A 72,089-nucleotide genomic window follows, 5' to 3' on the forward strand; every position below is an offset into this window, starting at 1 on the left:
AACAAAAATCTCGTAATCAAAAACGGATAGCGACAGAAACTGAGGTAGAGAAAAGTCAAAGATTGGAAGAACAAAAATCTCGTAATCAAAAACGGATAGCTACAGAAACTGAGGTAGAGAAAAGTCAAAGATTGGAAGAAGAAAAATCTCATAATCAAAAACGGATAGCTACAGAAACTGAGGTAGAGAAAAGTCAAAGATTAGAAGAACAAAAATCTCGTAATCAAAAACGGATAGCTACAGAAACTGAGGTAGAGAAAAGTCAAAGATTGGAAGAACAAAAATCTCGTAATCAAAAACGGATAGCTACAGAAACTGAGGAAGAGAAAAGTCAAAGATTGGAAGAAGAAAAATCTCATAATCAAAAACGGATAGCTGCAGAAACTGAGGTAGAGAAAAGTCAAAGATTAGAAGAACAAAAATCTCGTAATCAAAAACGGATAGCTACAGAAACTGAGGTAGAAAAAAGTCAAAGATTGGAAGAACAAAAATCTCGTAATCAAAAACGGATAGCTACAGAAACTGAGGTAGGGAAAAGTCAAAGATTAGAAGAACAAAAATCTCGTAATCAAAAACTGATAGCTACAGAAACTGAGGTAGAGAAAAGTCAAAGATTAGAAGAACAAAAATCTCGTAATCAAAAACGGATAGCTACAGAAACTGAGGTAGAGAAAAGTCAAAGATTAGAAGAACAAAAATCTCGTAATCAAAAACGGATAGCTACAGAAACTGAGGTAGAGAAAAGTCAAAGATTAGAAGAACAAAAATCTCGTAATCAAAAACGGATAGCTGCAGAAACTGAGGAAGAGAAAAGTCAAAGATTGGAAGAACAAAAATCTCGTAATCAAAAACGGATAGCTGCAGAAACTGAGGAAGAGAAAAGTCAAAGATTAGAAGAACAAAAATCTCGTAATCAAAAACGGATAGCTACAGAAACTGAGGTAGAGAAAAGTCAAAGATTAGAAGAACAAAAATCTCGTAATCAAAAACGGATAGCTGCAGAAACTGAGGAAGAGAAAAGTCAAAGATTAGAAGAACAAAAATCTCGTAATCAAAAACGGATAGCTACAGAAACTGAGGTAGAGAAAAGTCAAAGATTGGAAGAACAAAAATCTCGTAATCAAAAACGGATAGCTGCAGAAACTGAGGAAGAGAAAAGTCAAAGATTAGAAGAACAAAAATCTCGTAATCAAAAACGGATAGCTACAGAAACTGAGGTAGAGAAAAGTCAAAGATTGGAAGAACAAAAATCTCGTAATCAAAAACGGATAGCTACAGAAACTGAGGTAGAGAAAAGTCAAAGATTGGAAGAAGAAAAATCTCATAATCAAAAACGGATAGCTACAGAAACTGAGGTAGAGAAAAGTCAAAGATTAGAAGAACAAAAATCTCGTAATCAAAAACGGATAGCTACAGAAACTGAGGTAGAGAAAAGTCAAAGATTAGAAGAACAAAAATCTCGTAATCAAAAACGGATAGCTACAGAAACTGAGGTAGCGAAAAGTCAAAGATTAGAAGAACAAAAATCTCGTAATCAAAAACGGATAGCTGCAGAAACTGAGGAAGAGAAAAGTCAAAGATTGGAAGAAGAAAAATCTCGTAATCAAAAACGGATAGCTACAGAAACTGAGGTAGAAAAAGTCAAAGATTGGAAGAACAAAAATCTCGTAATCAAAAACGGATAGCTACAGAAACTGAGGTAGAGAAAAGTCAAAGATTAGAAGAACAAAAATCTCGTAATCAAAAACTGATAGCTACAGAAACTGAGGTAGAGAAAAGTCAAAGATTAGAAGAACAAAAATCTTGTAATCAAAAACGGATAGCTGCAGAAACTGAGGTAGCGAAAAGTCAAAGATTAGAAGAACAAAAATCTCGTAATCAAAAACGGATAGCTGCAGAAACTGAGGTAGAGAAAAGTCAAAGATTAGAAGAACAAAAATCTTGTAATCAAAAACGGATAGCTGCAGAAACTGAGGTAGAGAAAAGTCAAAGATTAGAAGAACAAAAATCTCGTAATCAAAAACGGATAGCTACAGAAACTGAGGTAGAGAACAGTCAAAGATTAGAAGAACAAAAATCTCGTAATCAAAAACGGATAGCTACAGAAACTGAGGTAGAGAAAAGTCAAAGATTGGAAGAACAAAAATCTCGTAATCAAAAACGGATAGCTGCAGAAACTGAGGTAGAGAAAAGTCAAAGATTGGAAGAACAAAAATCTCGTAATCAAAAACGGATAGCTACAGAAACTGAGGTAGCGAAAAGTCAAAGATTGGAAGAACAAAAATCTTGTAATCAAAAACGGATAGCTACAGAAACTGAGGAAGAGAAAAGTCAAAGATTGGAAGAACAAAAATCTCGTAATCAAAAACGGATAGCTACAGAAACTGAGGTAGAGAAAAGTCAAAGATTAGAAGAACAAAAATCTCGTAATCAAAAACGGATAGCTGCAGAAACTGAGGTAGAGAAAAGTCAAAGATTGGAAGAACAAAAATCTCGTAATCAAAAACGGATAGCTACAGAAACAGAGGTAGAGAAAAGTCAAAGATTGGAAGAACAAAAATCTTGTAATCAAAAACGGATAGCTACAGAAACTGAGGTAGAGAAAAGTCAAAGATTAGAAGAACAAAAATCTCGTAATCAAAAACGGATAGCTACAGAAACTGAGGTAGAGAAAAGTCAAAGATTAGAAGAACAAAAATCTCGTAATCAAAAACGGATAGCTGCAGAAACGGAGGTAGAGAAAAGTCAAAGATTAGAAGAACAAAAATCTCGTAATCAAAAACGGATAGCTACAGAAACTGAGGTAGCGAAAAGTCAAAGATTGGAAGAACAAAAATCTCGTAATCAAAAACGGATAGCTACAGAAACTGAGGTAGCGAAAAGTCAAAGATTGGAAGAACAAAAATCTCGTAATCAAAAACGGATAGCTGCAGAAACTGAGGTAGAGAAAAGTCAAAGATTAGAAGAACAAAAATCTCTTAATCAAAAACGGATAGCTACAGAAACTGAGGTAGAGAAAAGTCAAAGATTGGAAGAAGAAAAATCTCATAATCAAAAACGGATAGCTACAGAAACTGAGGTAGAGAAAAGTCAAAGATTGGAAGAACAAAAATCTCGTAATCAAAAACGGATAGCTGCAGAAACTGAGGTAGAGAAAAGTCAAAGATTGGAAGAAGAAAAATCTCTTAATCAAAAACGGATAGCTACAGAAACTGAGGTAGAGAAAAGTCAAAGATTAGAAGAACAAAAATCTCTTAATCAAAAACGGATAGCTACAGAAACTGAGGTAGAGAAAAGTCAAAGATTGGAAGAAGAAAAATCTCATAATCAAAAACGGATAGCTACAGAAACTGAGGTAGAGAAAAGTCAAAGATTGGAAGAACAAAAATCTCGTAATCAAAAACGGATAGCTGCAGAAACTGAGGTAGAGAAAAGTCAAAGATTGGAAGAAGAAAAATCTCTTAATCAAAAACGGATAGCTACAGAAACTGAGGTAGAGAAAAGTCAAAGATTAGAAGAACAAAAATCTCTTAATCAAAAACGGATAGCTACAGAAACTGAGGTAGAGAAAAGTCAAAGATTGGAAGAAGAAAAATCTCATAATCAAAAACGGATAGCTACAGAAACTGAGGTAGAGAAAAGTCAAAGATTGGAAGAAGAAAAATCTCATAATCAAAAACGGATAGCTACAGAAACTGAGGTAGAGAAAAGTCAAAGATTGGAAGAACAAAAATCTCGTAATCAAAAACGGATAGCTGCAGAAACTGAGGTAGAGAAAAGTCAAAGATTGGAAGAAGAAAAATCTCTTAATCAAAAACGGATAGCTACAGAAACTGAGGTAGAGAAAAGTCAAAGATTAGAAGAACAAAAATCTCTTAATCAAAAACGGATAGCTACAGAAACTGAGGTAGAGAAAAGTCAAAGATTGGAAGAAGAAAAATCTCATAATCAAAAACGGATAGCTACAGAAACTGAGGTAGAGAAAAGTCAAAGATTAGAAGAACAAAAATCTCGTAATCAAAAACGGATAGCTACAGAAACTGAGGTAGAGAAAAGTCAAAGATTAGAAGAACAAAAATCTCGTAATCAAAAACGGATAGCTGCAGAAACGGAGGTAGAGAAAAGTCAAAGATTAGAAGAACAAAAATCTCGTAATCAAAAACGGATAGCTGCAGAAACGGAGGTAGAGAAAAGTCAAAGATTAGAAGAACAAAAATCTCGTAATCATAAACGGATAGCTGCAGAAACTGAGGAAGAGAAAAGTCAAAGATTGGAAGAACAAAAATCTCGTAATCAAAAACGGATAGCTGCAGAAACTGAGGTAGAGAAAGGTCAAAGATTAGAAGAACAAAAATCTCGTAATCATAAACGGATAGCTACAGAAACTGAGGAAGAGAAAAGTCAAAGATTGGAAGAACAAAAATCTCGTAATCAAAAACGGATAGCTGCAGAAACTGAGGTAGAGAAAAGTCAAAGATTAGAAGAACAAAAATCTCGTAATCAAAAACGGATAGCTACAGAAACTGAGGAAGAGAAAAGTCAAAGATTGGAAGAACAAAAATCTCGTTTTCAAAAACGGATAGCTGCAGAAACTGAGGTAGAAAAGAGAAAAAGACTTGAAAGACAGAGAGATCAGAATCAATATCAGAAGTTATTCGGGTTTGCATTTCGCAAAGAAAAGCTTATTGAAAACACTTCAATGAATTACATATGTGTGTCAGAGTGCCGATATCACCCAAAGTCCAGCATGACTAAAATAATATTTGAGGGAGCAAAGACAACTTTCCATGGAGAACAGCTAAGTAAGCTGACAATCAATGATCAGACTGCATCCATGGATGGCAATTATTACGTATGTAAGGCATGTAAGGGTACAATAAAAAAAAGGTGGAGTTCCAAATTGCAATGAGAAATCCTTTGAGTTCATTATATCCAATCTGCCAAACAAATTTCAAAATGAGTCTATGAAACTTTACAAATGCGAGGCCTTCTTATTGAAACTGATCATTCCCTTCATCAGAATTGCTCACTTGCCAAGATCACCAGACTTCAAAGTGCGGGGGGCAATGATAACAGTTGAAGCTGATGTGAAGCAGTCAATTGAGAAAATATTGCCCCGGAATCAGGAATTTATACCAATCTCCCTGAAACGAAAGCCAAACTACAAAGGCAGTGTCGTAGAGGAGGTGATATCGAAGAGCAAAGTTCTAGAATATTTCAATTACTTCAAACTGCATAATCCTCTTTTTAAAGAAGAAGTATTTGATGGAGGAAGGTTGAATGACTTTATCACACAAGCACTTGCTAATAGAGATGCCCAAGATGCCTCAGGAGGTAAAACTGATGAGGATGAAGGTATTATTCAAAATGGTGAAGAGAACACAGATGCTGCAGAAAGAAGCCCATCTCAAGGAAGCCAGCATTAACAAAGAAGCAGTGATGCCAATATTCCTGATTTTATGACAGAAATTAACGAGGACACAATGTTAGAGACATTCAACACTAAGAGCAAATGGAGCTACTGACTTGGTGGCAGAGTTAAATCTGACTCATGAGCGGACAACTACACCTGAAAATAATTATTCAACACCTTGGAAGAAAGTTGTATTGGCACCGACTGCAGAAGGTAAATTTGTAAACTGGAAAGATGTTGTTAACATTGAGGAAAAAGCTTTCCCTCATTTGTTTCCTCATGGTATTGGAGGCTACTTATCAACATATGTAGACAAAGGGGTTATGTTTAGCAATTACATCAAACAAAGGCTTAATGGAATAGACCGCCGATACAGTAATGATTATTTGTATATTTGCTTCTTATATCATGTCAAAGAAGCACTTGAAATAAAGAGATCGCGTGTAACATTCTTTCAGAAAGACCAAAATGGATAGAACTAAATATCCAAAGCAATCTATCAAGGACATGGACAGGGCATACATGGAAAGAACAGACCTGGGCTTTAAGGCTTTTAAAAATGTGAGAGGTACAGCACCCTATTTCCAAGAGAATAAGAAAAAGCTTTTTGCCATGCTTCGTCAATTGGGGTCTCCTCATATCTTTTACACAAAGAGTGCAAATGAGCTCAACTGGATAGAACTAATGAAGGCATTATTAGAAAAGGAACAGAATAAACACGTGGCAACCCAGGAAGTTGAAGGCTTGAGCAAAAAACAGAAGTATATGCTTCTCAAGAAATACCCAGTAGATGTTGTCCACCATTTCGATGCAAGGTTTAGAACACTTTTGCAGGCATTACAGAAACCTAGTAGCTTAGGAAAGTACAAGGTAGTTGACTATTTTTACAGAATTGAATTTCAGCAAAGAGGAAGTGCGCATGCCCATTGTGTGCTCTGGTTCGCTGATGAGGCAGGTAATCCTCCACCAGCTGTTGATGTGAACAGTGAGTCCTCAAAAGAAAGTTTCCTAACCTTCATTGACAGCATAATTAAGACAACTAAGGAAACTAAATCAGACAACGCTGGTATTAATAATCTAATAGCAAAATACCAAACACATAACCATACTTTTACCTGCGAGAAGAAAGGTCGGAAATTAATAACAATAAAAGAGACAGAAGGTCATGGTGCACTAGATGGAAAAGAGCAGGGAAAATGGCCTTTAAAATGCATGTTGTTATTGTTGTTACAGATTCTGATGAATTGGTGGTGGTTTATGTGTTATGTGACCGAATTGATTGATAATTTAATTTTTAAATGATTATTTATTTATTTTCATTATTACTCATTTATTTATTTTCTTTCTCATTTGGCCAATATCTCAGGCACCTTTTGAGCTGGGAAGGTAATATTTGGACATGACAGTGACCAAGTTATGTGGCTATCAAGGATATTTTTGATTTATTGATTAATCATTTAATCGATTCATTGTTTATTGATTAATCGATGAATTACTTATTGATTAATCAATTAATTATTTAATTTTTTATTAATGACTTGTTTGATTAAATTTCTAAAAGATACATCTTCGGGTGAAGCACTAGTGGTTTTGTTATGGTATTAGCCAATTGATTAAGAAAATATTTTGTGATAATCTTTTATTGATTTTAATTATACAATTAATCAATCAATTAGTGTACACCTCTTCCTCCCAATGCAGCCTCTATGAGCTGCACTGCGGTATTGCCGGGCGCCAGAGGCGCCCCGGCAATGCCGCGCTGCAGGATATTTAATGATTTGGCATGGGGGCGGTGTACTTTGAATGTATGTGTACTTGTTTTCTTTCTTGTTTGTTTGTTTGTTTGTTTTTCCGGGCGATATCTCAGCCATCCTTTGAGCTAGGAAGCTGAAATTTCGGCACAGTAGTGAGCAAGTAATTTGTCAAAAAGAGTATTTTTAGCTTTTTGAATAATCAATTAATTGAGGAGTTATTTAATTATTAGCGATTAATTAAGTACTTATTTAATTAATTAAATTTCCTTTCTCTTCTGACCATTAACCCAGGCACCTTTTGAGTTAGGAAGCTGATATTTGGACATGCCAATGACCTGGTGATTTGGCTGCAAATGCTATTTTTGATTTCTTAATTAATCAATTAATCGATTAATTATTTAATTATTCGATTAATGCCTTTTTTTTCTTTCTTTTTTTAAAGTTACAGATTCTGTTGAAATGGTGGTGGTTTATGTGTTCTCTGACCGAATTGATTAATAATTTAATTTTTTATGATTAGTATTTATTTATTTTCATTATTAATCATTTATTTATTTTCTTTCTCATTTGGCCAATATCTCAGGCACCTTTTGAGCTCGGAAGCTAATATTTGGACATGAGTGACCAAGTGATGTGGCTATCAAGGATATTTTTGATGTATTGATTAATCAATTAATCAATTAATTATTTAATTATTCGAGTAGGTGCTAAAATGTGTTTTTTTTTTTTCAGTTACAGATTCTGATGAAATGGTGGTGGTTTATGTGTTCTGTGACCGAATTGATTAATAATTTAATTTTTTAATGATTATTATTTATTTATTTTCATTATTAATCATTTATTTATTTTCTTTCTCATTTGGCCAATATCTCAGACACCTTTTGAGCAGGGAAGCTAATATTTGGACATGACAGTGAACAAGTGATGTGGCTATCAAGGATATTTTTGATTTATTGATTAATCATTGAATCGATCAATTATTTATTGATTAATTGATTAATTATTTATTGATTAATCAATTAATTATTTAATTTTTTATTAATGACTTATTTAATTAAATTCCTAAAAGATAGGTCTTCGGATGAAGCACTTGTGGTTTAGTTATGCTATTAGCCAATTGATTAGGAAAATATTTTGTGATAATCTTTTATTGATTTTAATTATACAATTAATCAATCAATTAGCATACACCTCTCCCTCCCAATGCAGCCTTTATGAGCTGCACTGCGGTATTGCCGGGCGCCAGAGGCGCCCTGGCAATGCTGCGCTGTAGGATATTTAATTATCTGGCATGGGGGTGGTGTACTTTGAATGAATCTGTACTTGTTTTCTTTCTTTGTTTGTTTGTTGTCCACCGCTCCTTTCCTATGCCATCTCCAGGCATTGCAAATCGTCATTGCTGGGCACCGAAGGGGGCTCGGCAGTGACGCACGCTGAAAGAGAGTACTCAGTTTTCACTCTGGTTGTTTGTTTTCTTGCTTTCTTGTTTGTTTGTTTGTTTGTTTGTCCGGGCGATATCTCAGCCATCCTTTGAGATAGGAAGCTGAAATGTCGGGACAACAGTGAGCAAGTCCTTTGTCAAAAAGGGTATTTTTTGTTTTTTGAATAATCAATTAATTAAGGAGTTATTTAATTATTAGCGATTAATTAAGTACTTATTTAATCAATTAAATTTCCTTTCTCTTCTGACCATTAACTCAGGCACCTTTTGAGTTAGGAAGCTGATATTTGGACATGCCAATGACCAGGTGATTTGGCTGCAAAGGCTATTTTTTATTTATTAAGTAATCAATTAATCGATTAATCGATTATTTAATTATTTGATTAATGACAAAAAAAAATTTTTTTTTTTTAGTTGCAGATTCTGATGAAATGGTGGTGGTTTGTGTTCTCTGACCGAATTGATTCATAATTTACTTTTTTAATGATTATTATTTATTTATTTTCATTATTAATCATTTTTTTATTTTCTTTCTCATTTGGCCAATATCTCAGGCACCTTTTGAGCTGAGAAGCTAATATTTGGACGTGACAGTGACCAAGTGATGTGCCTATTGTACACCGCTCCTTTCCTATGCCATCTCCAGGCATTGCAAAACGTCATTGCCGGGCACCAAAGGGGGCTCGGCAGTGACGCACGCTGAAAGGGAGTACTCAGTTTTCACTCTGGTTGTTTGTTGGACACCGCTCCTTTCCTATGCCATCTCCAGGCATTGCAAATCGTCATTGCAAATCGTCATTGCAAATCGTCAAGGGGGCTCGGCAGTGACGCGCGCTGAAAGAGAGTACTCAGTTTTCACTCTGGTTGTTTGTTTGTTTGTTTTCTTGTTTTCTTGTTTTCTTGTTTGTTTGTCCGGGTGGTATCTCAGCCATCCTTTGAGCTAGGAAGCTGAAATTTCGGCACAATAGTGAGCAAGTCCTTTGTCAAAAACAGTATTTTTTGTTTTTTGATTAATCAATAAATTGAGGAGTTATTTAATTATTAGCGATTAATTAAGTACTTATTTAATAAATCAAATTTCCTTTCTCTTCTGACCATTAACTCAGGCACCTTTTGAGTTAGGAAGCTGTTATTTGGACATGCCAATGACCAGGTGATTTGGCTGCAAAGGCTATTTTTGATTTATTAATTAATCAATTAATCGATTAATTATTTAATTATTCGATTAATGCCAAAAACATTTTTTGTTTTTAAGTTACAGATTCTGATGAAATAGTGGTAGTTTATGTGTTCTCTGACCAAATTGATTAATAATTTAATTTTTTTATGATTATTATTTATTTATTTTCATTATTAATCATTTATTTATTTTCTTTCTCATTTGGCCAATATCTCAGGCACCTTTTGAGCTGGGAAGCTAATATTTGGACATGAGTGACCAAGTGATGTGGCTATCAAGGATATTTTTGATTTATTGATTAATCATTTCATCTATTAATTATTTATTGATTAATCGATGAATTACTTATTGATTAATCAATTAATTATTTAATTTTTTATAAATGACTTATTTAATTAAATTTCTAAAAGATTCATCTTCGGATGAAGCACTAGTGGTTTAGTTATGCGATTAGCCAATTGATTATGAAAATATTTTGTGATAATCTTTTATTGATTTTAATTATACAATTAATCAATCAATTAGTGTACACCTCTCCCTCCCAATGCAGCCTCAATGAGCTGCACTGCGGTATTGCTAGGCGCCAGAGGCGCCCCGGCAATGCCGCGCTGCAGCATATTTAATTATTTGGCATGGGGCGGTGTACTTTGAATGTATTTGTACTTGTTTGTTTTCTTGTTTTCTTGGTTGTCTGGGCGATATCTCAGCCATCCTTTGAGCTAGGAAGCTGAAATTTCGGCACAATAGTGAGCAAGTCCTTTGTCAAAAACGGTATTTTTTGTTTTTTGATTAATCAATAAATTGAGGAGTTATTTAATTATTAGCGATTAATTAAGTACTTATTTAATTAATGAAATTTCCTTTCTCTTCTGACCATTAACTCAGGCACCTTTTGAGTTAGGAAGCTGATATTTGGACATGCCAATGACCAGGTAATTTGGCTGCAAAGGCTATTTTTGATTTATTAATTAATCAATTAATCGATTCATTATTTAATTATTTGATTAATGACAAAAAAATTTTTTTTTTTAAGTTACAGATTCTGATGAAATGGTGGTGGTTTATGTGTTCTCTGACCGAATTGATTAATAATTTAATTTTTTTATGATTATTATTTATTTATTTTCATTATTAATCATTTATTTATCTTCTTTCTCATTTGGCCAATATCTCAGGCACCTTTTGAGCTCAGAAGCTAATATTTGGACATGAGTGACCAAGTGATGTGGCTATCAAGGATATTTTTGATTTATTGATGAATCAATTAATCAATGACTCGATTAATTATTTAATTATTCGATTAATTACTTTTAAAAAAAAAATTCCAGTTACAGATTCTGATGAAATGGTGGTGGTTTATGTGTTCTGTGACCGAATTGATTGATAATTTAATTTTTTAATGATTATTATTTATTTATTTTCATTGTTATTCATTTTCATTATTATTCATTTATTTATTTTCTTTCTCATTAGGCCAATATCTCAGGCACCTTTTGAGGTGGGAAGCTAATATTTGGACATGCCGATGACCAAGTGATGTGGCTAACAAGGATATTTTTGATTTATTGATTCATTATTTAATCGATTAATTATTTATTGAGTAATCAATTAATTATTTATTTTTTTATCAATGGATTATTTAATTAAATTTCTAAAAGATTCGGCGAATGGATCTTCGGATGAAGCACTAGTGGTTTAGTTTTGCTGTTAGCCAATTGATTAAGAAAATATTTTATGATAATCTTTTATTGATTTCAATTATGCAATTAATCAATCAAATATTGTGCACCTCTCCCTCAAAACACAGTCTCTCTGAGCTGCACAGCGGTATTGCCGGGTTGGAGGATATTTAATTATTTTGGATGGGGGCGGTGTACTTGAATGCATCTGTACTTGTTGTTATTATTATAGATTGATATCAGGTACAAATAGCTATTGTAGCGAAATCAACTATCGCCGGGCGTAGTGGCGTGCGCCTGTAATCCAGCTACTCGGAGGCTGAGGTTGAGGGATCGCTTGAGGACGGGGGCTCTGCGCGCGGCGCCGCGTCCACACCAAGCCAGGCACCGACATGGGGACGCAAGGGGAGCCAAGGGGAGCCCAAGGAAGAGGTTCGGCCCAAATGGCCCAGTCCCCGTGCCTGTGGTGGGATAGCGTCTGGAATAGACGCGTGGGATAGCGTATGCACACGTATCTCTGTGAGCGCGAGTGAAGCCGACGCTACAGAGCAGCCCAGCTACAGAGCAGCCCAACGGCACCCAACCTTTTGCCTTTTTTTTTAAAGAACGGTTTAAATCTCACACACTTCCTGTTTTCAACACACACTTTAAGCGTCAGGTTCTTCCTAACCTTCCTAACTCCTAACTTCCTAACCTCGAGATTTTTTAATTCCACGTTAAAGATTTTCATTTTTAATTCATATGTAATGAGAAAATCTCAAAAACAATGGTACTTTGGCAATACCATTGCCAAAATGCTCGTGTCGTATCACAGAGATACGCAGCACAGGTACCATTTTGGAAGGTTCTCGCCTTCAAATCGGCTTGTCATGCGCCGCGTATCTCTGTGAGCGCGAGTGAAGCCGATTTGAAGTGCTCCGGCGGCCATCTTGGCGTGCCGATATTTCTGACGCGGCAGATTCAAGTTTCATTCCTGAAATATTTTGCTTTTGCAATTCGACTGCGATTTCCGTGCGATTTTCCTCGGACGCCAAGTCTCGACAGATTCGTCGGACAGATTCGGTTGCACGAACATGAATATTTTTTTTTACGTGGAGTTATAAAGGATCATGGCGTATACGAGGCTCCACCTGCCGGTTGTTGGGAAGCACCTGGAGTTTGTTCCGGGGGCAGGGTTGGCGGGAGAAGTTCGTTTGCGATTCGTGGCGGTTTCCGAGGGTGCTTCTCGGTGCTGCACTGACTATGGCGTCTCCGAGCCTCAATCGTAGATCGCAGGCCGAGCTGGGCGATTCTGATTCTGAGTCGGAGCGCGTTGTTGGGGACGAGCGGCGATTACCGGGCCGGCGGCTCGCAGTGCGGCCCGGTCCGTCTGTCGCCTCTCTTGGGGGTTCTTGTTGTCGCCTTCGTCATCTGGTGCACCTACTCCCCCGTTACAGGTGCGTGACGTCACGTGAGCTACCTGAATACCTTGTATTGTACCTGGTGACTGGCTTTACCATTCCACATTGTACGAATGTCTTTGTTGGACAACATTCCTGGATAGCACTTCTGTGTTACTTTGCAGGTGAAACAAGTGAATCCACTTGGATTCCGCCCAGGTTGGCACATGGAAATTATGATGTAGCATAATTATCATCATTTGGGTCCTCTGGGTCATTTGGGTCCTCTGGGTCATTTGGGTCCTCTGGGTCATTTGGGTCATTTGGGTCATTTGGGTCCTCTGGGTCATTTGGGTCCTCTGGGTCATTTGGGTCCTCTGGGTCATTTGGGTCATTTGGGTCATTTGGGTCCTCTGGGTCATTTGGGTCCTCTGGGTCATTTGGGTCCTCTGGGTCATTTGGGTCCTCTGGGTCATTTGGGTCCTCTGGGTCATTTGGGTCCTCTGGGTCATTTGGGTCCTCTGGGTCATTTGGGTCCTCTGGGTCATTTGGGTCCTCTGGGTCATTTGGGTCCTCTGGGTCATTTGGGTCCTCTGGGTCATTTGGGTCCTCTGGGTCCTCTGGGTCATTTGGGTCATTTGGGTCCTCTGGGTCATTTGGGTCCTCTGGGTCATTTGGGTCCTCTGGGTCATTTGGGTCCTCTGGGTCATTTGGGTCCTCTGGGTCATTTGGGTCCTCTGGGTCATTTGGGTCCTCTGGGTCATTTGGGTCCTCTGGGTCATTTGGGTCCTCTGGGTCATTTGGGTCCTCTGGGTCATTTGGGTCCTCTGGGTCATTTGGGTCCTCTGGGTCATTTGGGTCCTCTGGGTCATTTGGGTCCTCTGGGTCATTTGGGTCCTCTGGGTCATTTGGGTCATTTGGGTCATTTGGGTCCTCTGGGTCATTTGGGTCCTCTGGGTCATTTGGGTCCTCTGGGTCATTTGGGTCCTCTGGGTCATTTGGGTCATTTGGGTCCTCTGGGTCATTTGGGTCCTCTGGGTCATTTGGGTCCTCTGGGTCATTTGGGTCCTCTGGGTCATTTGGGTCCTCTGGGTCATTTGGGTCCTCTGGGTCATTTGGGTCCTCTGGGTCATTTGGGTCCTCTGGGTCATTTGGGTCATTTGGGTCCTCTGGGTCATTTGGGTCATTTGGGTCATTTGGGTCCTCTGGGTCATTTGGGTCCTCTGGGTCATTTGGGTCCTCTGGGTCATTTGGGTCCTCTGGGTCATTTGGGTCCTCTGGGTCATTTGGGTCATTTGGGTCCTCTGGGTCATTTGGGTCCTCTGGGTCATTTGGGTCCTCTGGGTCATTTGGGTCCTCTGGGTCATTTGGGTCCTCTGGGTCATTTGGGTCCTATATTCCTATCCTATAACATATATATCCTATAACCTATCCTATATATATCCTATATCATATAACATATATCCTATATATCCTATAACATAACATATAACAAATATATCCTATATTATGTACTAGCGAGCGGCCGCGTACCAGCCAAAGGGGTAGCCCATGGTTAGCCTAAATATAGATTTGATGACGTCATGTTTACACATCTGAGCGACAGAAACTGTCTACACATCTGAGCGACAGAAACGTCTACACTGTTGGAGCTTCACTTTTGGAGAGACAGAAATTCCCAGGCAAACGCTATAACGCACCAGGTTTACAACCTGTGCGTTAATAATCAGGACATTGAGAGTGAGCACAGAGAAATAAATTAAAGCAGCTGTGGTTTCCAGTCCAGCTTGTTATTGTTGGTATCCAGTCAATAACACGTATGTTATTGGTAACACAGCACACGTATGTTATTGTTAACACAGCACATGTATGTTATTGTTAACACAGCACATGTATGTTATTGTTAACACAGCACACGTATGTTATTGTTAACACAGCACACGTATGTTATTGTTAACACAGCACACGTATGTTATTGTTAACACAGCACACGTATGTTATTGTTAACACAGCACATGTATGTTATTGTTAACACAGCACATGTATGTTATTGTTAACACAGCGCGTATGTTATTGTTAACACAGCACACGTATGTTATTGTTAACACAGCACACGTATGTTATTGTTAACACAGCACGTATGTTATTGTTAACACAGCACACGTATGTTATTGTTAACACTGCACACGTATGTTATTGTTAACACTGCACACGTATGTTATTGTTAACACTGCACACGTATGTTATTGTTAACACAGCACACGGATGTTATTGTTAAGACAGCCGATTTCACTTTCAAGGATTGGTGTTTGAGGTCACAAAACGACGTCAAACGTTAAAAAACGCGAACAACACCGAACGTCCAACATCAGCGTGGTCGAGCTTGTTTGATACCTTAGTTGAAGAGGATAGTATGACCTGGGTGGGGATAACAGTTAGCAGTTAGCAAATAATGTAAGTATTAAATTATTTAGACTTCAGGCAAAGACAGCCGGTTCGTGAATGACTTGGGTAAAAAAACTGGGGAAATGGGAAACGATGAACCAATAAATTCCACATTCCTGTGCCACCTTCAGTCGAACGCTAGCCATTGACAGCAGGTTCGTGAATGACAACAAACAACAACAACATGCATTTTAAGGCCATTTTCCCTGCTAGAGCAGGGGTTAGCCTTGCGGTCCCCATGACAATCTTCTCCATCTTGCCCTATTTTCTGCATCTCTCCTTGTTAACCCCCTTGCCCGCATTTCTTCTTCCACCATCTTTAGCCAAGTCTTTCTCAGTCTTCCCTGTCCTCTACTTCCTTCTACATTCATTTCCATCACTCTTCTCAACCAGTCACTTTCATCCTTCCTGCGACTACATAAGTCCACTCCATGACCAAACCATCTCAACCTGGTCCTCTTCACAGCATCAATCACAGGCTCTATTCCCATCATCTTTCACAATTCATCATTTGTCTTCCTCTCTCTCAACGATACTCCGCACATCCATCGAACCATTCGCATTTCACCCTTTCCAACCTTTGTTGCTGCTCTACGTTCATTACCCATGTCTCGCTCCCAAAAATCATCATAACACTTATCACACATGCAGCATACACCTTTCCCTTCAGCTTCAACGACACTCCCCTCCTCATCAGCACGCCACTCAGTTCCCGAAACTTCTTCCATGCACATCTCACTCTAGCAACCGTTGCCGAGTCTGATCCACCTTCTCCATTCAGCATGTCTCTGAGGTAGCAAAATGTTTTCACACCTTCCAGCTTCATGCCGTCTCCAAGATCCAACTCAACATTTCCTCCATCTGCAGCTCCCTCTGTGCACACATTACATTTGAATGTAGCTGCCACACTGGTTAATGACCCTCTCAGACCACTACATTTTTGATGAACCCACTCGGCGCACATTGTACATTGAATGGAGTTCACTCCGACACCCTTCCTGCACACAGCACAGGGCCACTTCCCAGTTCTTTCCACCTCACCACATGCTTTACCACTTGCCATCACCTTCGTCTTTCCGATATTCACCTTCAGACCTTTTGTCTCCATACATTCCTTCCACTTGTTCATCTTTTCCTTCAGTCCATCCATACTTTCCGCAATCAACACCAGATCATCTGCATACAACAAATGCCACGGTAAACCCTCCTTTCCGTTTTGAACCAGCACCTCCATCACAGCTACAAATAGTAGTGGACTTAGTACCGACCCCTGATGCACTCCCACCTTCACCTCAAACTCACCACTGTCCCCGTCCTTCGTCCTTACAGCTGTGCGCACTATTTTGTACATTGCCATCACTACTCTGATCAACCATTCCTCCACTCCTAACTCCCTCAATGCCCATGTCAATACACTTTGCGTGGAACCCTATCGAATGCTTTCTCCAGATCAACAAACCCAATAAACAACTTCTTCCTCATCTCCATGTACTCGTGAATGACTTGGACAAAAAAACATACCCAGTCTGAATGTTGCTATATCCAGTCAATGGCGAAATTGCAAATGGTGAATCTGCGAATGTCACGGATGGAAACCCTTACGCCATTTCCTCATTCTGCTTTAAACTCGACATCTCTATATTTTCAATCCAAACAACATCATTCCAATCACAAATTAATACTATGGTGTTAATATATCAAAGTATGAGGGGTAGTCAATAAGTAACCTTAAAATAATTTTCACACATTGTTCACAATGGGCCGTCGGCCAGATTGCATCGCTGTGTTATTTGTTATTTTTCTGTTATATTACTGTTATTTTTCAACATAATCTCCATTGCATTCAATGCATTTTTCCCAGTCCATGGATTCCTCTAGAAAGGACTGGATTCTTCGAGAAATTGCTTGGATTCCTAATTGCCTAAAATTGCCTGGATTCCTAAGGCCTGGATTCCTCTAGAAAAAAATTATATTTTGGCTGCATGTGTAGCTCTTCATGCACCGCCTCTTGGACCTCTTCGTCGGATCGGAAAGTGGTTCCACCAAACGCCTCTTTAAGTGGCCCAACGATGTGGTAATCCAAAGGGTGTGACACAAAGGATTTTCCTATCACATGAACCCGGGTTACACTCCCCCTAAAATAGATTAATTAATTATGTAAAATGATTAAAAATCACGGGGCAACCCGGGTTACCGCGTGGTGGATCATATACTGTTCTAGACGGCATTGCCCTTTGGGCTTCGACGTAAAAACGTTGATAAAGACGCATTTAAATTAATTCATTCTAAAACGTTGTCAGTGGTTGCTCGGAGACACAGTTCGATCACGTGGGAATGAAATCCTGATTCGGTGATGAGCAAAATGGACATGCTGTATATTGTGCAAATCGCACATTATGCATTTATCTGCAAGGTAAGGTGTGCATTATTTAATGTATCCTTGGTTACAATAATTCATGGACCAGTGTTTGTGTTTGTTTGTTGCGCTACTTCTCCAGCAGTTCTGGGCCAATTGTATCCAGACTTGCTACATAGGGTCAGCAGTAGAGGTGAGGGTGTTTTTACTCTGCGCTCGCAAAGCGAAAATCAGGGTTAGGCATTTGGTTAAGTACGTGTGTACATGTGGTGTACGTGTCTCTGCATTAAAAATATATATATTTTCTCAGCAACCGTTGGTCCAATTGACACAATTTTACTCTCGGAGCACCTCCGCCTGTAGATTTTTTTCATTCTTTTTAACGTCATGGGTCACGTGGTATGGACGCCATCTTGGAAAAACGTTACCCCACTATAGCTCCGAAACAGCTCGATGCAAAAAAATTGAAACAAGTCTCATTCTGAAGTACTCCCCATGGGGAATAAGATATGTTAATGATGATGTCATCAGTCCCTTCATTGTGACGTCATAATTTGACAAGTTTAACGCTTGATCTGATCAGTATGAAAAAAAAAAATTCTCTACAACAGTTAGTCCAATGGTTACAAAACTTTTGACCATAGGAGCACCTCCTTTATCATTTTCAATGATAATTATGATGTCATAGGTCATGTGGTACAGGTGCCATCTTGGAAAAGTCGAGAAAACGGTGCACCTTTGTCTCCAAAACCGCTCCATGGAAAAAATTGAAATGAGGCTCATGGTAATGTTATGGATTCGTCACTTCCGTTTTCAGTGGTTTTCATCCACTGTAAACATTTTTGATTCCATGTACTATTATTGTTGTCATTTAAGGGAAATAGAGATTACTATTTTCAAAAGGTAAAACAGTTAATGTTTTAAATGAAACCGGAACCGGACGACGACGAAGAGGAAGAGGAGGAAGAGAAGGTGGAGCGAGTGAGTCGGACAAGAAGCCGAGCTGCTTCGAGGTCTGGAGCGAACGATTGGCGAACGAGGGTCAAGAGTGAACTTTGGGTTTCCCGGGAAAGGGATTCCTGTGTTACGTGGTCCTCCCGGTAACTACCTGGTCTTGGTGACCCCCGGACCGTGGGAGGAACCCCGCCAGAAAGATATATGATTTATACGCTTTCGTAACGCAATCAATATGAAAGACACAACAATTCAAGTCAATAAGAAACCCCCACACCAAGGATCCGGATTAATGGATAATCTATTCCCAATCAATCAACAACAATCAACCCTCAATCAACAATATTACTAAGATGTAGACTCATCAACAATAGCTCTAATATGGCCATCTTATATATTCCTCCCTTGAGCCCCACTCACGGCTCCCTACATGGTCAATGTCTCTCACAATATCTCGGGGCCCCTGTAGTTCGATCTCCGCACGCGGGCGGTTGAACGGACCCTTCCTGACGTGCTTCAACCGTGCACGTCCCATACCGGGAACGGCTGCTGCTGGGGGACACCTCCTCGGCAGCCCACCGAGGTCGGTGCTCGTGATCGCGGCTCCGGGGCTCGCAAATCGCGCGAGGCCCCAGGCGCCTGCCGTACGCGTCCTTGTAGACGATTAGGTGAACAGTGCCGGACGCTTGGTTCCGTGCAGGAACCCCCAGCAACTTGACGCGTAACAGGTAATTACCCCGTGCAGGTAACTCCTCTCGCCAGACGGGCTTTTCAAACTCAGCGTTCCCAACGCTGATCAATATCGACGCCGCTCGTGTCGGAGCTGGGCGAGGATCAAGATGGCCGCTTCTCTTCCAACCTTGTCTCTTCTTCTTCTTCTGGTTCACCATCCCGTTTCCGGTCTCCTGTTATCAGGAGCGCCTCTAACCATTTAACCACAACAACCTTTAATAGAATAAACATTAATAAGCAATGACCTGAATAGTAATTCGCATAAATCCGGAATCCGTAACACCTGTGACAGAGTTGTCATCGCTGTGACAGATAGACCTGCATGACAGGTTTTGCGGTTGATTCCGGAGATAATCATCAGAGTGCCGTGACGCCACGAGAACGGGCCGTCGGCCACTTTGCCTCGCGCGCTTTGCGCATCGCTCAAGGTTTTTCACTTCGCTTCAACCATTTTCACCGCATTCAGACGTTAATCGTGTGTGTGTGTGTGTGTGTGTGTGTGTGTGTGTGTGTGTGTGTGTGTGTGTGTGTGTGTGTGTGTGCGTGCGTGCGTGCGTGCGTGCGTGCGTGCGTGCGTGCGTGCGTGCAACGTGGCTTTTGAGTGGGAAATCTGCGCTTCGCCGATTTGGGAGCCGTGGAATGTCCATACCTGAGGGTGTGATTTCCCAGTCGCCTTGAGGGCACTTTTGCGCAGCTTTGGCAACGTGACTGTGACTGTCATCCGAACGGGATTCTGGTCTCGATTGGACATCGTTCTGACGATCACTTGAGCGGCTCGACTTTGGCTTGATGCCGGAATAGAGACATTGGGGAATGTTCTTCTTTTCGCTCACTTGGAGCACAGTGAGTTATATTGTACGAACCTGATGGTACAATCATAGGAAATATATTGGTTCTACAATTGATTACTATTGTTGTACTGTTATTCTTGTGTGATCTTAATACAATACTTGTTTGTTGGTAACAATTGGTGTGGTTTCACCATTTATCTTTGACATACAGAATAACACATCTTTCTGCCATGACTCCTCTCGGGGCTCGGAGGTACACCGTGACCGGGGTTTGGGGAGGAGCACGTAACAGTAAAGAACTCCATTTGGGTAATAAGTGTTGTTAGCGATGATGTTATTGGTGCCTTAATTATAACGTTATAATTCGACAGGGATAACGCTTAGTCTGATCAGTTTGAAATTTATTGAGTGTGATATCTGCAACAATTATATAACAGAATATAAATTTATGATGTAATCGCTAACGTGGTCTGGCAACCATATTGGATTAAAGAAGAAAAAAAAAACCTTCAAAAACAGAAGAGTTGAATCGCACCAAGTTGACTGTGCAGCATAGGTAATCTATGAATACCATCTAGTTATCTTTGCCAATTGTCTTGGGGGAGTTGGAGGGGACCTGGCGAGAGTTGAGATGTCAATTGTCTATGTAAATATGTATCATGTAGCGCCACCTTCAGGTGGGAGAGGGTATTGCAAGTCCTCACTCTTGCACAGTCTTCCTGTCCCCACGTTTGCCAGTGCAGTGAGGTGTTTTGAATTATAAGATGTAGGCATATTTTTGCTTCATGCACATAACCAAGGTTTTTTTTTTTTTCTTCAGGAGCGATTGAGCTCAGTTGCCTATATACTGCCCAAATAAATATGTATATATACAGACTTGGCATTTAATATGGAATATTTTTTTTCCTTGACTTGGGGTTACTTTCTGAACTCAGTATATCAATCTGGTGACTTTCTTTTACCCTTCAGTGATGTCTTTGTTGAAAGAACCATGTCACTGATTGTCTTTCACAGCAAGAAGTCAACAACAGGATTATATCACAGGTGGCGTGGCAAAATGTACGGACAGGTGCATTTGATGATTGGCTTCACAGTCGGGTATATAAGGGTTGTTGCGTTCTGTATTAATGGAAAACAACTGCTGCACGTCTCCAAAAGTTATTGCCGCTTCCTCTGGAGATGGTCCGTCAACTCGACAATGCTGTTTGTCATGGAGTCGTGGCTTTACGAAATTACGGCATGAAACGGCGTGCTATTGCTCGGCAGAATGGCATCACTCAAGGTCAGGTGTCAAAGATCCTGAAACGAAATGCTCAGAGGGGTGTCCCTACTCCAATACCGAGGCCAGGACGTCACCGCAGAACCACAAGGAGGGATGATCGCCAGCTGCACCGGTTCGTCCGCAATGGCCGTACCAAGTCAGCTAATCGGCTTAGGGCTGAGTGGCAACAACTGACAAATGTGCCTGTATCCAGAAGGCTAGTCAACCAACGACTGGTTCAAGCAGGCTATCGTGCCAGGCGTCCCCTGAGAAAGCCACGCCTGACCAGACAATACAGCCAGCGCCGATTGCAGTGGGCCAGAGAGCACCGTCAATGGCAGCCAGGACACTGGAATCACGTGATCTTCAGTGACGAGTCTAGATTTCTGGTCTATCGCCAAGATGGCCGCGTCCGAGTGTGCAGACAAGTGCATGAAGCCTACAACAAAGATTGTATAGTGCCAAGAGTCCAAGCTGGAGGTGGTGGGGTGACCGTTTGGGCTGCTTTTCATGCAGGGGGCAAAACTGACCTGGATGTTCTGAATGGAAACCTGAACCAGTTCAAGTACAGGGTCATTCTGGAAGAAACATTGCTTCCATTTGCTCGTGCAGCCTTTCGAGGAAACTTTTTCTTCCAAGATGACAATGCACGGCCTCATCGTGCTCGTATGATCCAACACTTTCTTGCTGACCGTGGTGTAGAGCATATGGCGTGGCCTGCCATGTCCCCGGATATGAATCCGATAGAGAACTTGTGGGCAGAATTAACACGTCAAATCGACCACTTGGACCAGCAGCCTACCTCTATGCGTGAATTGCAGCAGGCTATTGTCACTGCATGGCAAGCGATTCCTGTCCAAACCTTGGCAAATCTCATGAACAGCATGCCTAAACGTGTACGTGCTCTCCTGAATGGTCGTGGGGGTTACACGACGTACTGAACTGTTATTTTACTGTCCATAATCCCAGTTGCAATTTCACTTTTGTGTTTGTTAAAAAAATTTTTGGCTAATGTGCAAAATAAAGAAATACTTCTGGAAAACGTACAGAAGTTTAACACAGTACTGTCCGTGAATTGAGTTCAATATCAGTTTCCATCACTTTCAAGGATCAATTTATTTGCTTCGAAATGTCAAATGTGGTTTTTGTTTCTTTTAAAGGTCACATTAACAAAATCTAGAATAATTTCAACATAATTCCAATGAACTTTTGGTTCTAAGTCAACTTGAAAAGTAAGTTCACCCCCACAAAAAAAAATTTCATATTAAATGCCAAGTCTGTATATATTGTTGTGGATATGAGAATTGTGTTTTTTTATTGTTTTATTGTGGACCCTCCTTCCTCCAGTTGTTGTGTATAAAGGTCAAAGGGCGTCCTGTAGTTAGGTCATATACAATCACGTTTAGCCAATCATAGATTCCCTGCTTGTTGGTAGTTATTTCCTTATTCTGTGTATTAGGCTAAGGCTTTGTCTTCCATTAATTGACACACCATTGCACCGAATTCAAATAGATAGATCCCCTTTCATTCCCAAAGCCCCATTCCCAAAGCCTCTATTGCCAACTGCATTCGCCGCCATTGCCCATGTGCTCCAACTCGGAGAAGAAAGGCGTGTCTCCACCTCGTAATAGAGGGGAGGAGTGAGCCAGCCCCGAACAACCAACCAAGCACGAGGGGTTTGGCTTGAGAGGGCGGAGGAAGGGCGATCGGGGAGGTTCGAAGAGGTTCAAGGGTGGGGCTATATATAACCCACGGGAGGCGCCCCCACCTCAGATGAGTCCTGAGAAAGCACATGACATCCCCACGGCAGCACGGAGAGCGAACCATTGAGTTCTAAGAGTTGCGCCAGGGACGGCAGATGAGTAAGGGATCCCCACGTTGAGTCCCCCAGAGAGTCCACCACCACCAGCTTGGAGACCACGCAGTTTCGACCCGCTGCAACGCGGGAGCCAGATTGCGGTGGCATCGGAGGCCGTCGAGGTCCAGCCCGACGTCCCGTGCGGGATCAAGCCCGAACCATCTGCCCCAGCTGAACCTTCCCATTCCTCCTTCCAATCATTCCTGCCTGCAAATTCCCCATTCGTGTGAGTCCGTCTTTTGTTTGTTCTGTCCTGGGTTAATTAAGACTGTAGGTAAGCTAGCATTGCACTGTGTCTCCTTGATTCCTTCTGTCTTTATTTTATTATCCTTCCTTCTCCTTGGTTTCTTTCAATTGTGTAAATATTAAATAAATAATAGTAGTATTTCCAACCTTTTGCCTTTGTCTTCCTCTTCTTCACATCCGTGTCGTCTTTGTCTTTTCCCCATTGAAAACCTGTGGCACGATTTGGCCCACGTTTAAGGAATCGGGTCTTAGTCATTGTTAATAGTTCGGGCCGCGGTCGCCATCCGCTCGGCAAATCAACACCTTATCCGCGGTCCGTAACAATTGGTGTCTGGGAGTGAGATTAGGACCTGAAGCGCGAATAGCGTGCTCAAAATTACGAGTGGCCCAAAATTTTGTTTTATTTAAAATCTTAAATTTGGAAATCGTGCCATGGCTGGTCAAGGTGATCGGATGCCGGTGGGGGAACTAGAAGAGGGGTTAGGGGTAACCCGGGACCAGAGGGAGGAAATGGAGGAGACCAATGGTGAGGTGGTTGAGGGAGTTTCAGGTGCGCAAGATGGCGCCCTCGCGCACGTGGTTGTAGCGGCACCAAATTTAGCCGCGCCCGTGGTCGTAGCAGCCGAGCCCGAGATGCCAATGAATTTGGACCTGTTTATGAAACAGATGATGGCCTTTATGGTAAAAACAGACGATAATTTCAAAGGGATGGAAAACAGGATGGGAGGCCAAATGAGGGATGAAGCAAGGGGTACCAGTGAACGGTTGGACAATAAATTTGAGGGTTTAGACAAGAAATTTGAGGGTAAATTTGAAGGGTTAGACAACGGGATAAAAGAGGTGAAGAATGGGTTAACGGGGTTGGAAAATAGAATGGCTACCCAGGAGAACCAGATGGAAGAAATGAAGAATGGGTTAGAGGGGTTAGAAAACGCAATGAACGACAAATTGCGGGAAGTAGGGGAGCAATCCGCCCGGGAAATCAAACGGATGGGGAACCAGATAAAGGAGGTGAAAATTGGGTTGGAAGGTAAACTGGATGCTCAGAGGGATGAATTGGAACAGATGAGGGTGGCATCTACCAAAGAGATGGGAGAAATGGAAGAGGGGATCAGACGAGGTGTAAGCGAGGAGGTCTCGGGGGTACGCGAGGAGGTAAAGCGAGGTGAGAAGCGTATGGAGAAAGAGGTGAGGAATAATACGGCTAGGTTACAGGGGGGCATAGAGGGTCTGACAAGGGGAGTAGAACAGCTGACGGTGGGACAAAGGGAACTAGTGGACCAAGTGGAAAAGAACACTGCAATAATCGGGGGGTTAAAAGCGACACAAAAAGACATCAAAAATGAATTAATGGCGACAGAAGGAATGTCAGATGGTACATGAGGGATTGACAAAGAGGTTGGACGAGGTGACGGAGGCAATGGGGACGAAAGAACGAGAGGTGAGGACGCACATAGAAACGATCAAGGTGGCGTTAGAGGACGAAATTGAGGGGGCGCACCGGGAAATGAAGGAGGTAAAGGAAAAGTTAGAGGAAGTGGAAGAGGGGGTGAGTGAAATTAAGAAGAGACGGAGGGAAACTAAAAAAGAGATAAAGGAGGAGGTGATGGATTATGTACAAGGTCTGTGCTCAAATCATAATGATGTACTTGCTGACCAAATAAAAAGTTTGCAGATGGCAGAGGAGGAACGGAGACGAGGTGCCAAGGTGAGTGGCGATATAATCGGCAATGTATATGGTATGAGGGAAGATTCAGTCGGCTTGGGGGTTGGTTTGGATCCGAGTGTTCGTGAGGGACCAATGGTGAGATGTATGACTGGTCCGGAGTGCATGGAGAAAGGAGGTGTGCAAGGAGGTTTGGCTACGGGGAGTGAGGGTATGGAGTGGGTAGCGGGTTGCGGAAGGGCGACCCAGGCATCGACACCAAGAGGGGTAGTGTTTGGAGGGACGGGGGATGCGCGGGAGCCCCCCGGGAATAGCGTACTGTGGGAGCCCGAACGGGTTGGTCCCGCGTTGATCCCGCAAGGAGTGACGCCCGGGGTCCGACCTTCGGGCGCCCACAAGGTACCACTCGCGCCGTATGACGGCAAGAGTGATTTGAGGGCGTACCTGGCGCAGTTTGAGTACGTGTGCCGAGGCAATGGTTGGAGTCCGGATGAAGGTGGAGTACACCTGGTAGGGGCGCGGCGCGGTGCGGCAGCGGAGGTGCTGACAGCTTTACCACCGGGTGCTCTCACCCTGCCAGCTCTCCGTGCAGCTTTAATTAACAGATTCGGTATCGGGCAGCAAAGCGAGCTTGTTAAAGCTCAACTTGCACAGCGAAAACGCAAGCCCCAGGAGACCATCGGGGAACTTGCCCACGATATTCGCCGCGCGGTAGGGATCGCACACGTGGACATGGCAGCGAGTTCCCAGGAAAGCCTGGCGCTGGATCACTTTATCCAGGCCCTTCCGAATCTGGAGCTCCGACAACAGCTTGCCATGTGGCGCCCGCAGACCATGAGTCAGGCGGCCGACGCTGCAGCCCGGTGGGAAGCAGCGAGGCCCCTGGCCCGGGGAGGCGAGCGCCACGCAGTGGCGGTGCGTCAGGTAGGGCCCGTGATGGGGGTCGCCCCCCCCCCCAGGGGGCCTGCCCCCGACGGGGGCCCTGACCTGGAGAGCATGGTCCGGAGGCTGGTGGATCGGCGCCTAGCGGGACCTGGACCATGGCAGGCGACTCCAGTGGTGGCACCCGGTAGTCCCCGACAGAGTACCCCAATTCGGACATACAGGGGGGGGAAATTTGGAATACCGGAGGCAAGCACCTTACCAGGTGAGGTGCTATAATTGTGCTCGGATGGGTCACCGTGCGTGGGAGTGTCGAGTTCCGCGCCGGGACGTTCCCCGTCAGCCGATGCCCTCAACTCCGCCCAGTATCGATCGGCCTAGCCGACCTCAGACACCCCCCCCCCCCCCCCCCCCCGCCAGGGCCCGGGAAACTAGAACGTGCCGGGCATGCAGGGCGGTGTTCGGCAGTAGGGGATGGAGAGGAGCCCTCGTTGACGCGACAGGTCATTCATTGTGGCCAAATTGGAACCGGTAGTTTGACAATTCGATGCAAAATTGCCGGCGTGGGGGTAGACGCCGTTGTGGACACGGGAGCCAGCGCCACAATCATCAGCCCCGTGATCCTTAATTCGAGTGCAGACGGCTAGGGTAAAATCCAGCGTCTGGAAAATCATAGTTTGCAGCTGGCTACCGGGGTAACGGCTCCGATCATAGGGCGTGGTTTTGTGACCCTCAAGTCGGGATCGGTAAAGAGAGAGATAGAGGTTTGGGTGGAGGAGGTGTGTGACCCATGCTTAATAGGGTTGGATTTGTTGACTGCCAGCGGTTGTAAAATCGACTTGAGCCGGGGGATCCTGCAATGGGGAGTGGAAGAGCTACCATTGGAGGGGGTGAGCACGGCCGAGAGGGTGGAGCTGGAGGCTCCTGAGGCCGTGACCATCCCTCCGGGGGCCGAGGCCATAGTGCCGGCCCGATGGTCAACTCGCCCGACATGGCAGGAGTCCTGCAGTCTGGTCGAACGGGTGGCAGCGCGATCCATACCTGCCACCTGGTTTAATCGTGGGCCGCACCCTTGTAAAAACGGACGGGCCAGTGGTGGCCGTCCGAGTGATTAATATCAGCACAGAACCACGCACTATAGGGAGGGGCACGAAGGTAGCTGGCTGCACCCCAGTTAGAGAAGTCGCGTCAGTGAGGAGCGAGAATGTCCAGCCGAGCCGGCCCCAGGGGGAGCCTTCAATAAATACTAGGAATTGGCCTGATCCCATTTGCGAGATGGTAAATCGTAGTAGCGTAGAGTTGGGAGGTACCCAGGGGGAGGCCTTACACAAACTGGTTGGGTCCCATTTGGACCTCTTCTCCTTGTCCACCGAGTATATTGGACGTACGGGCCTGGTGAAACATCAGATCCACACCGGTGAGGCCCGGCCTATTTGTCAGGCCGCCCGACGGCTCCCTTGGAGCAAGAGGGCGGAAGCTGACGAGCAGGTTGAAAAATTGCGCGACGCAGGCGTGATCGAGCCCTCGGGAAGTCCCTGGATGTCACCTGTTGTGCTGGTTAAAAAGAAAGATGGGTCCACGCGGTTCTGCGTGGATTATCGCCAGCTAAACAACGTGACACTCAAGGACTCATATCCCCTGCCAAGAATTGATGACACCCTCGATGCCGTTGCGGGCTCAAATTGGTTCTCAACTTTGGACCTCAAGAGTGGGTATTGGCAGGTGGAGATGGATCGGGCAGGGAAGGAGAAAACGGCATTTTCCACAGGTAAGGGACTGTATCAGTTCACTGTGATGCCGTTTGGTTTGTGTAACGCCCCCGCCACCTTTGAGCGATTAATGGAACATGTACTAGGCGGCATGCCATGGCAATCATGCCTGGTATACCTGGATGACATCCTAGTACATGCCAAGACCTTCCCCCAGGCGTTAGCTAATTTGGACCAGGTGTTCGGGTGCCTCAGACAGGCAGGGTTAAAGCTGAACCCGAGTAAGTGCACCTTGTTTGCAAGAGAGGTGGCCTATCTAGGTCATGTGATCGGCCGCGAGGGGGTAAAAACGGACCCAGACAAAATTAAGGCGGTAGAGGAGTGGCCCGCACCACGTACCATCAAGGAGGTGCAGGGATTTTTGGGACTCTGCTCCTACTACCGGCGCTTTGTGGCGAAATTTGCGGAGTTGGCCCATCCCCTCCACCGGCTTACGGAGAAGAGAACGCGATTTAATTGGACAAGGGAGTGCCACGAGGCCTTCCTAAAATTGAAGGGGTGTTTAACATCCGCACCCCTTCTAGCTTACCCCACTAGTGACGGGACATTTACCCTGGACACGGATGTGAGCCAGGAAGGATTGGGCGCAGTTTTGTCTCAGACACAGGAGGGCGTGGAGAGAGTGATTGGTTATTATAGTCGGGCCTTAAGTAGGCCCGAGCGAAATTATTGTGTTACTCGCAAAGAGTTATTGGCTATGCTGGCTGCCATGAACCATTTCCACGGGCGGAAATTTTCGGTTCAAACTGACCATTCCTCCTTGCAATGGCTCCTTGGGTTCAAGGAGCCGGAGCAAGGTGGTTGGAAAAGTTGCAGCAGTACGATTTCAATGTGACCCATAGGGCCGGGAAGGCCATGGTAATGCAGACGCACTCTCTCGGCATCCTTGTCTGGGGGAAAACTGCAAATTTTGTGCGAGACACGAGGAGAGGGAGCAATTGGGAGATTCTGCCCCGATTCTTGTCGTCAGGGCAACCCAGGTGAGAGGGCCAATTTTGCCACTAACCGCAGATGAAGAATTTGGAACTTTGGCGTGGAGCACGGCCCAGCAGGAGGATCCTGTTCTGGGGCCGGTGTTCAAATGGGTCAAATTGGGACAAAGACCAAAGGGGGAAGAGGTCACCTTGGGGCGCAAACAAAGGCGTATTGGGCTCAGTGGCAGACCCTGGAGTTGAAAGACAATATCTTATATCGCAAGTGGGTGGAGGTTCCCTCTGATAGAACTTCCTGCCTGGTGATAGTCCCTGACAAATTTAAGAACGTCATATTGCAACAGGTGCATGGTACCCGCTCCGGCGGCCATTTGGGCAGGACAAAGACAATATCTCGGGTCCGCCGGAGGTTCTATTGGGTGAATATGGGGCGCGACATACAGGACTGGTCTCGGAGATGCGACGCCTGTTCTGCCAAAAAGGGACCAGCACGGAGTATGAGGGCCCCCTTCAATTACATCAGGTGGGGTCCCCCTTGAGCGGGTGGCTATGGATATTCTAGCACCGCTGCCCCGCACCTGCCAAGGTAATAAGTACATCCTCGTTGTAATGGACTATTTCATCAAGTGGCCGGAGGCCTACGCCCTCCCCAACCAAGAAGCCGGGGTTGTGGCGCAGGCCTTCGTAGAAGGATTTGTATGTCGGCATGGGATTCCACAGGAGCTGCACACCGACCAGGGTCGAAATTTTGAAAGCCAATTATTAAAAGATGTGTGCAGACTCCTGTCAATTCGTAAAACCAGAACCACGCCCTTGCAGCCACAATCTGACGGGATGGTGGAAAGATTCAATCGAACATTGATACAACAACTGGCATTGTTCACCACCACCCGTCAGGATGACTGGGACGAACCTCTCCTGTACCTGTTAATGGCCTCCCGAACTAGCCAGCACGGGGCCACCGCATGCAGTCCAGCGTTGCTTATGTATGGGCGGGAGTTGCGGGCTCCCGCCGACTTGCTATGCGGTCCTGTGCCAAACACCACTGATATCCCGCCGAGGGAGGGTTACGCACGTCACCTGGAGGAAGGCATGGAGAGGGTCCACGCCTTCGCCCGCCGCCAGCTCCATCTGGCGGGGCCAAGATGAAGCGCAGGTATGACGACCGGAGCCAGGGGAGTCAGTACGCTCCGGGGATGAAGATTTGGTTCTTTAATCCCCGGAGGCAGAAGGGTAGGTGCCCAAAACTCACCTCCCCCTGGCAAGGCCCGGGAGTCGTCCTGTCGCACGTCTGTGACGTGGTCGTTAAAATCAAAATGGGGCCACGGGCCCTCCCTCGGATCGTTCATGCCGACCGGATAAGACCTTATGCCGGCGAGCAGGCGCCCTCGTGGATCGCCTCGGCTCTAGATGCCGAGGCAGGACCCAGTACCTCTTGCGAGGGGGGCTCGTAGCGTCAGAGGACTGGGGGGCGGGTGATAGTGGGAGATACCCGATGTGATGGGATGGCAACTTTGTCATCCCTCACAGGCGGGGGCAAAGGAGCACTAGTCTTATGGGGTTTATGGCAGTGAAAACTAGCCCGGGAGGGTTAGGATAAAGTGTGTAGGGATCTAGAGAAGATGACCTGAGGTAACGGTAAGATTAGGTAGTGACAATGATACCTGTAGTGGGGACGCAGGTAGATTAGTTTGGATGTTAATGACGAGGGAGCGCAATAATGTAAGGGGCGACGGGGAAGCGCAAGTTCCAGAGGGGAGTAGTTAGATGAGATGATGCCGTGTGTTTGAGGATCGGAAGAGTATTGAGCAGGGTATGAGTAGATGATTGTGAGTGTGAGTTGTATTGAGATTGCACAGGTGTGCAACTGAACAGGTGTATGGAGCAGTGTGTGAGGGAGTGATAGTGATGTGAGTTGTGCTGACCAAATGGTCCAGGGAGGAAGGAGGGTGCAGGTGGCACCAAGTGATTGCACAGGTGTGCAACTACAGGTGAATGGAGAATGGTTGGGTGGAATACATGGAATGTGGGATATATGGAGTATGGAATGGATGGTCGTGGAGTGAGTATGATGGAAACTGTGGATTGGAGTGGATGGTGCGAAGGTGTGAATGGGGGAAGAATGGACCCCCATCACGAATACCCGGGGAGGGTAGTGTAAGTGTTAGGTAGAGGGTATAGGTAAATTGTGGTTGGATATTGGCATCTGTGGTGCGTGAGGAAGAATGGAGTCTGGATGGGTGCATTAGTGTTGTGGTAATGGCTGGGCGTGTGGGTTTAATTGGTAGGTATAGTTATTGAGGCACTCCGCCACTGGTAGTCTGTCGGCCAGGTGAGGCCGCAGGTGGGCTCTGGGAGCCGGTAGAGTTGTGGATGGGGCCCGAGGATCCGGAGGACGGATCCGGGTAGCCCAGTGCCAGAGGGCACCGAGGGGTGACAGAGCCAGGAGGGGCCTTCCCCAGTTAGATAGGTTAGGGTGAGGAGCTAGGTAAGCTCGGGTGGCAACTACAGTGGTGGAGGTGTGCAGGTGGGTAGACCTGCTGGGAGAGCTGCACGACCCAGCCTGGAAATTGTGCAAGGGCACCGGGAGATGAATCGGGGGAGTGAGACCCCAAATTGATGAAGCACCACAGTTTGGTCAATGGGAATTTGGTTCTTAAAACCGCATAGAGTAAGATGGCCAATGGTTTTGCAGGGAAAGACCCCGGGTAGTGTAAAGTGTGTTAGTCATTTAAGAAGTAGTAAGGATTAAGAATCTCCTCACACCATCTACAGCCACTCACCTGAGGTGACGAAACTCCACACCATGCCAGGTTGTTTTTATTATTTTATTGTGCAAATGTTTGGAATGTGAGACGCATCATGACGTGGGTGTGACATTGTGCTGTGGTTCCATCTCTCCCTCCTTATGAGGATTGATGATGAATTGGGTGATGGCAAATTTTGAATTAGAGGGATTGTGTGAAGACGAATTTGGTGTAGGGGAAATATGGGGAAGACGTGACGATAGTGACGAATTTGTAAATGTGTAGATTGTGTAAATATGGGGTAAGGGCAAGGGTAGAGTAGGTGACAGGGGGGGTGACGTACGGTAGGGACGAGCTTTTCTCCACTCCGTCTCCATACGCACCTCGCCTTGCATTGCCTTTATTGATGTGTACCCTTGTGACCTTACCCCTTGCTCACCTGTCTTTCCCCCCCCCCCTCCCCCCTTTGTCTCCCACATGAGGACTATGCGCCACTGGGCGCCGAGGAGCGTGCGTGAGTCCGCCATTGTGCGCCTGAAACTCCCGGAACCAGCTGTCTGCATCGATGCACCACCTTATGGACCACATGTCTGTGGCTGAGCACCACTTATGGACCCCATGGGTTGGGGCATGGCCCTTCTGCTGGAACCGGCCATGAAGGCCCGAGATATTGCTGGCGGACCTTGGTCACAGGGCACCTATGCCCCACAGGTGAACCACACTAGTCGGCCCTGTGGGCCATAAATAAATAAAAACGGACACGTTTGGTGCATTTTATTTTATGTGCAAATAGGCTGCCAGCAAAGAAGATGACAACAACAGGAAGATAACCATGGCCAGCAGAGGGAGCCAAAGAGGAAGACCAGCACCAAGGGTTTGTTTGGTTATTTTTATTGTGAACTATGATGACTGTGCACCGATTGGTGCTTGAGGGTATATTGGTGTGTTGTTGGGTGCTTCATGGTGCGTCGATGCAGAGCAAGCTGTCTCCCCCCCCCCAAAAGAACAATCACAGGTCCTGGGTTAGTTTTGTAAATAAAATAGCGTCAACTATAAATAATACTCCCCCATCGTAAATGTATAGTTTGAAGACAATTCCGCAATTCGGTTAGCTGTGGGCGTAAATCTGTTAGGCAGGGTGCAATGGAGCAGCGGGACATATTTATTTATGTTTTAAAACTGTCACACTCAGGGTCAGGTTAAATGTAGAGGGAACTACACCTACGTGCCACACTAAAAGTAAAGGTAATAGGCCCGGGACATGCCTAAGAGGAGGAGGGTGCAGTGTTGTGGATATGAGGATTGTGTTATTTTATTGTTTTATTGTGGACCCTCCTTCCTCCAGTTGTTGTGTATAAAGGTCAAAGGGCGTCCCGTAGTTAGGTCATATACAATCACGTTTAGCCAATCATAGATTCCCTGCTTGTTGGTAGTTATTTCCTTATTCTGTGTATTAGGCTAAGGCTTTGTCTTCCATTAATTGACACGCCATTGCACCGAATTCAAATAGATAGATCCCCTTTCATTCCCAAAGCCCCATTCCCAAAGCCTCTATTGCCAACTGCATTCGCCGCCATTGCCCATGTGCTCCAACTCGGAGAAGAAAGGCGTGTCTCCACCTCGTAATAGAGGGGAGGAGTGAGCCAGCCCCGAACAACCAACCAAGCACGAGGGGTTTGGCTTGAGAGGGCGGAGGAAGAGCAATCGGGGAGGTTCGAAGAGGTTCAAGGGTGGGGCTATATATAACCCACGGGAGGCGCCCCCACCTCAGAGGAGTCCTGAGAAAGCACACGACGTCCCCACGGCAGCACGGAGAGCGAACCATTGATTTCTAAGAGTTGCGCCAGGGACGGCAGATGAGTAAGGGATCCCCACGTTGAGTCCCCAGAGAGTCCACCACCACCGGCTTGGAGTCAACCACCACCAGCTTGGAGACCACGCAGTTTCGACCCGCTGCGACGCGGGAGCCAGATTGCGGTGGCACCGGAGGCCGTCGAGGTCCAGCCTGACGTCCCGTGCGGGATCAAGCCCGAACCATCTGCCCCAGCTGAACCTTCCCATTCCTCCTTCCAATCATTCCTGCCTGCAAATTCCCCATTCGTGTGAGTCCGTCTTTTGTTTGTTCTGTCCTGGGTTAATTAAGACTGTAGGTAAGCTCGCATTGCACTGTCTCCTTGATTCCTTCTGTCTTTATTTTATTATCCTTCCTTCTCCTTGGTTTCTTTCAATTGTGTAAATATTAAATAAATAATTGTAGTATTTCCAACCTTTTGCCTTCGTCTTCCTCTTCTTCACATCCTTGTCGTCTTTGTCTTTTCCCCATTGAAAACCTGATTGATATTTAATTATTTGGCATGGGGGCGGTGTACTTTGAATGTATGTGTACTTGTTGTACACCGCTCCTTTCCTATGCCATCTCCAGGCATTGCAAATCGTCATTGCTGGGCACCGAAGGGGGCTCGGCAGTGACGCACGCTGAAAGGGAGTACTCGGTTTTCACTTTGGTTGTTTGTTTATTTTCTTCCTTGTTTGTTTTCTTCCTTGTTTGTTTTCTTTCTTGTTTGTTTTCTTTCTTGTTTGTTTTCTTTCTTCTTTGTTTTCTTTCTTGTTTGTTTTCTTTCTTGTTGTACACCGCACCTTTCCTGTGCCATCTCCAGGCATTGCGAAACGTCATTGCCGGGCACCGAAGGGGGCTCAGCAGTGACGCACGCTGAAAGGGAGTACTCAGTTTTCACTCTGGTTGATTTCTTGCTTTCTTGTTTGTTTGCCCGGCTGATATCTCAGCCATCCTTTGAGCTAGGAAGCTGAAATTTCAGCACAATAGTGAGCAAGTCCTTTGTCAAAAACGGCATTTTTTGTTTTTTGATTAATCAATTAATTGAGGAGTTATTTAATTATTAGCGATTAATTAAGTACTTATTTAATTAATCAAATTTCCTTTCTCTTCTGACCATTAACTCAGGCACCTTTTGAGTTAGGAAGCTGATATTTGGACATGCCAATGACCAGGTGATTTGACTGCAAAGGCTATTTTCGATTTATTAATTAATCAATTAATCGATTAATTATTTAATTATTCGATTAATGACTTATTTTTTTTATTTTTTTTTGTAACAGATTCTGATGAAATGGTGGTGAAATACCGTGCTGGAGGATATTTAATTATTTGTAATGGGGGTGGTGTACTTGAATGTATCTGTACTTGTTATTATTACTAGGGCATGCCCGTACTATATATATATCTAAAAGTATATCCCCCCCCTCTATTTACATGAAATGGTTTGGTCCATTCGCAAAGCCAAAGCGAACGGCTTGCGAGTACGGTGACAATCCCCCCCCCCCCCCCTCTATTTACATGAAATGGTTTGGTCCAAAGCGAACGGCTTGCGAGTACGGTGACAATCCCCCCCCCCCCTCTATTTACATGAAATGGTTTGGTCCAAAGCGAACGGCTTGCGAGTACGGTGACAATCCCCCCCCTCTATTTACATGAAATGGTTTGGTCCAAAGCTAACAGCTTGCGGAGTTTGGTAAAGAAATCGCCATAGCGTGCACAAATGCGCAGGAAAGCGAAAGAATCGCAAATTAGTTTTAATTAGTTTTAAAACATAGTTTAACGCCCGAGCGAGTTTAACGCAATCGCAAATCGCATCGCAAAGCGAAAGAATCGCAAATTAGTTTTAATTAGTTTTAAAACATAGTTTAACGCCAACATAGCGCCAACATAGTTTGCCGACGGGAAATAAATGAATACGCTCTCAAATGTGCCATCCGAGGCAGAGTCTGTTCGCCACGTTCGGCACACGTGATAGCTCGCTGCTCTCTGATTGGTTGAATCGTTTTTTGGACATAGCTCGGTAACTACTTCTGCGATTAATTTAAAACCTTGAAAAGGCACATCCTCGGGTCCCCAGCAATATACCTGGCAAGTTTCAAGTATATTGGACCCGTGGTTGTCGAGAAACAGCGGTCACAGACAAACAAACAAACACACACACAGACACACAGACACACACACACACACACACACACAGAGATTGCTGGAATTATAGATAGACTAGGGCATGCCCGTACGTGGGTGCAATGCCCGTACGTGGGTACGTGGGTACGTGGGTGCGATTACGGTGACAATCCCCCCCCCTCTATTTACATGAAATGGTTTGGTTCATGAAATGTTTTGGTCCATTCGCAACGCCAAAGCGAACGGCGAACGGCTTGCGAGTACAGTGACAATCCCCCCCCCCCCCCTCTATTTACATGAAATGGTTTTAATTAGTTTTAAAACATAGTTTAACGCCAACATAGCGGCAACATAGTTTGCCAACGTGAAATAAATGAATACGCTCTCAAATGTGCCGTCCGAGGCAGAGTGTGTTCGCCACGTTCGGCACACGCGATAGCTCGCTGCTCTCTGATTGGTTGAATCGTTTTTTGGACATAGCTCGGTAAGTAATTGTCCGATTAATATGAAACCTTGAAAAGGCACATCCTCGGGTCCCCAGCAATATACCTGGCAAGTTTAAAGTATATCGGACCCGTGGTTGTCGAGAAACAGCGGTCACAGACAAACAAACAAACAAACACATACAGAGATTACTGGAATTATAGATAGACTAGGGCATGCCCGTACTATATATATGCCCGTACTATATATCTATCTAAAATTATATCCCCCCCCTCTATTTACATGAAATGGTTTGGTCCATTCGCAACGCCAAAGCGAACGGCGAACGGCTTGCGAGTACAGTGACAATCCCCCCCCCCCTCTATTTACATGAAATGGTTTCGTCCATTCGCAACGACCACAGAACCCCCCCCCCCCTCTATTTACATGGAATGGTTTGGTCCATTCGCAACGCCGGCACACGCGATCGTTCGCTGCTCTCTGATTGGTTGAATCGTTTTTTGGACATAGCTCGGTAAGTAATTGTCCGATTAATATGAAACCTTGAAAAGGCACATCCTCGGGTCCCCAGCAATATACCTGGCAAGTTAAAAGTATATCGGACCCGTGGTTGTCGAGAAACAGCGGTCACAGACAGACAAACGTACAAACGTACAGAGATTACTGGAATTATAGATAGATTATAGATTGGTATCAGGTATGTGCTCTCTGACCGAATTGATTAATAATTTAATTTTTGATGATGATTATTTATTTATTTTCATCATTAATCATTTATTTATTTTCTTTCTCATTTGGCCAATATCTCAGGCACCTTTTGAGCTCAGAAGCTAATATTTGGACATGAGTGACCAAGTGATGTGGTATCAAGGATATTTTTGATTTGTTGATTAATCAATTAATCGATTAATTATTTATTGATTAATCGATTAATTATTTATTGATTAATCAATTAATTATTTAATTTTTTATTAATGACTTATTTAATTAAATTTCTAAAAGATACATCTTCGGATGAAGCACTAGTGGTTTAGTTATGCTATTAGTATTAGCCAATTGATTAAGAAAATATTTTATGATAATCTTTTATTGCTTTCAATTATGCAATTAATCAATCAAATATTGTGCACCTCTCGCTCAAAACACAGTCTCTATGAGCTGCACAGCGGTATTGCCGGGCGCCATAGGCGCCCCGGCAATGCCGCGCTGGAGGATATTTAATTATTTTGGATGGGGGCGGTGTACTTGAATGTATCTGTACTTTTTATTATTATTATAGATTGGTATCAGGTATAAATAGCTATACAGCGAAATCAACTATCGCCGGGCGTGGTGGCGTGCGCCTGTAATCCGGCTACTCGGAGGCTTAGGTTGAGGGATCGCTTGAGGACCAGCACTCTGCGTTGTGCAACGTTGTGAACGTGCGTCCGCACCAAATTCGGCACCGACATGGGGAGGGCCCAGGTCGGTTGGTCAATGGCCCAGTCCCCGTGCCTTTGGTGGGATAGCGTCTGAAGAAGACGCGACAGAGCAGCCCGGCCGATACGGTGGCACCCAACCTTTTGCCTTTTTTTTTAAAGGACGGATTAAATCTTACACACTTCCTGCTTTCAACACACACTTTAAGCGTAAGGTTCTAAACCGAGATTTTTAATTCCACGTTAAAGATTTTCATTTTTAATTCATATGTAATGAGAAAATCTCAAAAACAATGTTGCTTTGGTGGCTCCCGCCTTGCAGAGGTGACAATCGGCTTGTCATAGAGGTTCAAGAGGTGACAATCGGTAGCCTTACAGTGACAATCGGCTTGTCATTAGCATGGACGCGCATGCGCCGTGTATCTCTGTGAGCGTGAGTGAAGCCGATTTGAAGTGCTCCTGCGGCCATCTTGGCATGCCGATATTTCTGACGCGGCAGATTCAAGTTTCATTCCTGAAATCTTTTGCTTTCGACTGTGATTTCCGTGCGATTTTCCTCGGACGCCAAGTCACGACAGATTCGTCGGACAGCTTCGGTTGCACGAACATGAATATTTTTTTTTACGTGGAGTTATAAAGGATCAGATAATCATGGAGTATACGAGGCTCCACCTGCCGGTTGTTGGGAAGCACCTGGAGTTTGTTCCGGGTCAGGGTTGGCGGGAGAAGTTCGTTTGCGATTCGTGGCGGTTTCCGAGGGTGCTTCTCGGTGCTGCACTGACTATGGCGTTTCCGAGCCTCAATCGTAGATCGCAGGCCGAGCTGGGCGATTCTGATTCTGAGTCGGAGTTGTTGGGGACGAGCGGCGATTACCGGGCCGGCGGCTCGCAATGCGGCCCGGTCCGTCTGTCGCCTCTCTCTTGGGGGTTCTTGTTATCGCTTTCGTCATCTGGTGCACCTACTCCCCCTTTACAGGTGCGTGACGTCACGTGAGCTACCTGAATACCTTGTACCTGGTGACTGGCATTTCCATTCCACATTGTACGAATGTCTTTGTTGGACAACATTCCTGGATAGCACTTCTGTGTTACTTTGCAGGTGAAATAAGCAGGACATTGAGAGTGAGCACAGAGAAATACATTAAAGCAGCTGTTAACACAGCACACGTATGTATTGTTATTGTTAACACAGCACACGTATGTTATTGTTAACACAGCACACGAATGTTATTGTTAACACAGCACACGTATGTTATTGTTAGCACAGCACACGTATGTTATTGTTAACACAGCATGTATGTTATTGTTAACAGCACGTATGTTATTGTTAACAGCACGTATGTTATTGTTAACAGCACGTATGTTATTAACACAGCACGTATGTTATTGTTAACACAGCACACGTATGTTATTGTTAACACAGCACATGTGTTATTGTTAACACAGCACACGTGTGTTATTGTTAACGCTGCACAGGTGTGTTATTGTTAATGCTGCACACGTGTGTTATCGTTAACGCTGCACACGTATGTTATTGTTAACACGGCACACGTATGTTATTGTTAACGCAGCACATGTATGTTATTGTTAACGCAGCACACGTATGTTATTGTTAACGCAGCACACGTATGTTATTGTTAACGCAGCACACGTATGTTATTGTTAACGCAGCACACGTATGTTATTGTTAACACAGCACACGTATGTTATTGTTAACGCAGCACACGTATGTTATTGTTAACGCAGCACACGTATGTTATTGTTAACGCAGCACACGTATGTTATTGTTAACGCAGCACACGTATGTTATTGTTAACGCAGCACACGTATGTTATTGTTAACGCAGCACACGTATGTTATTGTTAACGCAGCACACGTATGTTATTGTTAACGCAGCACACGTATGTTATTGTTAACGCAGCACACGTATGTTATTGTTAACGCAGCACACGTATGTTATTGTTAACGCAGCACACGTATGTTATTGTTAACGCAGCACACGTATGTTATTGTTAACGCAGCACACGTAGGTTATTGTTAACGCAGCACACGTATGTTATTGTTAACGCAGCACACGTATGTTATTGTTAACGCAGCACACGTATGTTATTGTTAACGCAGCACACGTATGTTATTGTTAACGCAGCACACGTATGTTATTGTTAACGCAGCACACGTATGTTATTGTTAACGCAGCCCACGTATGTTATTGTTAACGCAGCCCACGTATGTTATTGTTAACGCAGCCCACGTATGTTATTGTTAACGCAGCACACGTATGTTATTGTTAACGCAGCACACGTATGTTATTGTTAACGCTGCACACGTATGCTAATGTTAACGCTGCACGCGTATGCTATCGTTAACGCTGCACGCGTATCCTATCGTTAACGCTGCACGCGTATCCTATCGTTAACGCTGCACGCGTATCCTATCGTTAACGCTGCACGCGTATCCTATCGTTAACGCTGCACGCGTATCCTATCGTTAACGCAGCACACGTGTGTTATCGTTAACGCAGCACACGTGTGTTATCGTTAACGCAGCACACGTGTGTTATCGTTAACGCAGCACACGTGTGTTATCGTTAACGCAGCACACGTGTGTTATCGTTAACGCAGCACACGTGTGTTATCGTTAACGCAGCACACGTGTGTTATCGTTAACGCAGCACACGTGTTATTGTTAACGCAGCACACGTGTTATTGTTAACGCAGCACACGTGTTATTGTTAACGCAGCACACGTGTTATTGTTAACGCAGCACACGTGTTATTGTTAACGCAGCACACGTGTGTTATTGTTAACGCAGCACACGTGTGTTATCGTTAACGCAGCACACGTGTGTTATCGTTAACGCAGCACACGTGTGTTATCGTTAACGCAGCACACGTGTGTTATCGTTACCGCAGCACACGTGTGTTATTGTTACCGCAGCACACGTGTGTTATTGTTACCGCAGCACACGTGTGTTATTGTTAACGCAGCACACGTGTGTTATTGTTAACGCAGCACACGTGTGTTATTGTTAACGCAGCACACGTGTGTTATTGTTAACGCAGCACACGTGTGTTATTGTTAACGCAGCACACGTGTGTTATTGTTAACGCAGCACGCGTGTGTTATTGTTAACGCAGCACGCGTGTGTTATTGTTAACGCAGCACGCGTGTGTTATTGTTAACGCAGCACGCGTGTGTTATTGTTAACGCAGCACGCGTGTGTTATTGTTAACGCAGCACGCGTGTTATTGTTAACGCAGCACGCGTGTGTTATTGTTAACGCAGCACGCGTGTGTTATTGTTAACGCAGCACGCGTGTGTTATTGTTAACGCAGCACGCGTGTGTTATTGTTAACGCAGCACGCGTGTGTTATTGTTAACGCAGCACGCGTGTGTTATTGTTAACGCTGCACGCGTGTGTTATTGTTAACGCTGCACGCGTGTGTTATTGTTACGCTGCACGCGTGTGTTATTGTTAACGCTGCACGCGTGTGTTATTGTTAACGCTGCACGCGTGTGTTATTGTTAACGCTGCACGCGTGTTATCGTTAACGCTGCACGCGTGTTATCGTTAACGCTGCACGCGTGTGTTATCGTTACCGCTGCACGCGTGTGTTATCGTTAACGCTGCACGCGTGTGTTATCGTTAACGCTGCACGCGTGTGTTATCGTTAACGCTGCACGCGTGTGTTATCGTTAACGCTGCACGCGTGTGTTATCGTTAACGCTGCACGCGTGTGTTATCGTTAACGCTGCACGCGTGTGTTATCGTTAACGCTGCACGCGTGTGTTATCGTTAACGCTGCACGCGTGTGTTATCGTTAACGCTGCACGCGTGTGTTATCGTTAACGCTGCACGCGTGTGTTATCGTTAACGCTGCACGCGCGTGTTATCGTTAACGCTGCACGCGCGTGTTATCGTTAACGCTGCACGCGCGTGTTATCGTTAACGCTGCACGCGCGTGTTATCGTTAACGCTGCACGCGCGTGTTATCGTTAACGCTGCACGCGCGTGTTATCGTTAACGCTGCACGCGCGTGTTATCGTTAACGCTGCACGCGCGTGTTATCGTTAACGCTGCACGCGCGTGTTATCGTTAACGCTGCACGCGCGTGTTATCGTTAACGCTGCACGCGCGTGTTATCGTTAACGCTGCACGCGCGTGTTATCGTTAACGCTGCACGCGCGTGTTATCGTTAACGCTGCACGCGCGTGTTATTGTTAACACAGCACCCGGATGTTATTGTGAAGACAGCAGATTCAAATTGGTGTTAAGGTCACAAAACGATGTCAAACGTTAAAAAACGCGAACAACACCGAACGTCTAACATCAGCGTGGTCGAGCTTGTTTGATACCTTTGTTGAAGAGGATAGTATGACCTGGGTGGGGATACCAGTTAGCAGTTGGCAAATAATGTAAGTTTTAAATTATTTAGACTTCAGGCAAAGACAGCCGGTTCGTGAATGACTTGGGTAAAAAACTGGGGAAATGGGAAACGATGAACCAATAAATTCCACATTCCTGTGCCACCTTCAGTCGAACGCTAGCCATTGACAGCAGGTTCGTGAATGACAACAAACAACAACAACATGCATTTTAAGGCCATTTTCCCTGCTAGAGCAGGGGTTAGCCTTGCGGTCCCCATGACAATCTTCTCCATCTTGCCCTATTTTCTGCATCTCTCCTTGTTAACCCCCTTGCCCGCATTTATTCTTCCACCATCTTTAGCCAAGTCTTTCTCAGTCTTCCCTGTCCTCTACTTCCTTCTACATTCATTTCCATCACTCTTCTCAACCAGTCACTTTCATCCTTCCTCAACACATGACCAAACCATCTCAACCTGTTCCTCTTCACAGCATAAATCACATGCTCTATTCCCATCATCTTTCGCAATTCATCATTTGTCTTCCTCTCTCTGAACGATACTCCGCACATCCATCGAACCACATTCGCATTTCTCCCACGGGTGAGTGACTTTCTCTTCCAATGGAATAAATGTCATTTCTTTGTTTCCGAAAATCAGGATCAAGGGGAAAATACCCCAATATACAACCACCCCTCTAAGGTCATGCCAAGTGGCCTAAATATTTTTGTGACTTTTTCAAAATACATTAGATTAGGAATAAATTTATCCCCGAGTGTTAACAATGTACAATTTTGAAGTTTTAGTATACGTAATTGCATTGTTTAGGAAACTTGTCGGTGGCGTTTTGTTCCAGCAAATAACAACACAACAACATGCATTTTAAGGCCATTTTCCCGGCCAGCGGGGGTTAGCCGGCAAATGAAAAGAAAAATCTGAAAATCATTTTGTAATTTGTGGGAAACAATGCGTGCAGGTAAAAACATAAAAATAATTAAATCTTGTACTCAGGTGATGAGAGCACATTGGTCAGAGTGCAAAAGTCGTTTAACCTCAGAAGTTTGCTATTGCATTTATTATGATGTATTTTAATCCATCCCAGCTTGATGTCATAACTTGGCTTTCATTGTCGCATGCTGTACGTACCATGCTGCAATATTTGCTTGCTGTGCATGTGCAGAATAACTGTCATGGAAACTTTCACTTGCATTGATGCTTTGAACTTTCTTTTGAACTGGTGGCAAGTTGCTCATTGTTTATTATTAATGGAAATATTTACCTGTACAATGAAGCAAACAGAAATATGTTTGGCTCATTTCGTTCCCTGGTACAATAATAACTAATGATCATTTGTTATTATTCTTTTAAACTAGGGCATGCCCGTACTATATATATATCTAAAATTATATCCCCCCCCCCCCTCTATTTACATGAAATGGTTTGGTCCATGAAATGTTTTGGTCCATTCGCAACGCCAAAGCGAACGGCGAACGCTTTTCATGAAATGGTTTGGTTCATGAAATGTTTTGGTCCATTCGCAACGCCAAAGCGAACGGCGAACGGCTTGCGAGTACAGAACTGCTACCATCATCAAGTAGAAAGAGAAGAGAAAAAAAATGAAAAGGAAAAACATTCCAAACCGCGAGGGAAAACAACACGGCACGTCGACACAACAACGTGTCCTGTGATTGGCCGTACGTGGCTGCCAGTAGCTGCCCCCCAAAAAAAGCTTTCACCGTCCGGCGACTGAATTTAAGGGGAAAAATAAAACGCTCTTCGCTTAAAACAACGCCCTTCGCTCTGACTGAATTGGGACAATGTTTTTATGTTTTTAATTGAATTACTATCCGTAATGGCGCACGCTCTCACGGGAGCTCCGGAAGGTCGTATATCGCAGTTACGATGAATCGCAAATTAGTTTTTATTAGTTTTAAAACATAGTTTAACGCCAACATAGCGCCAACATAGTTTGCCGACGGGAAATAAATGAATACGCTCTCAAATGTGCCATCCGAGGCAGAGTGTGTTCGCCACGTTCGGCACACGTGATAGCTCGCTGCTCTCTGATTGGTTGAATCGTTTTTTGGACATAGCTCGGTAACTACTTCTGCGATTAATTTAAAACCTTGAAAAGGCACATCCTCGGGTCCCCAGCAATATACCTGGCAAGTTTCAAGTATATCGGACCGGTAGTTGTTGAGAAACAGCGGTCACAGACATACAAACAAACAAACAAACAAACAAACAAACAAACATACACACAGAGATTACTGGAATTATAGATAGATCACTATTGTCTGGCCGCAAGTTAAACATCACTTAGAGTGTAATATTAGAGTTGTACATCAAAAGACTACTTTAAATACACATGTATGATTAGTGAACCCATTTCAAACTGTTGATTTTTGAATATTAACTTACATTGGATGTTCAGAAATTATATCATTGATTGTCAACTGTTACATTTTCACATCATGTAGTTAATGAATGATTTAATATTAATTTAATTTCATTTAACCCACCGAAGGTGCATGGAGGTTATGTCTTCTCCCCTGTCTGTCTGTTTGTTTGTCTGACTGTTTGCGAACAGGATATCTCATAAATTTGGAGACGGATTCGGACGAAACCTTGTGGACAGGTTGGGTGTGTGACGAGGAGGAGTTTATTAGATTTTGGTAAAGATTCGAATCCGGATTTGTATCAGAGAATTTTTAAGTGATTCTTCACCATTGAGTGATAAAGCTAAAACCAATATATAGCAGGATATCTCACAGTTGTGGATGGATTTGGATGAGACTTGTTGGACAGGTTGTGTGTGTCACAAGGACGAATCGGTTCAATTTTGGTGAAGATCCGAATACGGACCGGATACGAGAATTTGGAAATATTTCAAGTGAATCTTCACCATTGAGAGATTGGGCCAAAACGATATGTAGCATGATGTTTCAAAAAGTTATGGACAGATTATGACAAAACTAGGTGTATGAGTTGGGTGGACAACAAGAAGAAGCCGATTAGATTTTGCTTCAGGTCCGAATCCAGATCCGGCCTATCAGTGGGATACAAAACGTAAATTGTACAGCCTGGCGGAGGTATGCGATCTACCGGTATGCTGTTTGTCTTCCTGTATGCTGAAAATGACCTTTATTCTTGTGGCCTGTACATCATCATTGTTAATGAAAGCTACTGCTGTGGTTTGTTCGCTGTTCCTGATTCTGTGATGCAGACCTGCGTAACCAGCCCTACCGCCGTGCCGATGCAGTTCGGCGCAGTGTTCGGCGCCATTACGACGAGCAGGGTGGTCGGTGGGCAAACAGTGCCGAGGTCATCATGTGAAACGACGACTGTAATTGGGAATCGACGCCACGATAAAGCTGGTGCTGAATTTATTTGTGAACACCTCTTACCTGTTCTCAAAATGAACCCATCAGCACATATTTGTCGCAAGCTTGTTATTGCTACAACTCGTCTGGTTTGTATCTTTTGTGGGATGAGTTTGTGACATTCTTGTCAACATATTGCAACCCTACTGGTGCTTGTTTCGGAAATGTTAAGTTATTAATTGACTTCAATTGTAGATGTTTGCATAACACATGAAGAAGTGCCTATTTGTACTTTTTTAATGAAAGAAAATGTGTAAATTCTACAAGTATGCATTTAACCGGATTTGAGAATAATTAGAAAACAAAACATTTTCTTTCTAAAATGTACTTTCCGAGCAATATACAACTTGGAAGTTCTGAAATGACCTGGCAGAGCACTTTGGTGTTTTCAGATCCTTCAGTGAAAAAAGAAAGATTGCTGGCAAACCGAGGAGAGATTTGGACGAAAACATTCATGAAGGCACAACCTTTCATTATTGGTCACATTTACAAGTTTCTAAATTAATGGACACGATTTCCGCAGCGCTTTGCGAAAGCACTGCTTCATTCACCTTTTCTGGTGGCTATCAGGTATTTGGTGTGATTATACAACAGCTGCCAAATTTCAGTCTTCATTTCATGCAAAAGCATGAACATTGGCATTAGTTTGGCAGAAGGCATAAATCGGAGACGTTCGGGCTTCTGACAATATGGCACTGGTTGCAGGGATATACCTGTTAATGTTTGTATTTGGATTCCTCTATGATTCTTCACAAATGTTATTGCTGCATTATGGCACCTAGAAAACATTCTTTCAAGCATTGTATTGTACTGTTGCATTTTGTACTATGGGGGTGGGAGAAGTTATCCAACTTTTTTAACCTGTTTATATCGTCCGTGTTTGTATGTTGTATGTACAGGGTTGGTTGTTTACTCAAATATTTGTTTAGGGAGAGGATTGGGGCATAGGTGAGCGGAGAAGGGAGTTCGCCTCGGTATCTGTCGTTGGTTTATACCATTGACTTTAAAGGATGAATATTGTAACGGAGTGTGACGTTTTACTAAAATGGAGGTGCTTGACAGGATTGGAAGTGAACACAGGGTGTAATTATGTCTGTCGGGCTTGCAAACAGCCAGCCCGTTGCCTTGTTTTGCAAACTTAGAGAAAGAGCGGAGAGTTGACGAAGTGATTTTACTGTTATGTTCACATCACCAGCCTGAAACTTTGCCATGCATTTTGCAACCACTTAAATGATGCCTCTTGATTACTGCAGCATTCCCTTTCAGACCACATGTTTTCTAAACAATTTTCATATGCAATTTTTGCAACATTTCAATTGAAATCCTTCGTTTGTAATCTGTATATACAGCCTTTTGTATACTGTACTCTATAACTGTGGAAATTAGATTTGTATTAATTCCATGATAGCTTTTTACTTTATCCAGTGTTAATTGTGTTGAATGCGATTGTAAATGCCTTTAAACCACCGACTGAGTATAGCGTAGGTGTCCAAGCGCCAGTTGCTGTCATTCTATGGAATTCTATGCCAGTTGTCATTCTATGGAATTCTATGCCAGTTGTCATTCTATGGAATTCTATGCCAGTTGTCATTCTATGGAATTCTATGCCAGTTGTCATTCTATGGAATTCTATGCCAGTTGTCATTCTATGGAATTCTATGCCAGTTGTCATTCTATGCTGTCATTCTATGGAAAGCCTTTGATTATATAGGTTGCGGAATTATTTCGATTAATTTATCGAGGATATCTGTAATACTGAAAAGGAAAGAGAATACATCGGCATCCTCAAGATACCAATACCTATTAGTTGATGCAATAACAAAAACAAAGTGTAATATGTCAGTTTGCATTAAAATCAACATCTTTACGTTTAATGTAATCATTAGAGCGAGAATAAAACATAACACATATCCATTAAATACACAAAGGTGTGACGGATTCAATTTACCAGTCATGCAACCAGAATTTTGTTTTTCTTTTGCATTTCATCAAATGTAACATGTATATATTTAAAATGTTAGATTTTAATAATTTGATGACAGAACAAAATACCATTAGCACGTAGATAAGTGATATTTGGCCACAGTTCCTGCCGTTCTTCGTAGAGTTTACAGTAATCCGATTCTTAAACCAGAGCTGAAAGTTGTATCGTGAGTTGTTTCGATAACATTCATGACGAGATGTTCTCCCCAAACCCACAATTATTTATTTAGCTATCAAAATAACTAGTGGTTACAAGCTAGTATGTGCTATAACACTAATCCTCAGCAACTGTTGTAAAATGCCAAAATTCAATTCTGCCAATACTTTGATTAATTGCAATTCTCTGAATATAAACTTTGTTTACAGTAGTGTGGACTTGTATTCTATAATCTGCGGATGATTCATACTGTTGTCCAAATGTGTTAACTGTGTTTTGATAACGATAGTTCTGCTTCTGTTGAAAATAAAGTTTTTTTTCTTATGTTATTTGAATCTGTTGTTATTTGAAGCAATTTTTTTTAACTAAAGTAACTTATGAATATAGAATTGGTAAGAAAAAGTATTATCTTTCTAAGTTATATTTATTTATTGAAAAATACATTTTCAAAAGTTGTCTCGTCTTGGAGAAATGTTTTGAGCGCCCCTTGTAAATTGTGTGCAATCCACACCACAAGGCATCAATCGATGTGCATGGATTTGATGAATGATGCAGCATGTTTTAAATTATACATACATAGGAATGCACAATATGGATGAAATTCGTGGGGGGAGAAGGGGGAAGACAAAATTGTGACTGTTAAAATTTATTTCTGTCATTGCACCATGAGGGGCAAATCTCTGCCAATGTCAATAGAGAGAAACAGAGACACACAGACAAACAGACAGGCAGAGACAAATATAGATGAGAAAGTGAGATGGCAGATCGATGGGTAAATAGCACAGTGCAGCATTCAGGGTCCAAGGAGCAACATGAGTGATTGGAATGATTGAACGTCTTGGTTTTAACAGGTAATTCAGAAGTTCAGAGAGATTGGTTCATATTTTATGGCCCACGGTCATAGTACAATTTATCTAAGGATTTTTAACAGATAGAGGCCTGTTCAAATTGTAAATGCTGTATACTTCCCTGTTAACATGAAGTTTAAAAAGAAACTAGAACAATATGACTGTCACCAATATGCTTACGCTTAGTACCACAACGGGTAGATGCCATCATTCTGCATATGTATGGGTAGGCGATCATGTTTGTGAAGTTTCGTGTTGATCGGATAAGGTTCGTTTTTCTATCCAAGATGGCTGCCAAACCACGTGACCCATGACATCACTTCAAACTAGATTCAACAGTGCTGTTAGATGGTATTTGTAAAATTTTGCATCAATAAGGTGAGCGATTTCAGAGATATAATTATTTTATATTTTCCTTCAATCCAATATGGCTGCCAGCCCATGTGACCTATGATGACATAGATTTTTAGGATAAGGAATTCGTTTAAAACATTTTTGGCTGGTATACCACTTCACCTATGATGTCATCATCATCCTGCTTTTGTTCCTCATTGGGAGTACTTGACAATGTGCCAAGTTTCAAATTTTTGCCATTCATCGGTTTCCGAGAATTTTTTTTAAAATTATTTGTTGTTAATCCAAGACGGCTGCCATACCACGTGACCTATGACGTCACAATTGTCATAAAAACATTCTGCATGGGTGTCACTCCTACCCTGAAAGTTTCGTCTCAATCGGACATATGGTTGCTGAGAAAAACGAGGTTTAGCCCGTATGGACGGACGGAGGGACAACCTGAAAACATAATGCCTCCGGCGACTTCGTCGGCGTAGGCGTAAAAAAAAGTTTTAAAAGTTTACCTCACCGATGATAATGGTAATAGGAGGAGAACAGCAAAAAAATGAAAAACAATCAACTTTGATGAGAAATTTTTAAAGTTCTAAACATTAAAATTACTTTAAAATATACACCAAACTTCCCCTTTTGTGATGGTTAGGATCCTTGACATTGGTGTGAAACTCGAATTTACAGACTTTAAACCCATTATAGCATGGTAATATAATATGGGGGTTATATTACAGCCTCCGCTTTGTCCCCCCTATCAACACCTATATGAAGCTAAATCAGCACTAAATTCAGTTCCTGGTACAATTACATGACTACAGCATTTTGCACTGTTGTTGGTGATGGAAGATATGTTCGAAGAATGTCTTAGCCAGACAATAGCTGTAGTAATGAACGAAACGTTTGTTCTGGAGATAACACGTGGGACGAAGAACCAAAATGGATTCCAAAATGATGAACAATGTGATCTAACTCTCAACTCCAGTGTTTGGAAGTCGTGTCGACTACGTCAGCACCTACGTCACCACATGGAGGCTGCCATAACCTACGCCACCACATGGAGGCCACCATATTTGTTTTTATTCCATTGTGGGTCCATTCGCCAAAGTAAAAGGAAAACCAATTTTATTTTACTGATATATTTTGTCGACTAGAAACGAATAAAGACGAGGATAACAAACGAGATAAAAATTTGTTTGTGTTTATCGCATGCTGGAGGCGATGCCCGAAACTCACGAGGTTCACGTCAGGTTGTTAAGTAGTCATACGATATGTCTTGGTGCATCGCCAATACCTGCAGTTGTGCCCAATAGCCGGGCTATCAAACGCAATCACTCTCTCGGGGCCCCTTATACTTGTAGTGCAGCGGCATAGCAAAAATTTAAGAAGAATTGTGCATTTTGTGATGGAAGCACCAAATTTGGCACAATGATAGAATGTTATATTTAGAACATTTTCAGATATGGAACCACTTTGAAATTCACCCAAGGTCGCCGCCATATTGGATTTCAAAATGGCGGCTTTAAAAATCTGTAACCCTTAGGGGGGGTGGCGGAAACAAATCCTACAGGCACAATTATTGCCCCATTCACCCTATATCTTTTCTAACATCAGTAGACACATTACAGCGGCGATTCTGAGCTCAAGGGAACATCTAGGGGTCTGGGGAGTGAAAAATTTGAAAATTTCGGCCAAAAATACCCCTAAAAGAGGTCATTTGGTGTCAAATTTCAGGGGGGGTCGTGTATTGTCCTGTAGATAAAACATGCTGGTCCATTGATGAACCCCTAATTAAACGACTTTTTTGTTTGTTTGCTCCATCCAGGTTTCAATCATGTCGAAGCAGTTCAAGTTAGTTCATGTTACCAAGCATGTAACTTCAACGCCAAAGACGCCACTGGACTGGGAACTCTGTGTTCTGTGTCAAGTTGATATAGGAGAGTCCCTACAGTGTCCTGCTGTCACGAAAAGAACTGATGCAGGTGCTGGATACAAGACACTTGAAGACAATCTATCAGCATTCAATAAACTAGGCAAGCTGCCACAAGACGTGGACTTGCAACGACTGGATGAAGGCCAAGGGATAGCTGCCACTCTAGCTGCCCACCAAGCCAAGTGGCACAAGTCATGCAGGGTGAAATATAACACTACCAAGCTACAGCGGGTACAGAAGAGAAGTCATTCAGAGGGAAGCCCTATCCCCAGTACAATCACAGATAAGTACAAGCTTACTAGGTCTCAGGCAGCTTGTGTTGATAGCATATGCGACAATTTGTGCTTCTTCTGCCAGCAAGAGCTTGGTTTGGAGTTTCATCAAGCAGCGACATTGGAACTAGATAAACACGTTCGCAAGGCTGCAGAGTTTCTTCAGGATACCACTTTGTTAGCCCAACTGAGTGCTGGGGACATGGTCGCAAGAGAGGCCAAGTACCATAAGAAATGTTTGACATCCCTATACAACCGCGTGAGGGCAGCAAAAAAGCTTGCTGAGCAAAGCCAGAGCACGGTAGATGTCATTTCAGCAATAGTCCTTGCTGAACTGGTAACGTACATAGAGGAAACTGCTAAAGAAGAAGACACTGCTCCTGTATTCAAGATGGCAGACCTCACCAAGCTCTACACAATGAGAATGGAATAGTTCGGAGTTGTGCTGGAAACACGAGTCCATACAACCAGACTCAAGGAGCGTATCCTGGCACACTTCCCTGATCTGCAGGAGCACAGGCAGGGAAGAGATGTCCTGCTGGTGTTTCAGGAAGACATTGGCAGTGCATTAGCCAAGGCATGTCAACATGATATTGACAGTGATGTTGTGCACCTGGCACGAGCTGCAGGGATTATAAGGAAGGATATGTTCCAGTCATCTCAGCCTTTCAATGGGTCCTTCTCAAACAAATGTCAAGAGTCTGTGCCACAACTGCTGCTGACAATGGCCTCCATGATTTTAGAGGGCGCAGGCATCAAAGATCAGGCATATCAGTCATCGGCATCGGCGTCTGTGACAATAGCTCAACTTCTCAAATACAACAGTGTGAAGCATGAGAGGAGAGGTGCAGGCACAGACGTACGACACAGCATTAGTCAAGAGACTCCTTTGCCAATATATCTTGGCTTGATGCTTCATGCCCATACGAGAAAGAGGGAACTGGTTGACACATTATCTGGACTAGGGATCAGCATTGCCTATGATAGAGTGCTACGGATCTCTGCAGAGCTGGGGAACGGGGTCTGTCAGCGCTTTCGGGCGGAGAAGGTGGTCTGTCCCCCAAAGCTCCGCGGTGGAGTGTTCACCACATCAGCTGTGGATAATATAGACCACAATCCCAGTTCCACGACAGCACACGACTCCTTCCACGGAACTGGTATTTCATTGATACAACATCCAGACTATGACAATCAAGGCACAGACCGAGGTATTGTCATCATCGGGGGTGTCTCAAATGTCAAGACTGTGGAGGACCTTCCACGGTATTACACAGATGTACAACCAGTTAGTTCACTTGCCAAAAGCCACCCTGTACCAGCTGGAACCCAGGCGTCGCTGCAGAGGAATCCTGCACAAGCTGAACTGGATAAAGAGAAGAGGTGGCTCCAGACTGTGAAGGATGCATGTGACAGTGGTGACACACAGAATCCAGGAAACATTTCTTGGGCTGCACATCACGCAGAGAACCAATCGGCCAAGGATACTAGTATCACAGTCACACCCACTGCCTTGCTTCCCCTCTTCCATGACCAAGCCCACTCAGTGGCAATGATCCGCCATGCCATGGATGTCGTGAAAGCAGCGATCAATGAGCTAAACCCTGGACAGATACCCGTCGTCACACTGGACCAACCACTTTATGCGATCGCCAAGCAGGTGCAATGGAACTGGCCAGACACACATGGTGAAGATCTCTTTGTGGTCATGCTGGGTGGTCTACACACAGAGATGGCAGCTTTGAAGACAGCAGGAGACTGGCTGCAAGACAGCGGTTGGACACAGGCATTGGTTCAGGCAGAGATAGCAACAGCTGGCACAGCAGACTCCTTCTTGCGTGCAGCTCACGTCAGCCGTACAAGACGCGCCCACCAAGTAACTGTTGCTGCCCTACACATACTGCAGCATCGTGCATATGACATATACAACGAAAGAGCAACTGCAAGAGATGAGGAACCATTGGAGTTCGAGGCATGGTGTGACCAGAGAGCAGCGGCATGTCCACAGTTTCAGTACTGGGCCACTGTACTTAACCTGGAGCTCTGTATACTCCTCTACATACGTTCACTGAGAGAGTCCAACTTCACGCTGTACATGGACACCCTACCAGAGCTAGCTGCATGGTTCGCTGCATTGGGCCATATCCACTATGCTCGCTGGTTACCAGTCCACATCAGGGACATGGTTGGCATTGCAGAGAAACACCCAGATGTTGCTGCCAAGTTCCATGCGGGGCACTTCACATCCAAGAAGACTAGGCATGCTTTCTCCGCCATCTCCCTAGACCAGGCTCATGAACAAAACAATGCCACGGTCAAAGGCGATGGCGGGGCAGTGGGCCTAACTGAAAATCCAAGTGCCCTTCGACGGTGGATGGTGGCTGGCCCCGAAGTTGCTCGGGTCATCACAGAATTTGAGACCTCACAGCAACTGCGCCAAAGGGGAGAGCACACCCACCACCATGAGCAAACCGACAGTGTGCAGAAGAAGTTCGTCCAAGATGTCCGTGCACTGACAACAGTCATCGAAGAGATGGGCAGCCCCTTTGAAGAAGAAAGCACAGATTTGCTGGTCCTGGGCACACTGGAGATCTTGGGCCCAGCTGTTGTAGATACTGTGCGTACAGCTTTACAGATTGGGAGAGATCAGTTCCATTCATTTGAGAAGGAACGTCTGGCAGACAGATCCAAGCCACTCAATGATGTCATCAAACGCAACAAACTCCCGTTGTTTTCATCCATCAAGGTCAAAGCTGCCCAGAAGAGCAAACAACAAGTAGCCTCTGCAAAGAGTGATTCAGAGCTCTTCTCCAGACTATACATCGCATGCCAAACCAGAGATGGGGGTCTCGAGCAGTTCTTCAAACATGAGAACAGCGCACATCCGCCAGCACTCTCGCAAAATGGACAGCTCCGCTTTGGTTCAAAAGCTGACTTGTTGCAGCCCTTAGAACAGTTTGTCGAAACAAAGTCGGACCCACCACAAGTATCTTCTGTGATCCTCGATGGAGCTGTAATAGTTCAAATGCTGAGCCCAGGCCAGACCAAAACATTTCTTGACTATGCCACAAAAGTATTCGTTCCATACATTATGTCACAGCTTCAACATCGATCTCGTCTCGATCTAGTGTGGGACCGCTATGCAAAGTCAGGCAGCCTGAAGGCAACTGCAAGGACCAACAGAGGCAAGGGAATACGCAGACGTGTCACTGGCTCTGCCCTCCTACCAGGCAACTGGCACAGTTTCCTCCGTGTCGACGAGAACAAGGAGGAACTCTTCAGCTTTCTGTCTAAGCAGGTCACGGAGTCCATCGATGTGCCAGACAAACAGCTGATTGCTACTGACGGTGAACAGGTAATGTGCATGATGTATGTTAGTGTGTGTTAGTGAAAGTGTGTGTATGTGTCTGGGTGGTGAGAGTGGGTGCGTGCCTGCTTGTGTGTTTGAGAGTGTGTGTACAATCTTCTGTGGTTTCAGTACATATTATACAATGTATTATTGATTTATGCTGTTGTAGAGTAAATTCTTACCCACATATGTGTATTCTTTTCATATAATTTAATTTTGATTATATAATCCCGATTTGTATTATCTATTCGGAAGAATATTTTGTATTGTATATATAATCTTTAGCTGTCCACGGTACACTCCCTCAAATTGTTAAGAAAGGCCTATTGGCCATAGTGTTCTTGAATTGCTTTTTTCTTTCCTGGCATCTTGGGGGAGTGTACACGAACAGGCTACTGTTATATGTGCAATGTCATATTGTATGATTTCATGTGTTTGATGCCAAGTAAATAACAATAATAATAATAATAATAATAATAATAATAATTGCCCTGTATTTATGTACTTGAAATAATGTACTGAAATAAATTAATAAATGTTATGCAGATTCATGTCAGGTTTTATTCGTGACCACCTACACCAAAGGAATTCACATTTAATTTACATCACGGTATTGTTCATGCTTACACCAACAGGTCATTGCTGTACCACTATGTGCAGACACAGCCGCTTTGGCCCCGTGCAATCACGAGGAAGCAGACACGCGCATGATGCTCCACGCAGCAGCTGCTATGAAATCTGGACACCGCAGAGTACTCATCCGCACCGTGGACACAGATGTGGTGGTTCTCGCTGTGTGGATGGCCCAGGAGCTTAATGAGGTAGTGGACGAACTCTGGTTAGCGTTTGGAACCGGAAAGAACTTCCGCTACATAGCAGCACACGAGCTGTCTGCTACCCTGGGACCAGACAAAGCCAAGGCACTGCCAATCTTCCATGCAATCACAGGGTGTGATACCGTCTCGAGCTTTGCAGGTCGTGGCAAGAAAACAGTATGGGCAGTATGGGAAACTTTTCCAGAAGTGACCAATGCATTCCTGGACCTGGCATCTGCACCAAGTGAGATCTCTGAGGATACACTGGCAACCCTGGAGAGATACGTAGTGCTTCTGTACGACCGCACATGCACATGTTCTGAGGTGAATCTGGCAAGAAAGAAACTCTTTGCAAAGAAATCTCGATCCATTGAAGCAATACCTCCAACACAGGCCGCCCTAGTACAACACGTGAAGAGAGCAACTTACCAGGGTGGACATTGTTGGGGACAGTCTCTTGTCCCACACTGCTATCTCCCATCACCATGCGACTGGGGGTGGGTGGACAATGACGGACAGTTCGATCCTCTGTGGACAACACTACCAGAAGCTGCCAAATCCTGCTATGAACTCATCTGTTGTGGGTGCGAAAACGGTTGCAGTGGGAGATGCAAGTGCAAGAAAGCGGCTCTGAAATGCACAGCACTCACTGTGTGCCTGTGATGGTGACTGCTCACATTGAGTTGGAACTGTGACACTTGGCATGACTTGATGCAATACGCTCGCTAGTTCTCTTGCTGAACGTGTGTATACAATGTACGTAATATGGGATTATCAGTTGCTTATGTGCATTAAAACATATTTCAATACAACCATTCAATTCATTGACCTCAAGTTTGTACATCCAGACACTAAAATCAAGGCTGTAGCTGGTATAGAACCAGAAATATTTGTAATTAAAGATTTTTAAGCCGCCATTTTGAAATCCAATATGGCGGCCACATTGGGGTGAATTCCAAAGTGGTTCCATATCTGAAAATGTTCTCCATATAATATTCTATCATTCTGCCAAATTTGGTGCTTCCATCACAAAATGCACAATTGGTTTGCTATGCCGCTGCACTATTGGGACAAACCTTCCAGTGCATTCCCGTGTCCGTGCGTGCGTGTGTCCGTCTGTCAACAATTGTCCTTTTCAGGTAGGCAGATGGGATTTATACGCCAATTCTGAATGCCATATTTTTATCAATCAGATGCAGTTGAGTGAGGTAAAGATAGATGAGCCGGTTTGAATTTACATTAAAACAAAAACTCTTCTTCCATCTTCTTCACTTATAATAATGGTGAGTCATTCAGTCCCGTTTCTCATATCGATTACATTCAGCAAACACTCGCTGTATTCAATACGTTTTAAAACATTTCCATTTTGTTCATATAACAGTAATATATCGCCCTATGAAACAGTATTTCTGATTATACACTGCCTTTTGAAGCATCGCAAAGCAGGACGCTCCACTCACAATGCAGGTGAGAAAAAGAAACGAACAAAAAACAGCTGATACTTCAATAATTTAGCCGCACGACTTTTGAAGGATGAAAGTTAATTTTTTTCTCTGACGATCTGAAAATCAAAACTACACCATATATTTATTACATAAGCAAAAATGGCAGAATTCCCCTCTTCCCCTGTTCACTGTATTCTCTATTTTTAAGACGAGGATGGCTGTCCGTTTGCCCTGTTACGCTGATTGGCCGTGTGAGGCTGAGTGCACTGTGATTGGCTCTTGCAAGATTATCATATAAGCTTATTAAAAGCTGATATTGTACACCGCTCCTTTCCTATGCCATCTCCAGGCGTTGCATAACGTCATTGCCGGGCACCGAAGGGGGCTCGGCAATGACGCACGCTGAAAGGGAGTACTCCGGTTTCACTCCGGTTTCTTGTTTGTTTGTTTTTCCGGGCGATATCTCAGCCATCCTTTGAGCCAGGAAGCTGAAATTTCGGCACAATAGTGAGCAAGTACTTTGTCAAAAACGGTATTTTTTGTTTTTGATTAATCAATTAATTGATGAGTTATTTAATTATTAGCGATTAATTAAGTACTTATTTATTTCCTTTCTCTTCTGGCCATGATCTCAGGCACCTTTTGAGCTAGGAAGCTAATATTTGGACATCACAGTGACCAAGTAATGTGACTATAAAGGATATTTTTGATTTATTGATTAATCATTTTATCGATTAATTATTTATTGATTAATCAATTAATTATTTAATTTTTTTATTAATGACTTCTTTAATTAAATTTCAAAAAGATACATCTTCGGATGAAGCACTAGTGGTTTAGTTATGCTATTAGCCAATTAATTAAGAAAATATTCATGATAATCTTGTATTGATTTTAATTATGCAATTAATCGATCAATTATTGTACACCTCTCCCTCCCAATGCAATCTATATGAGCTGCACCGCGGTATTGCCGGTGCGCCAGAGGTTCCCCGGTAGTGCCGCGCTGGAGGATTTATTTTTATTTTTTTATTTTTTTATTTTTTTTGTATACAATATCGAGGCTCGTGAAAGAGCGAACATTAATCACACACACAGAAAGACAAACCGACACATAAAACATATAACATAGGGAGCGGTAGACAAGATGGGGAGAGAGGGGGAAGGACACAAACACAACATTTGAGAGCAGGGACCGAGAGACATGGAGACATCGAGAGATCTGAGAGAGGGCGAGGGCTTTGGGGGGGGGGGGCGTGGGAAGGGGGCAGTGGGAGAGGTATAAAACATATGGACACTGCCAGGACTTCCAGGAAAGAAGTTGGAATTTCAAACAAGGTGGATCTGGGGTGAATTAGCGGGGGTAGAAAAGATCAAGGTTTTGGATGGGGGAAGATAAGAGATGGTGGTGAACAGCTGTTTTAAAGACCTGGAGGGAGGAGTGGGATTGAAGGGAGTGAGGGAGTTTGTTCCAGAGGCGGGAGAAAAGAGGAATGAAAGAGTGAAGGTGAGCGGAGAGCCGAGATTTCGGCAGTTTAACCATCAGAGGGTTGCTGGCAGGTCTTGTGCGACCTGTAGGAATATTTGGGGGACAGAGCACAGAGAGAGCTGGGGGTGCAAGGCCGGAGAGGAGTCGGTAGAAGACAGAAAGACCACCTACCTGCCTGCGGTGAGTGAGTGAAAGGCCCTCAGAGATAGCTTCATCGCGGGAGATTCCAATAATTCTGAAAGCTTTGGTTTCAACAGCGTGAAGCCGAGCTAGGTGTGAGGCAGGAGCACCGGCCCATAGGGGAGAACAGTATTCCATTGAGCTGCGGATGAAAGCCTTGTATGTGGTGAGGAGCTCAGGTGTGCCGAGGAAGGACTTCGCACGACGGAGGATGCCCAGTCGGCGACTGGCTTTGGAGGCCAGCTTGGAAATGTGGTTTTCCCAAGAAAGATCATGGCAGATAGTGAGACCCAAAATCTTGAGCGACAGAACTTCTTGGAGAGGATTGTTGAGAAAGTAGATGGGAGGGTTGTCCAGTCGATCTTTTCGGAGAGACATAGTAAGAGTGTGAGATTTGTCAGGATTGAAAGACATGTTCCACTTGTTTGACCAGTCTGTGATTTTGTCCAGGTCTTCAGAGAGTGAGGAGGCAGCAGACTGCCGATCTGAGGGAAGAGGAATGGAGCGGCAGAGAGTGGAGTCATCAGCAAAGAGATAGAGAGGATTTTCGAGAGAGTCAGAGAGATCATTGATGAAGACCAGAAAAAGCACGGGGCCCAGAACACTGCCTTGGGGAACTCCAGCCTGAACAGGAAGAGGAGATGAGAGAAACCCATTCAGGGCCACACGTTGACGACGACTAGAGAGGAAGTCCGCCAGCCATGCGTGGAGATTTCCATGGATACCAAAAGAGGAGAGTTTGGTGAGCAGAGCGGGGTGCCAGACCGTGTCGAAGGCACATGATATGTCGAGGAAGACAGCTCTAATTTCCTGTTTGGCATTGAGGACCTCCATCCATTGTTGAGACAGCAGAAGCAGCATGTCCAGAGTAGAGTGACCTGGTCTGAAACCAAATTGATGATCAGAGATCAAGCCATTGGAGAAGAGGAAAGATTTCATATCAGAAGCAATGATGGATTCCATGACTTTGCTGATAATTGGGAGAAGGCTGATTGGTCTGTAGTTGCTAGGATCTGTTTTTGCACCTTTTTTGTGCAAAGCGGTGATGTTGGCTGATTTCCAAGCAGATGGCAGTTGACCTTGAGCAAAAGAGAGGGTGAAGAGAACAGAGAGAGGGTGAGATAGAGCAGCAGAGCAGGATTTTAGGACCCGTGGGCTGATGCCGTCGGGTCCAGTTGCAGAATCAGAGTCGAGGGTTGACAGAAACTTTTCCACCTTGTCAGGAGGAGAGGACACGGAGTCCAGGAGCAGCAGGGTACGACTGGGTATGGTGGGTACAGAGAGGGATGGGTTTGGGACACAAGATTTAGAGGCAAACACAGAGTTGAGGCATTCAGCTTTTTCACGTGCGGAGTCAGCTGTGTAGCCGTTTGAGGTAAGGGAGGGGATGGAGGGGGAACAAACACCAGAAACGGATTTGACCAGACGCCACCAGGATTTGGAAGAGGGAGACAGATAAGAGAGTTCGGTCTTGAGAACGGAGAGATATTGTTTCCTGGCTCTCCTGAGGGTGGACACACACTTGTTTCGGGCTTTGTGAAAGGAAATGAGATTTCCTTCCGTTGGATTTGCTTTCCAGGAGACGAAGGCAAGTTGTTTCTGGGCAACAGCCTCACCACAAGATTCCGTGTACCATGGACGGGAGGAAGGGTATGACAACTGAAGACGAGATGGGATAAATCTGTGCATGAGAGAGAGCAATTTACTTTGGAAGAATTCCCAGGATGAGTTGATGTCAGAGGTGGTAGAGATGGGAGACCAGTCCAGATGATTGATGGCTGCTTGAAGACCGTGCCAGTTGGCCTGAGTGAAATGCCAGACTCGTCGACGCTGAGCAGGCTCCCTGAGGATGGTCAGAGAGATGTCCACTTTAACAAGGACATGATCAGATGTTCCGATCGGAGCAGAAGAAGAGCAGCAGACATTTTCAGGGAAGTTAGTCATAACCAAGTCCAGAAGAGAAGATGTTCCGTTGACTGAGATCCGGGTCGGGAAATTGACAGATTGTGTCAGTCCCAGTGAGTCGCAGAAGTCCTTTGCTGAGGAGCCATGGCTGGTGAGAGAGGTACCCACACCCAGCCAACTGGCATGATGACAGTTGAAATCACCACATATGAGGAAGAGAGAGTTGGGATGAGTAGATAGAAGTTGGTCCATATCATCAGACAGCGAGATGTAGATGGAGTCATCACTGTTTGGTGGACGGTACAACACACATATGAACAAGAGGTGGGAGCGAAGGGGAAGCCGTAGCCAGAGGTATTCCTGGGGGTGAGGTGGAGAGAGTGCAGTGCAGGGCGAGTGAGGAAGAGAGTTTTTGATAAAGATAGCAACCCCGCCTCCAGGACGAGGCTCAGGTCTATCATACCGGAGGAGGGAGTAGCCCGGGAGAGATACTATGGAATCAGAGACATCATAAAGGAGGAAAGTTTCTGTTAAGCAGATCACGTCTGGTTTGACAGAAGCCTGGTTTGACAGAAGATATTTAAATATTTGGCATGGGGGTGATGTACTTTGAATGTATCTGTACTTTTTTCACATTTTGTTATGTTGCAGCCTTATGCTGAAATCGTATAAATTCATTTTTTCCCTCGTCAATCTACACTCAATACCCCATAATGACAAAGAGAAAACAGGATTTTAGAAAGTTTTGCAAATTTATTAAAAAGAAAAAACTGAAATATTACATTGACATAAGTATTCAATTACGTGGTATTCATAAGTATTCAAAGTATTGAATTACGTTGTGGTGAGGTGTTTTGAATTGCGTGGTGGTGAGGTGTTTTGAATTATGTGGTGTTGAGGTGTTTTGAGTTATGTGGTGGTGTGGTGTTTTGAATTACGTGGTGGTGAGGTGTTTTGAATTACGTGGTGGTGAGGTGTTTTGAATTACGTTGTGGTGTTTTGAATTATGTGGTGTTGAGGTGTTTTGAGTTATGTGGTGGTGTGGTGTTTTGAATTGCGTGGTGGTGAGGTGTTTTGAATTACGTGGTGGTGTTTTGAATTATGTGGTGTTGAGGTGTTTTGAGTTATGTGGTGGTGATGTGTTTTGAATTACGTGGTGGTGAGGTGTTTTGAATTACATGGTGGTGAGGTGTTTTCAATTATATGGTGGTTAGGTGTTTTGAATTACGTGGTGTTGAGGTGTTTTGACTTACATCATAGTGAGGTCTTTTGAATTACGTCGTGGTGAGGTGTTTTGAATTACGTTGTGGCGAGGTGTTTTGAATTACGTCGTGGTGAGGTGTTTTGAATTATGTCGTGGTGAGTTTTGAATTACGTGGTGGTGAGGTGTTTTGAATTACGTCGTGGTGAGGTGTTTTGAATTACGTCGTGGTTAGGTGTTTTTAATTACGTGGTGGTGCGGTGTTTTGAATGACATCACAGTGAGGTCTTTTGAATTACGTCGTGGTGAGGTGTTTTGAATTACGTCGTGGCGAGGTGTTTTGAATTACGTCGTGGTGAGGTGTTTTGAATTACGTCGTGGTGAGGAGTTTTGAATTACGTGGTGGTGAGGTGTTTTGAATTACATCATGGTGAGGTGTTTTGAATTACGTCATCGTTAGGTGTTTTTAATTATGTGGTGGTGAGGTGTTTTGAATTACGTGATGGTGAGGTGTTTTGAATTATGTGGTGGTGAGGTGTTTTGAATTACGTGGTGTTGACGTGTTTTGAATTACGTGGTGGTGAGGTGTTTGAATTATGTGGTGTGATGTGTTTTGAATTATGTGGTGGTGAAGTGTTTTGAATTACGTGGGGGTGAGGTGTTTTGAATTACGTGGGGGTGGGGTATTTTAAATTACGTGGTGGTGAGGTGTTTTAAATTACGTGGTGGTGGGGTGTTTTAAATTACGTGGTGGTGAGGTGTTTTAAATTATGTGGGGTGAGGTGTTTTGAATTACAAGGTGGTGAGGTGTTTTGAGTTACGTGGTGGTGAGGTGTTTTGAATTACATTGTGGTGAGGTGTTTAGAATGACGTGGTGGTGAGGTGTTTTGAATTACGTGGTGGTGAGGTGTTTTGAATGATGTGGTGGTGAGGTGTTTTGAATTATGTGGTGGTGATGTGTTTTGAATTACGTGGTGGTGAGGCGTTTTGAATTACATGGTGGTGAGGTGTTTTGAATTTTGTGGTGGTGAGGTGTTTTGAATTATGTGGTGGTGAGGTGTTTTGAGTTAGGTGGTGGTGAGGTGCCTTGAATTACGTCATCGTGAGGTCTTTTGAATTACGTCGTGGTGAGGTGTTTTGAATTACGTCGTGGTGAGGTGTTTTGAATTACGTGGTGGTGAGGTGTTTAAAATTATGTGGGGTGAGGTGTTTAAAATTATGTGGGGTGGGGTGTTTTGAATTATGTGGGGGTGAGGTGTTTTGAATTACGTGGGTGTGAGGTGTTTTGAATTATGTGTTGGTGAGGTATTTTAAATTACTTGGTTGTGATGTTTTTTTAAGTAGGCGGGGTGACGTGTTTTAAATTATGTGGTTGTGAGGTGTTTTCAATTGTGTGGTGGTGAGGTGTTTTAAATTACGTGGGGTGAGGTGTTTTAAATTACGTGGGGTGAGGTGTTTTAAATTACGTGGGGTGAGGTGTTTTAAATTATGTGGGGTGAGGTGTTTTGAATTACGTGGGGTGAGGTGTTTTGTATTATGTGGTTGTGAGGTGTTTTCAATTATGTGGTGGTGAGGTGTTTTAAATTACGTGGGGTGAGGTGTTTTAAATTATGTGGGGTGAGGTGTTTTGAATTACGTGGGGTGAGGTGTTTTGAATTACGTGGGGTGAGGTGTTTTGAATTACGTGGGGTGAGGTGTTTTATATTATGTGGTGTTGAGGTATGCATATATATTGTCGAAGTGTGTATATATATGTGAAGGATTGTATAATTCATTATACGTCCATTTTCATTTGACTCTAACTCGGCATTCGGCCTTGTATCTTGATGCGAACACAGTTTTTAGGTCTGTATTCTCTCAAAACTGTTATTGTTTATCCTGTCCCTCCTCTGCAAAGCCAGCCCTGCTTCTTATTGCCAAACCCAATGTAATCTGAACACAGGAATGCTTGTCGTCCCTCCATTTTTGAAATAATGGCCTCTGCACTGATAAGAGTAAGCCTTGAGGGATTTGGTGGGATGCTTTGGGTACGTGGCCAAAACCTCGGGGCCAGCTCCCAGCGGAGATGGTTTATCCTTTTTTCTGCGCTGACCTCCGTGTATATAAACGGAGTGCGCTGATAATTATTTTGTGAAAGGATCAGCCAGTTTCGAGCTCTCCTGTCTCCCGCACGTGTTGTCACGGCTCAGTAATACAAAAAAAACATATCCTCAGGCGTTGTCCCAATTTCCTTCTCGGACAGCGGACATCAAGCCACAAGACCGTCTTCACAATCTGAATCGTTGCCTCCGTCCTCACAATCAAAGTCATCGTCTCCATCTTCACAGGCACATTTGTCATCTATGTCTTCACAATCAGACTCGTCGTCCACGTCATAACAATCGTCACTGTCTTCACTATCACAATCGTCTCCATCTTCACAGGCACATTTGTCATCCTCTTGATACACTTTCTTGACTTTTCTGTAAACACACAACAATCAGCAGAACTTTGTTTTAGAAAACCTTTCTCTGCACAGCGCAAATGTATCAATCCGGATCCCACCAGATATCCAAACACAACCAATAACATATTCAGTAGTAGAGAGTTCCATCAACATCATAGTTTGCCACTCCTCATTTGAAGTTCAATAATAAAATGAAGACTTGTGAAGAGGTTTACCGTAGGTGCTTGTCACTCCATGAATAGATGGTACAGAGCAAGTGGATTGTAAATATCAACAACGAGATGACACCCAATGCATATTGAAATCGCCTCACGTCGGATAACAGTTCTCCAACGTCCATCATGCCAAAAATGGAACGTACCCCAAAGATCTGTGGACACAGATATAACAAGTTCAACAAGAAAGAGCAATCAGAGATTGCAGACCATCACCATGATGTATTTTCAGTGGTTTTTAAGGCTTTTGTGATTAAAATTAACATGGCGGCCAAACCACGTGACCGATGACATCATCTTCTTTTTTTTTCTCCACCAGCTTATGCCTACATGACGCTCAAGAAATTTCATCTTGAGAGGAGGAAGTTTTGTACTTGTCTAATTGTGATGTCATAATGGAGGCACCTATGACATCATCATTAACATATTTTATTTCCCATGGAGAGTTCTTTACAATGAGCCATTTCTCAATTTTTTCGATTCGGCGCTTTCGGAGATGCAAAGTTTTTCGGTTTTTCCAAGATGGCGGCCGAACCACGTGACCTAAGACGTCATAATTATCATTAAAATTGTACTGGATGAGTTGCAGCTATGGTGAAAATGTGCTGTCAATCGGACCAACGGTTGCAGAGAAAATCATATTTATTCTGTGCGGACAAACAAACAGACAGACAAACAGACACGTACAGACAAACGTACTCAAATATAATGCCCTCTCCTCTCGCGAGGGTAGTAAATGCACGTTATTGAATGAAACCAGGATTCAGTTTCCTTCACAATAATTCTTAAATTATATCCTTTGAAACTAAAATTTAAACCTGACGTTCTGACCACAAGCCCAACAAGAAACAGAGCAATCAGAGATTGCAAACCCTCGCCAGGATGTATTTTCAGTGGTTTTTAAGGCTTTTGTGTTAAAAGAAATATGGGGGCCGAACCACATGACCGATAACGTTATCATTATTTTTTTTTCTAAACTAATTTATTACGAGATGATGCTCAAGAAATTTCATCTTGATCGGAGGAAGTTTTGCACGAGCCGAATTATGATGTCATAATGGAGGCACCGATGACATCATCATTAACGTATTTTATTCCCCATGGAAAGTTCTTTACAATGAGCTATGTCTCAATTTTTTCAATTCAGTGTTTTCCGTGATATGGAGGTGCAAAGTTTTTCGATTTTTCTGAGATGGTGGCCGAACCAAGTGACCTATGACGTCATAATTATCATTACAAAAATTATACAGGTGGAGTTGCACCGATGGTGAAAATTTCCTGTCAATCGGACCAACGGTTGCAGAGAAAATCATATTTATTCTGTGCAGACAAACAAACAAACAAACAAACAGACCGACAGACAGACAAACAAACAGACTCAAATGCTATACCCTCTCCTCTGGTGAGGGTAACAAACGGATCGAACATGCCAGAACAGGTATGATTTGCTTGTATCAAGATACAAGAGTACATTTGTTTGTTTGTTTTTTGTTTTTTTGAATCCAAGATCGAGGCTCGTGAAAGAGCGAACATTAATCACACAAAAAGTCAAACCGACACACAAAACAAAACAAGGGGAGCGGTGCACAAGATGGGGAGAGAGGGGGAAGGACACAAACACAACATTTGAGAGCAGGGCCATCGAGAGATCCGTGGGACATTTGTTCACTACATTTTGTCCAAGTACATTTGTTGCACCGTAATCAAATTGTAATTGTTTATATAATATCACAATCTCCTCCCTTCCTATAACTTCCTCTTTATACTAATCGGTCGGATCTTTAACCCTTTACCCTTTCTCCAGTCCATCAGCGACGGTCTTTCTCTACGTTTCCCACTCACCTGGTAAGACTCTGGGATGGCCCACAATACAGAGTGCACTTTGTGCACCGGAAACATATTGTCTTTAAACTCGTCGAAAAAATTCAAGAGCACAACAAGGCACAAGCACATCGTACAGCGAATGCGGCAGAATGGTCCAAACATTCTGAAAAGGCAAAGAACAATGCATCCCGACAATGGTCTTTGTGACGCTGCAGACATTGTTGTCCTGGTAACCGCATTCAGTTCCAAACAAACCCATTTCATTTTTCATTCTACGAGCACACCTGTTGCATTTCATTCTACGAGTACAGAGAGGAAGGGTCATTCCTCCCTGGGGTATACAAGCTACAGTAGATCTCAAGTCGGGCCTCAAGAACATCGGGTCTGTGGTAATTTACAAAGTTTTTTTCAGCACACTCACCAAGTGGTGTAGTATGTATGACAAGAGTTTGTGGACATATAAGTCGACCAGGAGTATGTGGACATGCAGGCGGATGTGGCCGACGCAACTTAGCCGTCGCTCCGCTGAGCGTGACGTCATAATTGTGCGACAAGATTTTAGCCTTCCCGCTGCCCTGAGCCGTGCTAATGAGACGACTTAGGGCATATATATATATATATATATAACTTTTGTCATCTCCATGATCGACAAAACGCAGCTCCAATTCATCTCAGCAGCAAAGATAGGGATCATTAGAATAAACTGGCAGAGTTCCCGCCCCCCGGCGTTCTGGCTCTGGGCTCTGGTTCCCGCTCGCTCTGGTTCTGGTCCCGCTCTGGTTCCCGCTCTGGGCGTTCTTGATCCAAGCGAACAACACATTTTCTGCCATCACTCATTGCATGATATTTTCTGCTGATACAACTGATTTGAATTTGATTTCTTGATTATTTCCTTTGGTAATATTGCCCATAATACCCACGACAACCCCACCCCCCACCCCCCTCCACCATCTCCTCAAAATCACCGGAGCTAGCAATACCCACGACAACCCCACACCTCCCCCGCCCCCACTCCCCCTCCGACATCTCCTCAAAATACCCTTCAACCATCACCCGAGCTAGCAATACCCACGACAAACCCACACTTCCCTCTCACCCTCCCTTCAAAATCACCCTTCAACCGTCACCCTGGCTAACAACACCCACACCTACCCCCCCCCCCCCCACCCTACCCTCCACCATCTCCTCAAAATCCCTCTTCAACCGTCACCCGAGCTAACAATACCCATGACAACCCCACACCTCCCCCGTGCCACCCTCTCCTCCACCATCTCCTCAAAATCCCTGTCAACCATCACCCGAGCTAACAAAACCCACGACAACCCCACACCTCCCTCCCACCCCCCCTTCAAAATCTCCCTTCAACCTTCACCCTCGCTAACAATACCCACGACAACCCCACACCACCCTCTTACCTCCCCTCCACCATCTCTTCACAAACTCCCATCAACCGTCATGCTGGCTGACAACACCCACACCTCCCCCCCCCCCCCACCCTCCCCTCCACCATCTCCTCAAAATCAACTTTCAACCTTCACTCTTGCTAACAATACCCACGACAACCCCACACCTGCCCCCCACCACCCTCCCCTCCACCGTCTCCTCAAAATCCCCCTTCAACCGTCACCAAAGTTAGCCATACCCATGACAACCCCACACCTCTCCCCTCCCCTCCCCTCCCCATCTCCAAATCCCCCTTCAACGGTCACACTAGCTAACAATAATTACGACTACCCCACACCATCCTCTTTCATCCTCTCCACCATCTCTTCACAACCTCCCATCAACCCAACACCATCCTCTTGCCTCCTCCCCACCATCTCTTCACAACCTCCCGTCAACCGTCACGTTGGCTAACAATACCCACAACAACCCTACACCCCACCCCCCACCCCTCCACCATCCCCTCCACCATCCCCTCCACCATCTCCTCAAAATCCACCTTCAACCGTCACTCTAGCTAACAATACCCACGACAACCCCACATCACTCTCTTTCCTCCCCTCCACCATATCTTCACAAACTCCCATCAACCGTCACCCTAGCTAACAATACCCACGACAACCCCACAACTCCCCCTCCCCTTCACCATCTCCCCAAAATCCCCTTCAATTGTCACCCAAGCCAGCAATACCAACGACAACCCCACACCTGCCCTGCCAATCTCCCCTCCACCATCTCCTCAAAATCCCCCTTCAACCGTCACCCCAGCTATCAATACCCACGACAACCCCACACCTGCCCCACACCACCCTCCCCTCCACCAGCTCCTCAAAATCCCTCTTCAACCGTCACCCGAGCTAACAATACCCATGACAACCCCACACCTCCCCCCCCCCCCAACCTACCCTCCGCCATCTCCTCAAAATCCCCGTCAACCATCACCCGAGCTAACAATACCCACGACAAACCCACACCACTGTCTTACCTCCCCTCCACCATCTCTTCACAAACTCCCATCAACCCGTCACCCTGGCTACCAACGCCCACACCTCCCCCCCACCCTACCCTCCCCCATCTCCTCAAAATTCACCTTCAACCGTCACTCTCGCTAACAATACCGACGACAACCCCACATCACTCTCTTTCTTCCCCTCCACCATCTCTTCACAAACTCCCATCAACCGTCACCCGAGCTAACAATACCCACGACAACCCCACACCTCCCTCCCACCCTCCCTTCAAAATCCCCCTTCAACCGTCACCCTAGCTAACAATGCCCACGACAACCCCACATCACTCTCTTTCCTCCCCTCTACCATCTCTTCACACACTCCCATCAACCGTCACCCTCGCTAACAATACCCACGACAACCCCACAACCCCCCCCCCCCCCTCCACCATCTCCTCAAAATCCCCTTCAATTGTCACCCTGGCCAGCAATACCAACGACAACCCTACACGTCCCCTGCCAATCTTCCCTCCACCATCTTCTCAAAATCCCCCTTCAACCGTCACCCTAGATAGCAATACCCACGACAACCCCACACCTGCCCCCCACCACCCTCCCCTCCACCATCTCCTTAAAATCCCTCTTCAACCATCACCCGAGCTAACAATACCCATGACAACCCCACACCTCCCTCCCACCCTCCCCTCCACCATCTCCTCAAAATCCCCATCAACCATCACGCGAGCTAGCAATACCCACGACAACCACACACCTCCCTCCCAGCCTCCCTTCAAAATCTCCCTTCAACCGTCACCCGAGCTAACAATACCCACGACAACCCCACACCACTCTCTTACCTCCCCTCCACCATCTCTTCACAAACTCCCATTAACTGTCACCCTGGCTAACAACACCCACACCTCCCCCCACCCTCCCCACCCTCCCCTCCACCATCTCCTCAAAATCCACCTTCAACCGTCACTCTAGCTAACAATACCCACGACAACCCCACACTACTCTCTTACCTCCCCTCCACCATCTCTTCACAAACTCCCATTAACTGTCACCCTGGCTAACAACACCCACACCTCCCCCCCCCTCCCCTCCACCATGTCCTCAAAATCCCCTTCAACCGTCACCCTAGCTGGCAAAACCCATGACAACCCCACACCTGCCCCCCACCACCCTCCCCTCCACCATCTCTTCAAAATCCCCCTTCAACCGTCACCCTAGCTAGCAATACGCACGACAACCCCACACATGCCCCACACCACCCTCCCCTCCAGCATCTCCGCAAAATCCCTCTTCAACCGTCACCCGAGCTACCAATACCTATGACAACCCCACACCTCCCCCCTACCATCTCCTCAAAATCCCCGTCAACCATCACCCGAGCTCGCAATACCCACGACAACCCCACACCTCCCTCCCACCCTCCCTTCAAAATCTCCCTTCAACGGTCACCTGAGCTAACAATACCCACGACAACCCCACACCACTCACTTTCCTCCCCTCCACCATCTCTTTACAAACTCCCATGAACCGTCACCCTCGCTAGCAATACCCACGACAACCCCACACATGCCCCACACCACCCTCCCCTCCAGCATCTCCGCAAAATCCCTCTTCAACCGTCAGCCGAGCTAACAATACCCATAACAACCCCCCACCTCCCCCCCCACCCTACCCTCCACCATCTCAAAATCCCCGTCAACCATCACCCGAGCTAACAATACCCACGACAACCCTACACATGCCCCCCACCACCCTCCCCTCCACCATCTCCTCAAAATCCCCCTTCAAGCGTCACCCGAGCTAACAATACCCATGACAACCCTAAACCTACCCCCACCACCATCTCCTCAAAATCCCCCTTCAACCATCACCTTAGCTAACAATACCCATGACAGCCCTAAACATACCCCCCACCACCATCTCCTCACAATCCCCTATCAACCATCACCCTGGCTAACAATACTCACAACCATCCCACACCATCTCTCTGTTCAACGTGGGTGGCCTTGGCTTTTGAGGCATCCCAATTTTCCAAAAAAAACAAACAAACCATCATCCATCACCCTAGGCCCTAGCTGACAGTACCCATGATAACCTACACTCTAATCCCCCCCTCTCCCCCTCCCCTTCCGCTTCCCATACACTCTGCCTCACAATCCCCCTGCAACCAGCACCCTAGCCAACCACGTGACCGATGACGTCATCATTTTTTTCGAAACTAATTTATTCCTCGATTATGCTCAAGAAATTTCATCTTGATCGGATGAAGTTTTGTACAAGTCGAATTATGACATCATTAACATATTTTATTCCCCATGGAGAGTTCTTTTCAATGAGCCATGTCTCAATTTTTTCTATTCAGCACTTTTGGAGATATGGAGGTGCAAAGTTTTTCGGTTTTTCCAAGATGGCGGCCGAACCACGTGACCGATGATGTCATCATTATTTTTTCCTCCAATTTATCCCTCGATGATGCTCAAGGAATTTCATCTTGATCGGACGAAGTTTTATACTTGTCGAATTATGATGTCATAATGGAGGCACCTATGGCATCATCATTAACATATTTTATTCCCCATGGAGAGTTCTTTACAATGAGCCATGTCTCAATTTTTTCTATTCAGCACTTTCGGAGATTTCGAGGTGCAAAGTTTTTCGGTTTTTCCAAGATGGTGGCCGAACAACGTTACTTATGCTGTCATAATTACCATTTTAAAAAAATTATACAGGTGGAGTTGCACCTATGGTGATAATCTCCTTTCAATCGAACCAACGGTTGCAGAGAAAATCATATTTATGCTGTGCGGACAAACTGACAGACAGACAGACAAACGGACACAAATGTAATACCCTCTCCTCTAGCGAGGGTAACAAACGGATCGAACATCCCAGAACAGGTATGATTTGCTTGTAGCAATCCACAAGAGTACATTTGTTGCACCGTAATCCAATTGTAATTATTTAATATCACAATATGCTCCCTTCCTATAAGTTCTTCTTCATACACATTGGTCGGATCTTTAACCCTTTACCCTCCGTCCAGTCCATCAGCGACGGCCTTTCTCTACGTTTCCCACTCACCTGGTAAGACTCTGGGATGGCCCACAATACAGAGTGCACTTGGTGCACCGGAAACATATTGTCTTCAAACTCTTCGAAAAAATTGAAGAGCACAACAAGGCACAAGCACATCGTACAGCGAATGCGGCAGAATGGTCCAAACATTCTGAAAAGGCAAAGAACAATGCATCCCGACAATGTTCTTTGTGACGCTGCAGACATTGTTGTCCTGGTAACCGCATTCAGTTCCAAACAAACCCATTTAATTTTTCATTCTGCAAGCACACCTGTTGCATTTCATTCTACTTTTAAAGACAGGATGGGTCATTCCTCTCTGGGGTATTTGGGGTACATTCTCTAGGGTACATCTCTGGGGTACATTCCTCTCTGGTCTGGGCTACAGTAGATCTAAAGTCGGGCCTCAAGAACATTGGGTGTGTGGTAATTTACCAAGTTTCTTTCAGCACGCTCGCCAAGTGGTGTAGTATGTATGACAAGAGTTATGTGGATATATAAGTCTACTAGGAGTCTGTGGACATGCAGGCGGATGTGGCCGACGCAACTTAGCCGACGCTCCGCTGAGCGTGACGTCATAATTGTGCGACAAGATTTTGGCCTCGCTGCCCGAAGCCGTGCTAATGAGACGACTTATAGTCCAGTCAAATGGTGCCTTGACCCACCACTAATTGGAAAAGATTGTTTATCTGTTGGATTCTCCTCTAATATACCCCAGGAATACCATATCAAAAATAGAGATCAATGGGAGGGGTGGAAGGGGTCTAAATATGCTAATTTATGTTAACTAGGTCCGAACATCAAAGGAACAAGCTAAACAAGAAGAAATGTTGCATTTGTCTCAAGAATAATCAATTTAATGCTTCCCAACTTCATCAATAGTGTTGTTAGAAATGATAGAAACTCAAATTAGGTGCCTACTTGGATTATCACCTGATTATGTAATCCGCAGATTTCCTCAGAGTCACTACATTTGTTTTCCCGTCCAATTCAGCAATCACTATTTCGTCCCCAAAATGTTCTTTCAGCTTTGTTTTCATATGAGTAACGCCATGCGCTGAACACTCAGTTCCCTTTAAGAACTCATCCATTTTTCTATCAAGTCACCGATAGTTATTTGTTCATCATCATTCTCCTGCACAGAGCTGCA

The 72,089-nt window shown here is 44.3% G+C and overlaps 2 protein-coding genes across 4 annotated transcripts; both read left to right on the forward strand.

The window, feature by feature from the left end:
* Positions 1 to 12,618: 12,618 nt before the first annotated feature.
* LOC137431606 (uncharacterized) lies at positions 12,619 to 47,528 on the forward strand. Of its 3 annotated transcripts, XM_078782080.1 has the most exons (3): positions 37,994 to 38,283; positions 38,407 to 38,474; positions 44,897 to 47,528. In XM_078782080.1, the coding sequence occupies exons 1-3, from the start codon at positions 38,199 to 38,201 to the stop codon at positions 45,170 to 45,172; spliced, it is 429 nt and encodes a 142-aa protein (XP_078638206.1). In that variant the 5' UTR covers positions 37,994 to 38,198; the 3' UTR covers positions 45,173 to 47,528. The 3 variants fall into 3 exon arrangements, 2 of the variants coding, with proteins under 2 accessions (XP_078638207.1, XP_078638206.1); XR_013624127.1 differs by lacking the exons at positions 37,994 to 38,283; positions 38,407 to 38,474 and adding an exon at positions 12,619 to 12,903; XM_078782081.1 differs by lacking the exons at positions 37,994 to 38,283; positions 38,407 to 38,474 and adding an exon at positions 32,003 to 32,196.
* Positions 47,529 to 48,351: 823 nt separating this feature from the next.
* Positions 48,352 to 55,566, forward strand: LOC144893077 (uncharacterized). Its single transcript, XM_078782711.1, has 6 exons — positions 48,352 to 48,392; positions 49,039 to 49,090; positions 49,208 to 49,493; positions 49,541 to 49,636; positions 51,599 to 53,943; positions 54,573 to 55,566. Exons 1-6 carry the CDS (start codon positions 48,352 to 48,354, stop codon positions 55,413 to 55,415), a joined length of 3,663 nt encoding a protein of 1,220 aa, XP_078638837.1. The 3' UTR covers positions 55,416 to 55,566.
* The last annotated feature ends 16,523 nt before the right edge of the window (positions 55,567 to 72,089 follow it).

The sequence above is a fragment of the Myxine glutinosa genome, chromosome 7, assembly GCF_964187855.1.
Source record: "Myxine glutinosa chromosome 7, kmMyxGlut1.1, whole genome shotgun sequence".
Lineage (NCBI taxonomy): Eukaryota > Metazoa > Chordata > Myxini > Myxiniformes > Myxinidae > Myxine > Myxine glutinosa.

Bases quoted from the DNA above. Each gene is read 5' to 3' on its own strand.
- LOC137431606 (XM_078782080.1), top strand. From the start codon at position 38,199: ATGCGGCCCGGTCCGTCTGTCGCCTCTCTCTTGGGGGTTCTTGTTATC. The intron at 38,284-38,406 runs GTGCGTGACGTC...GTTACTTTGCAG, and splicing joins CACCTACTCCCCCTTTACAG to GTGAAATAAGCAGGACATTG. The intron at 38,475-44,896 runs GTATGTATTGTT...TCTGTGATGCAG, and splicing joins CAGCTGTTAACACAGCACAC to ACCTGCGTAACCAGCCCTAC.
- LOC144893077 (XM_078782711.1), top strand. From the start codon at position 48,352: ATGACATCACTTCAAACTAGATTCAACAGTGCTGTTAGATG. The intron at 49,091-49,207 runs GCATGGTAATAT...ACATGACTACAG, and splicing joins CAGACTTTAAACCCATTATA to CATTTTGCACTGTTGTTGGT. The intron at 49,637-51,598 runs GTTGTTAAGTAG...GGATCTCTGCAG, and splicing joins ACTCACGAGGTTCACGTCAG to AGCTGGGGAACGGGGTCTGT.